This window comes from Mesoplodon densirostris, chromosome 2 (assembly GCF_025265405.1).
Source record: "Mesoplodon densirostris isolate mMesDen1 chromosome 2, mMesDen1 primary haplotype, whole genome shotgun sequence".
NCBI classification, from domain to species: Eukaryota; Metazoa; Chordata; class Mammalia; order Artiodactyla; family Ziphiidae; genus Mesoplodon; species Mesoplodon densirostris.
Window position 1 is genome coordinate 117,395,684 of NC_082662.1, and position 72,089 is coordinate 117,467,772.

The window sequence follows — 72,089 nt, forward strand, 5'->3', positions numbered from 1 at the left end:
GACTAATTTTTCACAGTTTTGAGAAAGTTAAACCTAGTGGTCTGTTCCATATGCAATATCAGTACATCTACACCATAAAGCCAAGTTGCTTGACAGGTTATGGCAGAGACTGCTGGATGCCCACCAAACGTTCACTCTCTCCTTATTCAGTAACAACAAGGGGCAATAATGTGACCAGATGAACATCCAGATTCCCCACCCACTCCCTTTGCAGATAGGGGTAGTCATATGACTGCATTTTGGGCAATGGTATGTAGGCAGAAGTTGTTGGATGGTGCTTCTGGGAAAACTCTTCAGAGAGGACGAGGCTGACTCAACAGGGAAGGCTTTCTGTTCTTCTTTCTTCCTACTTCAAATGGGAAAATTGCTGCTACAACCCTGAGGCAACCTTTAGGATGGAATCCATGTGCTAATCATGACAGAAAAGAAAGCTAGAAGGAACACAGAACACTGAAAATTTTTTAAAAGTCAAATTCAGTAGCAGGAAGATAATATCATGAGTGAAGGGTAGAACTTGAAGTGGTAGGGACCTTTCATGACCCAATTAAATTTGGTGAACCTCTTTGAAAAGACTTAATTTTTGCAGGGATAAGCATCTTTTAGGTAAAGAAAAACAAATTCCTCACATTTTTAAGCCATCATCATTTAGGTTTCCGTGACTGGCAATTAATCAAATTCCTAATATTTAGTAACTTCAAATTATGTCAGTATGCTAAAATTGTTTCTTTAATGGATATGGGGCTTTATTCCAATAAAAAGAGAAGGATTGATATGATAAAGTTAAAAAACATTATTAATATTTCTCTATGTTGAAAAATAATCTTTAACTATTTAGTGTTTTAAACATTTGTAATATTTAAGATAATATGTATATTGAAATGCCTAACAACTATGAGATTTCAATATCTAAAAAGTGTAATAAGTAAATGATTTAGAATTGGGGGTGGTGACAAAAAAATAAATATTTATTTGAGTTCTAATGTGTTTTGCACCTAATTCTCTAAACATTTTCTAATTAAGGAAGAATATTCATTATAATCTTAGGAAACAGCTCCAAATACTCTAAATAATTGGCATATTTTCTTGAAGACAACACCTTTTTTTCTAATATTCCATGGATTAAATCTGATGATCTTGAAGTGATGACTTGTGTGTGTTCTTTTTCTCTTCATTGTGGTTCTCATTTGTCTCTTCATTTAATAGTTTATACAAGCTGTCATTTTTCTGTTTTATATCATAAAGAATGGAATCCATAGGATAGCCAAATTCAACAAGAGCATAAACCTTACCTCTGAATTTATAAGAACACTCAGTGGAATGCAATCAGCAACTAACTTGCCAGATGCATTAAATGCAAGGGAGCCAGGGGACCTTTAGAGAATCAAGTATCATAATGAAGTGTGTCAGAGCTCCAAACCTCTATTAGAAATTTTCCTTGGGTAAACATAGGGCAAGCATGATAAGTGGCAGCATAGGATCAGACCAACCCAGCTTGATAATGCTCTGGATTTACAGAAAAAATAACACAACCATTTATTTCCTTGATCAGACCTCCTGGGAGACCAGTTAAGTAAGACAAACCACTAAATGATTGAGGGAGAATTTGTTTAATAGAATTGTTGTTTTAAGTTGAATGTTATGAGAGAATTTTACTGTTGTAAACATCATTGAGGAGAACATCATAGTCACCATACTTTTAAGAGCAATTTATTTGATTTGTGATTACTTAAGTACATGAGAAGGTTTGTTAGACTGATCATTTACAGGAAAGAAAAAAGAATATAGTACATTAAATTTATCAATACAGTTGAAAATGTCTAAGAAATTTAATTAACTAAGCTATAAAAATCCCACTTAAAAATACTTGTTAAATTTTCATTAACATAAAGTTACATTATTAAGTATCACTTTGGTTTTTCTGTTGTTTTTTTCCCCTATTGTTTGGGTTTTTTGCTGTTGTTGTTACTCAGTACATTTAAAATATCTAACCATAAATACCTACAAAGTATTTTATGTGTCCTCAAGCTACTTTCAGTAAATTCCAAAATTCACATTGACACTCTCCTTGGATTATGCTGATCAGTCCAACAGAGCAGTGCAAACAAAGAATTTTTCACAAAAAGCAAGGATGAGGGACATGCCAGAAACTGAACACTTTAGGTTTTGTCCTGATCAATTTTCTACATAGGAAAACTATTGTAATCTTTTAAAAGAAGTTTAAAAAATCTCATTGGGTCTCTTAGAGTCCCTTCAATTCAAACTTCATTCTCATCCTTGATATTATCTTGCTCTTACTGGGTTTTCATGGATTCTCTCTATCATTTTAGGGGTGGTTTTGACTAATTCATCCCAGAGTTGTCTGCAAAATTTGTTTTAGAAAATTTTATATTTTGGAAATTTGTAACAGTCCTGAAAAAATACATTACCAGGGAGAGGGCAGATAGCAGAAGCAAGAAGAACTACAATGCTGCAGCCTGTGGCACAAAAACCACATTCACAGAAAGATAGACAAGATGAAAAGGCAGAGGGCTATGTACCAGATGAAGGAACAGGATAAAAACCTATGAAAAAAAACAAATGAAGTGGAGATAGGCAGCATTCCAGAAAAAGAATTCAGAACAATGATAGTGAAGATGATCCAGAACTTCGGAAAAAGAATGTAGGCAAAGAGCGAGAAGATGCAAGAAATGTTTAACAAAGACGGAGAAGAATTAAAGAACAAACACCTAGAAGAATTAAAGAACAAACAAACAGAGATGAACAATACAATAACTGAAATGAAAACGCAGTAGAATGAATCAATAGCAGAGTAACTGAGGCAAGAGAACTGATAAGTGACCTGGAAGACAGGATGGTGGAATTCACTGCCATGGAACAGAAAAAAGAAAAAAGAATGAAAAAAGTGAAGACAGCCTAAGAGACCACTGGGACAACATTAAATGCAACAACACTCATATTATAGGGGTCCCAGAAGGAGAAGAGAGAGAGAAAGGACCCAAGAAAATATTTGAAGAGATTATAGTCAAAAACTTCCCTAACATGGGAAAGGAAATAGCCACCCAAGTCTAGGAAGTGCTGAGAGTCTCAGGCAGGACAAACCCAAGGAGAAACATGCCAAGACACAGAGTAATCAAACTGACAAAAATTAATGACAGAGAAAAATTATTGAAAGCAACAAGGGAAAAATGACAAATAACATACAAGGGAATTCCCATAAGGTTAACAGCTGATTTCTCAGCAGAAACTCTACAAGCCAGAAGGGAGTGGCATGATATACTTAAAGTGGCGAAAGGGAAGAACCTACAACCAAAATTACTCTACCTGGCAAGGATCTCATTCAGATTCGAAGGAGAAATCAAAAGCTTTACAGACAAGCAAAACTAAGAGAATGCAGCACCACCAAACCAACTCTACAGCAAATGCCAAAGGAACTTCTCTAAGTGGGAAACACAAGAGAAGAAAAGGACCTACAAAAACAAGCCCATAACAATTAAGAAAATGGTAATAGGAACATACATATCGTTAATTACCTTAACCGTGAATGGATTAAATGCTCCAACCAAAAGACACAGGCTCGTTGAATAGATAAAAAAACAAGACCCATATATATGCTGTCTACAAGAGACCCACTTCAGACCTAGGGACACATACAGACTGAAAGTGAGGGGATGGAAAAAGATATTCCATGCAAATGGAAATCAAAAGAAAGCTGGAGTAGAAATATATCAGATAAAATAGACTTTAAAATAAACAATATTACAAGAGACAAGAAAGGACACTACATAATGATCAAGGGATCAATCCAAGAAGAAGATATAACAATTATAAATATATATGCACCCAACATAGGAGCACCTCAATACATAAGGCAACTGCTAATAGTTATAAAAGAGGAAATCGACAGTAACACAATAATAGTGAGGGACTTTAACACTTCAGTTACACCAACGGACAGATCATCCAGACAGAAAATAAATAAGGAAACAGAAGCTTTAAATGACACAATAGACCAGATAGATTTAATTGATATTTTTAGGACATTCCATCCAAAAACAGCAGATTACACTTTCTTCTCAAGTGCACACGGAACATTCTCCAGGATAGATCACATGTTGGGTCACAAATCAAGCCTCAGTAAATTTAAGAAAGTTGGAATCATATCAAGCCTGTTTTCTGACTACTACACTATGAGATTAGAAATCATTACAGGGGAAAAAACGTTAAAAAAACAAACACATGGAGGCTAAACAATACATTATTAAATAACCAAGAGATCACTGAAGAAATCAAAGAGGAAATCAAAAAATACCTAGAGACAAATGACAACAAAAACATGATGATCCAAAACCTATGGGATGCAGCAAAAGCAATTCTAAGAGAGAAGTTTATAGCAATACAAGCCTACCACAAGAAACAAGAAAAATCTCAAATAAACAATCTAACCTTACACATAAAGGAACTGGAGAAAGGAGAAGAAACAAAACCCAAAGTTAGTAGAAAGAAAGAAATCATAAAGATCAGAGCAGAAATAAATGAAATAGAAACAAAGATCAATAAAACTAAAAGCTGGTTCTTTGAGAAGATAAACAAAATTTGTAAACATTTAGCCAGACTCATCAAGAAAAAGAGGGAGAGCTCTCAAATGAAGAATATTAGAAATGAAAATGGAGAAGTTAAAACAGACACAGCAGAAATACAAAGCATCCTAAAAGAGTACCTCAAGCAGTTCCATGCCAATAAAATGGAAAACTTGGAAGAAGTGGACAAATTCTTAGAAAGGTATAACCTTCCAAGACTGAACCAGGAAGAAATAGAAAATATGAACAGACCAATCACAAGTAATGAAATTGAAACTGTGATTAAAAATCTTCCAACAAACAAAAGTCAAGGACCAGATGGCTTCACAGGTGAATTCTATTAAACATTTAGAGAAGAGCTAACACCCATCCTTCTCAAACTCCTCCAAAAAATTGGAGAGGAAGGAACACTACTAACTCATTCTATGAGGCCATAATCACCCTGACACCAAAACCAGACAAAGATACTACAAAAAAAAAAAAGAAATTTACAGACCAATATCACTCATGAATATAGATGCAAAAATCCTCAACAAAATACCAGGAAACAGAATCCAACAACACATTAAAAGGATCATACACCATGATCAAGTGGGATTTATCCCAAGGATGCAAGGATTCTTTAATATATGCAAATCAATCAATGTAATATACCATATTAACAAAATGAAGAAGAAAAACCATGGTATCATCTCAATAGATGCAGAAAAACCTTTTGACAAAATTCAACACCCAGTTAAGAAAAAAACTCTCCAGAAAGTGGGCATAGAGGGAACCTACCTCAACATAATAAAGGTCATATATGACAAACCCACAGCAAACATCATTCTCAATGGTGAAAAACTGAAAGTATTTCCTCTAAGATCAGGAACAAGACAAGGATGCCCACTCTCGCTGCTATTATTCAACATAGTTTTGGAAGTCCTAGCCACGGCAATCAGAGAAGAAAAAGAAATAAAAGGAATACAAACCAGAAAAGAAGAAGGAAAACTGTCACTGTTTGCAGATGATATGATACTATACATAGAGAATCCTAAAGATGCCACCAGAAAACTACTAGAGCTAATCAATGAATTTGGTAAAATAACAGGATACAAAATCAATGCACAGAAATCTCTTGCATTCCTATACACTGATGATGAAAAATCTGAAAGAGAAATTAAGGAAACACTCCCATTTACCACTGCAACAAAAAGAATAAAATACCTAGGAATAAAGCTACCTAGGGAGACAAAAGAACTGTATGCGGAAAACTATAAGACACTGATGAAAGAAATTAAAGATGACACAAACAGATGGAGAGATATACCATGTTCTTGGATTGGAAGAATCAATACTGTGAAAATGACTATACTACCCAAAGCAATCTACAGATTCAATGCAATCCCTATCAAATTAGCAATGGCGGGCCTCCCTGGTGGCGCAAGTGGTTAGGAGTCCGCCTGCCGATGCAGGGGATGCGGGTTCGTGCCCCGGTCTGGGAGGATCCCATGTGCCGCGGAGCGGCTGGGCCCGTGGGCCATGGCCGCTGGGCCTGCGCGTCCGGAGCCTGTGCTCCGCAGCGGGAGAGGCCACGGCAGTGAGAGGCCCACATACCGCAAAAAGAAAAAAAAAAAAAAAAAAAAAAAAAAAAATTAGCAATGGCATTTTTTGCAGAACTAGAACAAAACTTCTTAAAATTTGTATGGAGACACAAAGGACCCTGAATAACCAAAGCAGTCTTGAGGGGAAAAAACAGAGCTGGTGGAAGCAGACTCCTGACATCAGACTATATTACAAAGCTACAGTAATCAAGAAAATATGGTACTGGCACAAAAACAGAAATATAGATCAATGGAGCAGTATAGAAAGCCCAAAGGTAAACTCATGCACCTACAGTCAACTAATCTATGACAAAGGAGGCAAGGATATACAATGGAGAAAAGACAGTCTCTTGAACAAGTGATGCTGAGAAAACTGGACAGCTATATGTAAAAGAATGAAATTAGAATACTCCCTAACACCATACACAAAAATAAACTCAAAATGGATTAGGGACCTAAATATAAGGCCAGACACTATAAAACTCTTAGAGGAAAACATAGGAAGAACATTCTTTGACATAAATCACAGCAAGATCTTTTTTGATCCACCTCCTAAAGTAATGGAAATAAAAACAAAAATAAACAAATGGGACCTAATGAAACTTAAAAGCTTTTGCAAAACAAAGGAAACTACAAACAAGATGAAAAGACAACCCTCAGAATGGGAGAAAACATTTGCATACGAATCAATGGACAAAGGATTAATCTCCAAAATATATAAAAAGCTCATGCAGCTCAATAATAAAAAAAACAACCCAGTCAAAAAATGGGCAGAAGACTTAAATAGACATTTCTCCAAAGAAGACATACAGATGGCCAAGAAGCACATGAAAAGCTGCTCAACATCACTAATTATTAGAGAAATGCAAATCAAAACTTCAATGAGGTATCACCTCACATGTTAGAATGGGCATCATCAGAAAATCTACAAACAACAAATGCTGGAGAGAGTGTGGAGAAAAGGCAACCCTCTTGCACTGTTGGTGGGAATGTAAATTGATACAGCCACTATGGAGAACAGTATGGAGGTTCCTTAAAAAACTAAAAATAGAATTACCATATGATCTAACAATTCCACTACTGGGCATATACCCAGAGAAAACCACAATTCAAAAAGATGCATGCTCCCTAATGTTCATTGCATCACTGTTTACAATAACCAGGTCATGGTAGCAACCTAAATGCCGATTGACAGACAAATGGATAAAGAAGATGTGTTACATATATACAATGGAATATTACTCAGCTATAAAAGGGACGAAATTGGTTCATTTGTAGAGACATGGATGTATCTAGTGACTGTCATACAGAGTGAAATAAGTCAGAAAGCGAAAAACAAATACCGTATATTAATGCATATATGTGGAACCTAGAAAAATGGTACAGATGAACTGGTTTGTAGTGCAGAAATTGATACACAAATGTAGAGAACAAATGTATGGGCACCAAGAGTGGAAAGTGGTGGTGGTGGGAGGTGATGAATTCGGAGATTGGGATTGACATATATACATTAATATGTATAAATGGATAACTAATAATAACCTGCTGTATAAAAATAAATTAAATAAAATTCAAAAAATTACATTACCAGATATATCTGGTTCCTATTGTATGGATATCTGACAATATCGGGCCTCTTGGTGAGTGAGGAAGAGGATGTGTTCACTTTTTTCTTCATGGGTGCCACCAAGTGTCACTCTTCTCCAAAATTAAGGTCAGTGTTAATGCAGGTACCCTTAGCTTCCCAAATCCTGGGATGTCCAGGATTTGTTACCAAGTCTGTGCCAGTCATGGGGGGCATTGCAGGCATCAACAGGGCCTTGCAGAATCTTGCTTAATCTGCAACATTTCTTTACCTCCAAGGTTAGCCAACCTGTAAACTTCAGGAGGGTGCTTTCACCACTACTCCGTGTCTTCCTCTACCATCTCCCCCCATGAGTTTCTCTTGTCTATGGTAGCACATGGTCTCTACTTGTGGTTCAAGTATTTGTTTAATGGTACACACACAACAGCCAGTCAGTCCCCAGAAGGCCTGTCTTAAATGGTGCAGAAGGGCAAAGAGGTACCCAAAACCTTTCTCCTTCTAAGAAAGACTCTATTAGGAAATTGTATTTCCATGGATGTGAGTTAAAAAACAAATTCCTGTAGGGGGAGTTACTTAGACTTCATATGAAAGAACTCACTGAACACTGTAATTCTGGTTCTTCATCTCATATAACCAGATCTAAATGGCAATTATTTCCTCAATGAGCATTATTAAGATATCATAATTTTCTTTACAATATCCTTTTAAATTTGAGGGTGTATGTTGAAGACCATTGTAACTTAATGGGAATATATTTCTACTTATTTATACTATAAGCCAAAGAGTGTGGGAGTCATGGTGAAGGTTATCTCTTTCCTAACTACATTTAAAATTTTTTCATTGCACAACACAAAGTCAGCCTTTCCTTAGTATCTTGTTTCTATATCTTTCTCCCTCAAAATTGCACTCAGCATAACAGCTATTCCTTCCAAAACTTTTCAAATATCTCTTCCAACACTGTTTTCCCTAACTCTTCTATTTCATCACCTCTTCTCCTATCTCTAACCTCCCACTCTCTTTCATTCAGAATTTTTTTTCTACTGTGTTCTTTCTCTGGAAATTAATCACTCCCCTCTCAGCTTCTTCTAGTTCCTGTGACCTCAATCAAGCCTGGACACTGAGCAAAGCAAGCAATTAATTTTACTTAGAAAGAGGAACTAGGGGAAGGGCATGTATAGTTATATTTCAATATCTTCCTAGGCACAATGCAGTTAAATTAACAAAAATCAACATAAAGAATACATTGCAGTGATAGCAGATTGTTCAGAAACAAATTTATCACTAGTGGCATTGGAAAATCGTAGTTTTTCAGAAAAATAATTTTACAATATGTGAAAGGATCCATTCAAATTCTTTCTGATTCAGTAATTCCATTTCAGAAATATGCCCCCAAGAGGAAAGTAAATGTCAAAATGTATAATGATGTCTGAAGCCGTGCACTGTGAAGTGAGGTAACAGAGGGTGTCATAAATATGATACCTGATTCACAGTCAAAATAATAATAGGAGCTGTCTATATAGGATGCAGCCCCAAAATCTGAATAAAAATAAAGTACTCCCATGCTGTGAAATGTAAGCAAACAAGATTCAACATATAATAGAAAGAATATGCCATGGTCTAGTTCTTCCCAACAGGAATCCAGAAGAGTCATTTGTAGATTTGTTTTGATAAGGCTTGGTAGTTCCCAGTTCCCAAGAGGGCGCCTAAAGCGTAACAAGTGGCAATCAGTGAGCTATAATGTTGGAAACCATAATATCAAATAGCAAGTAAAATATCTGGATTGACTATCAATAGTTCTCAATCATTTTTCCTCCCTAATACTTTTTTTTTTTTTTTTTGCGGTACACGGGCCTCTCACTGTTGTGGCCTCTTCCGTTGCGGAGCACAGGCTCCGGATGCGCAGGCTCAGCGGCCATGGCTCACAGGCCCAGCCACTCCACGGAATGTGGGATCTTCCCAGTCCGGGGCACGAACCCGTGTCCCCTGCATCGGCAGACGGACTCCCAACCACTGCGCCACCAGGGTAATCCCTCCCTAATACTTTTAATGGATATCATATGCTCCAATCAGGCAGAGAAGCTCACTAGACCTAGAAAAGTTTTTCTCAATTAGTTTGATGTGGCAAGGATGTGCAAAGATGGGTAGTAGGTGGAAGGTAAAAAGAGAAGAAGAGAGCAAATTAGTCTCCTTGAGCCTCTAAGACCTGTGTAATCAGAAAAATCCACTTTCTTCCAAGATTTTGATATTGATACATACCCCCAAGTCACTTCATCACCACCCTACTTAGCCTTGGAGAATCACTGCCCTATACTAGGATCAAAGTTTAAGTATGTGTGTATGCATCTCCAGTACAATCTGTAGAGAAGAAACATCTTTCTCAACTGATACAAGACAAAGTTAGAAAAAATTTGTACTTCCAGTCAATGCTTCCCAAAGTATTCCATGTCATGATATTTTGGGGGTAATTTTGTATAAACTGGAGGGGATCTGAAGGCCCAAGTGAGGCTGCTGCAGCAGGAAATGAGTGGTCCAGGGGTTCCAACAACTTCAGGCACCACCCCAATCAACTAAGGGTTTAGGGGATCAATATCTCACCTGGAGCATTGGGTCACAGTATAACAAAAGTTAGGAAAGTCTGTTTAGAGGAGAGAGGATCAAGATCTACCACAGTCCAAGTGACTTATCTATCATAAGCCCTGTACTCTGATTCTATGTCTTTTAAACATTCCAATGGCTGGATGAAACACCCCAACACAGGGTGTGGGAGGAGCAGGTAAATCCTCCATCCCTCGTTGTTCTCATGCACCACTTGGTAGCAAGATGTTTCACTGCAGTCTCTCCAGAGAAGTCTTGCCAGCCAAGTGGCTGTACCTGTTTTGTGACCTTACTGCCTTTCTTCATGACTTTTAATGATCAAGACCAGCATGACAATGGACCACTTCATGGTCTCACATCTCTGCTGGTCTCATGCCCTTCTCCCAAGCCCTTGTCCACTTGAGTTAATGCTGCCCAAATAAAGGGTCAACAATTTAATCCTTGCCTCAGGTTCCAATGTCTAGAAACCTTGGGCTAAAACAGCCATTACACTTTCTCTCCTGTTTTCTCTTTTTACCTAAGATGAGTTGTATTTGTCTCACTTGCAATCAAAAACCCTGACAACTATAAGCTCAGTACAAATGTTTACACCACTGGATTTGTTCCTAGCACCCTATATTTCTTTGATCACTTCATCACAATTTTTAATGTCTGTCTTCCTGCATTAGACTCTAAGCATCATGGGAATAAGGACCATATATTTTTTGTATATTACTAAAAAGTCAACATCTACCACAGAATTCAGCATAAAGTAGTCAATCAGTAAATATTCAAAAATTTTAATGAATAATTGAATTAATTAATTAACTCTATCTTTCAATTACCTTGGGACTAAGCTATAATAGTTCAACCAAGTGTTCTAAACCTTGAATGATATATTCAATACACAAAACTTTTAAAAATTGATATTTGGGTTTGTAAATGTGTCTTCTGTGAGTCTGACCAATGAGAATTAATCAAGTTGTATGTGTTTAGCTCTGAAACTAATAAATTTGAGTTACTAAATCTAAGACATACACAAACATTTTTTAGTAGTTACCAGCTCTGAGATTTGGTGTATGTCATTGAAACTCTTGGATATGATCTTTTCATTCACCAAATGATAATTAGTGTTTTCCTCTGCCGATCTTATAGGCAGTTTTGAGGACCCAATACTTCAAATGATGTGAATGCTCTTTGTGCCTGTGAAACACTGCATATATGTTGTGTTTGTCATGAGTATGACTACAAAGGACAACCACCACATAAGGAAGTTCCAGCCTGAAACAATGATCTCTGACTTTCTAACCCAGCGATGAGAAAAGCAACTATATAATATTTTTGAAAATGATTTTCCATATTGCTTAACTTTTTATTGTAACATTCAGAAGAATTTTAACTGTTCTTTGTCTACCTTCTACTACCTGGATGTGGCATTAGGGTGGAAGTGGGGAAGGTGATAAATTTCTTAACATAATCAAGGAGCACAGTAAAGTATTTTTCTCTAATAAAAGGGCTGTTATCTTCCTAAGATAAATTTTGTTTCCAATCTCTAGACTGATTGATATAAGTTGATATTGACATTAAGTTGAAATTAAATAGTAATTTCTTCAAAGACATGTAATAGGATCAGACGATAATGCTGTTTTATAACCTGCTTTTGTTTGCTTAGTTACAAAACAAAACAAACATGTATAACTCTACATCAAAAAAAAGGATTTTTCCTTCATACATAACAACACCTTTCATTTTTTTAATGTACAATAATTAATCTAACCAATTCCCTAAAATTAGACAGTTTCATTATTTTTAGTATAATTAATACTCCAATAATGAAGTTCTTTTGCAACCACCTTAGCTTGATATATTTTGGGATTAAATGCAGGACGTATAGTAGTTTAGATTTTTTAAGTTAGGAATTTACAAACATAAAGACACTGTATTTAGCACCAAGTTTTTAATCAGTATTTTTCCATGAGGGGAAAGCAATGATAATTGCCTATTGAGAAGTGTCTCCCTAGGAAAAGATACAACTCATCCCTGGAAATCTCATCTACCCAGTTACTAATGCCTCTCCTAACCCATGGTTTCTGTCTCTAGACGACAGTTTTGGAAATTTATCAGTCCTGACTCAACAAAAACCCTGGCTCCAAGATCATCATGACTACTTTTTGTTAGAGTGAAGAGGGAAGAAGTAGAGGGGCTGCAGGGTCCCTGAGCTTCCTCCTTCACACGCAGCCTCTCACAAATCAGAAATGTCCTTGTTCCTTCTGGGAAACTACAGCAGCTTTGTTCAGAAAAACAGAAGTTGTGTACTGGTTCTGTACCCAGATATTTGCTTCCTGAGGGGTAGAGAAAAGGAAGTGTTTTCAGCAATACCTCCTGACATCTGTGCCTCTAGTCCAATCTACTCTGCCTGTGCTACACGAGTCTCTGTCAGCAATTCATATGTACTGTCCTTTCTTCTCCTGTCTAGGCACAGAACACCTCCCAGGTAGAAAGAAAAAAACAGAGACATCCTGCATAGGGCCATCTGAAGTAACATATGGAGTTTGACATAAGCTGAAGTGTAATCCCTTTCCAAGTCAGTGAATTGAGGGTACAATAAGACTAAACTCTCAAACACTGATATTATTCATTCTTTCCACTGATGTTGAACATTTGCATGTAGGAGGCACTATTAGACATGGATGATATAACAGAAAACAAAGGAGAAAATCTTTGCCCTTGTGGAGCTTATATTCTAGTGGGAAGAGAAAATATAAACAAATAAAATATATAACATTTCATATATTGATAAATGCTATTTTTAAAGAATGTAAAGAAGATGGAGGAGACAGTTGCTATTCCATATGAGTTAGTCAGGCAAGGCCTCACTGATAATGTGCCCTGTGAACAGACATGTGAGAAAATGAAGGGATAGACCACACGGTTATCTAGGGGGGAAATAGTCTAAGCAGAGGGAACAACCAGTGCAAAGGCCCTGAGACAAGAGTGTGTTGAGCATTTTCACAGAATAACATGAAGGCTCCTCTGGCTGAGGTTGAGAGCATGAGGGGAAAGCATTAGGAGATGAGGTCAGAAAAGTATATCTGGATAGCTAGATGACATTGGTAGAGTCTAATAGAACACTGTGAAAACCTTTGTACTCTTTCTCTAATGTGAGATGGAAAATCACTGGGTGCATTTTAAGAGAAAACGAACATAATCTTTCTCAATCCCTGTTCAGCTGCTTGAGTGTAGGCTTTCCTGAGTGCCACAACTACTGAAGACCACGCACCTAGAGCCTGTGCTCTGCAACAAGAGAAGCCACTGCAATGAGAAGCCCACGCAATGCACCAAAGAGTAGCCCCCATTCATCACAACTAGAGAAAGCCTGGACATAGCAATGAAGACCCAACGCAGCCAAACATAAATAAATAAATAAATTTTTAAAAAATAATAATAATGCTGAAAATTCTAACCACTGCAATAAGACAAGGGGGAAAATGACATGCAAATTGAAAAGGAAAAAATAAAATGACCTCTGTTTGCAGATGACATGATTGTCTACATAGAAAATCCCCAGGAATATACAAAAAGAAAACCCAAAAAACAAAAACAAACACACAAACAAAAAACCACCTGCTAGATCTAATAAATGAGTTCTGTACAGTCAATGGATACAAGATCAATGTGCAAAAATCAACTGCATTTCTGTATACTGAAAGCAAACAGGTATAAATATAAATTTAACACATGCCATGTACTTACTAATTTGTTAATAAGTACAATTTGTTAATTGTTCTGGGATTGTTTTTGCAGGATTTTTTGTTGCTGTTGTTTCTTTCTTATTCTTCTTTTGCTTTCTTCCCTGTGGTTTGATGACTATCTTTATTGTTATGTTTGGCTTCCTTTCTCTTGTTTGTGTGAGTATCTATTACAGATCTTTGGTTTGTGGTTACCATGAGGTTTATATATAGCAATATAATATATATATATATATATATATATATATATATATATATGATTCTTTAAGTTGCTAATCTCTTGAGTTCAAATGCATTTTAACCATATGATCATCTCAATAGATGCAGAGAAAGCTTCTGACAAAATTCAACACCCATTTATGATAAAAACCCTGCAGAAAGTAGGCATAGAGGGAACTTTCCTCAACATAATAAAGGCCATATATGACAAACCCACAGCCAACATTGTCCTCAATGGTGAAAAACTGAAACCATTTCCACTAAGATCAGGAACAAGACAAGGTTGCCCACTCTCACCACTCTTATTCAACCTAGTTTTGGAAGTTTTAGCCACAGCAATCAGAGAAGAAAAGGAAATAAAAGGAATCCAAATCGGAAAAGAAGAAGTAAAGCTGTCATTGTTTGCAGATGACATGATACTATACATAGAGAATCCTAAAGATGCTACCGAAAAACTACTAGAGCTAATCAATGAATTTGGTAAAGTAGCAGGTTACAAAATTAATGTACAGAAATCTCTGGCATTCCTGTACACTAATGATGAAAAATCTGAAAATGAAATCAAGAAAACACTCCCATTTACCATTGCAACAAAAAGAATAAAATATCTAGGAATAAACCTACCTAAGGAGACAAAAGACCTGTATGCAGAGAATTATAAGACACTGATGAAAGAAATTAAAGATGATACAAACAGATGGAGAGATATACCATGCTCCTGGATTGGAAGAATCAATATTGTGAAAATGACTCTACTACCCAAAGCAATCTACAGATTCAATGCAATCCCTATCAAACTACCACTGGCATTTTTCACAGAACTAGAACAAAAAATTTCAAAATTTGTTTGGAAAAACAAAAGACCCCGAATAGCCAAAGCAATCTTGAGAACGAAAAAAGGAGCTGGAGGAATCAGGCTCCCTGACTTCAGACTATACTACAAAGCTACAGTAATTAAGACAGTGTGGTACTGGCATAAAAACAGAAAGATAGATCAGTGGATCAGGATAGAAAGCCCAGAGATAAACCCACGCACATATGGCCAACTTATCTTTGATAAAGGAGGCAGGAATGTACAGTGGAGAAAGGACAGCCTCTTCAATAAGTGGTGCTGGGAAAACTGGACAGGGACATGTAAAAGTATGAGATTAGATCATTCCCTAACACCATACACAAAAATAAGCTCAAAATGGATTAAAGACTTAAATGTAAGGCCAGAAACTATCAAACTCTTAGAGGAAAACATAGGTAGAACACTCTATGACATAAATCACAGCAAGATCCTTTTGGACCCACCTCCTAGAGAAATGGAAATAAAAACAAAGATAAACAAATGGGACCTAATGAAACTGAAAAGCTTTTGCACAGCAAAGGAAACCATAAACAAGACCAAAAGACAACCCTCAGAATGGGAGAAAATATTTGCAAATGAAGCAAGTGACAAAGGATTAATCTCCAAAATTTATAAACAGCTCATGCAGCTCAATAGCAAAAAAACAAACAACCCAATCCAAAAATGGGCAGAAGACTTAAATAGGCATTTCTCCAAAGAAGATATACAGACTGCCAACAAACACATGAAAGAATGCTCAACATCATTAATCATTAGAGAAATGCAAATCAAAACTACAATGAGATATCATCTCACACCAGTCAGAATGGCCATCATCAAGAAATCTAGAAACAATAAATGCTGGAGAGGGTGTGGAGAAAAGGGAACACTCTTGCACTGCTGGTGGGAATGTGAATTGGTACAGCCACTATGGAGAACAGTATGGAGGTTCCTTAAAAAACTACAAATAGAACTACCATATGACCCAGCAATCCCACTACTAGGCATATACCCTGAGAAAACCATAATTCAAAAAGAGACATGTACCAAAATGTTCATTGCAGCTCTATTCACAATAGCCCGGAGCTGGAAACAACCTAAGTGTCCATCATCGGATGAATGGATAAAGAAGATGTGGCACATATATACAATGGAATATTACTCAGCCATAAAAAGAAATGAAACTGAGCTATTTGTAATGAGGTGGATAGACCTAGAGTCTGTCATACAGAGTGAAGTAAGTCAGAAAGAGAAAGACAAATACCGTATGCTAACACATATATATGGAATATAAGAAAAAAAAATGTCATGAAGAACCTAGGGGTAAAACGGGAATAAAGACACAGACCTACTTGAGAATGGACTTGAGGATATGGGGAGGGGGAAGGGTAAGCTGTGACAAAGCGAAAGAGAGGCATGGACATATATACACTACCAAACGTAGGCTAGATAGACAGTGGGAAGCAGCCGCAGAGCACAGGGAGATCAGCTCGGTGCTTTGTGACTGCCTGGAGGGGAGGGATAGGGAGGGTGGGAGGGAGGGAGATGCATGAGGGAGGGGATGTGGGAACAGATGTATATGTATGACTGATTCACTTTGTTATAAAGCAGAAACTAATAAAAAAAAACAAAAAACAAATGCATTTTAACAACCCTCCATTTTTTTTTTTTTTTTTTTTTTTTTTTGCGGTATGCGGGCCTCTCACTGCTGTGGCCTCTCCCGTTGCGGAGCACAGGCTCCGGACGCGCAGGCTCAGCGGCCATGACTCAGGCTCAGCGGCCATAGCTCAGGAGCCCAGCCATTCCGCGGCATGTGGGATCTTCCCGGACCGGGGCGCGAACCTGTGTCCTCTGCATCGGCAAGCAGACGTTCAACCACTGCGCCACCAGGGAAGCCCAACAACCCTCCATTTTTACAACCTGCCACACATGTGTTTACTGTTTTTGACATCATATTTTACATCTTTTTATTTTGTGTATCTCTTAGCTATTTATTAAGATATAGATGATTTTATGACTTTTTAACCTTCCTACTAGCTTTATAAGTGATTTACTACCTTTACTGTATATTTTGCCTTTACCAATGAGATTTTTCCTTTCATAATTTGTATATTTCTAGTTGTGGCCTGAACATCAGTTTAAATTTTATTTTGGTATCTCTACTCTTGGAAGTAGGACTTTGATACCCCCATATTCCAACATGACCTCATCTTCTTGGACAATAAGTATATGACACCTGCTTCTGGAGCCTGACTCAGAGCCTTTGTGTTTGTACTTATACCTTTCCCTGATCGTCCTCAGTCCCGGAGAAAGACAGGAATTCCTACTAGTGCAAGGAGGCATCAGAACATTGAGGATTTAGGATATTACTGTAAATATGACCTTGCTATAGTCACTGAATTCACCATGGGTCTCCCCATGTTTACTTTAGGCTAATGGCCAGATCTAGAATACCACCTAGAATACATCACCTACTGGCCAAATGTAACACAGATTCCAGACTGACCCTTCACATTCTGTACTAGACCTTGAGATACCACTCCAAAGGAAAAAGGAAGATTTTGAAAATATTTCTATGTCAGCATCAGTGACCTGGGTTAGGTGGAGGGCAGGAGACCACTGTAGGGAAAGCACCAATAGGGACTGGACATATCACTCATAAAGTCTGCCACCTGTAGTATTCCTAGAGATCCTGGGAAAGATTACTTCTCTCTCAAATTTCCCTAGAATCTGAGAGGGGGTTATTTCACATTTAATTGGATCTTTTCCCTGAAGCTCCACAGTCTCTCTGCTCCAGTGGGTATGATAGACCTGCCAAACAAGGTCTGCTGTCAAGAGAATTGACTCTTTGCCTTCATGACTCTTCCCATTCTCCTGGCAATCTCCTCCATTCTGGAGACATGGGGGCAAGAAAGGTAAATATTCACAACATTTCTCAAAGCACTGCGAGATTTAAAGTTTGAAAAGTCCTTCCTATGCTAATTGCAGAACCTTCACCCTCTAGTGTATAAATAGTTTCATGAGTTCCCCTCCTCTTCATTCTTTTGAACCTCTGGGTACTACGGCACCATAAGACAGAAATCTATCAGATGCCTCTTTAAGTGGCAATTGACTGTCCAGTCCCTTTTGCCAAAGTTTGCAGGAAAAAGCTCTCCTGATCTCCAAGTTATGATTGCTCTGAGGACATACTAGTCCCTACCTCTGACATTTGCCCATTCTCTTGGTTTTAAGTGAGGTTTTCCTCACCCAACCTGGGAGGGTCACGACATCTATAGAGAAGACGTTGTGTGTGGACCTGGAGGATGTGGGGCTAAAAGATGCTCCAAGATCTCTATTTTACCTAGCTGGGTGTCCTTACCAAGAAGGATGGAGTATGCTCTGGAGAATAAGAGCCATGGCAGCTCTGAAAGCTTAGGAGTTCTATGTTCTCTTATTTGGATAATAAACTGGCAAAAACAAACCAGGTTTCTTTTCATGTCTTAAAACTCTAATTAACAAAGAGAAGAGCCAGCTTTTACCATCCACTAAGAAAGTTGTATTTTTCAGGAATTTGTCCTTTGTATAATAGTCCATCTCTATCTTGCCTAGCCTTTGTGCTGCACAGCAGTAGGCTAGTGGCTCTTAATCTGATGTCCCTGGATCATATATGAAAGTTTTGAGCCTCCCAAGTTATCTGAAAATTTTCTACCTTTGTGTCTTTGTATATTTGAGAAGATAAAGTGTCCATATATTATAGCAAGATCTCAGAGGAACATGTAATAATGAATATCCATCAAGTTTGCAGTTCATCTGCTCCTTAACTGTCATGTCTTACTATTAAATCCTTGATGCATGGTTGGAATGTTCCAGTGGCACCATTTCTTCTCTGTCTCTGGTTCTGTCATTCATTCCCATTTTTGTCATATAATCTTGTTCTTGCTCAAGCATTGCTTTGGCTTAAACCACCTTTATATATCTACCTTTGAATAAAAGCTTACCCAGAACATTTATTTGTCACTCTTCTAGAGGGTGAAATGTCAAAGGTGTTATAAAACAGAATGTATATGTATCTATATGAATGGAATTTCTTTGTTACCCTCTCTTCTTCCATATATTCAACAAGACAGGCCTGGAGTCTGTGCCCTCAGATGCTGCCTCCTCCAGCCTCCTGATCCTCACAGATGCCAAACATAAACAAATCAACAGAGAAAGACCTGCACCTAGTAGCTTAGACAAGCTCTAGCTTGTTTCAACGCTTATGCACACATTTGTATTCCAGGGGTAGACTGACTCAGGGAAAAGGCACTATAAAGTCATTAAGGTCTATAGCCTAGGCTAAAAAGAGATATCTTTGGAATCTGGACCTGAAATTGTGTTGGAGGAGGTAACCAAGAGGACGTGACCTCCAGTTGACCTGAGACCTGGACCTGGGCAATCAGAAGCTCTTCATGCCCTCCACTGTATTTGAAGTGTACATCCTGCCCACTGTCTTCACAGTGGGAGCTGTTTTCAAGGATGCAGCCTTGACAGAACAATGTGTTGTTGAGAGCATCTGGAGAGTATACATGACTGAACCCAGTTAAGGCCTCTATATAAATGTATAAGATTTGGTGAGAGGGTGCAGAAGTCTACTCATCTTGTAGCCATCCAAGACAAACCTCATAAGTAAGTTTCCTTGCTTGTTAAACCTGCCACCTACCAGTCTGGAGTGCTTTGCCTCTTTCTTCCGTCTCTCCTTGCCTTCCGTGTATGGGGGTCAGTTTGTGAACCAACAGTTGGTGAGCCAGCCAGGAGACCAATGTAATGGGCCTTGGGAAACTGACATCTATGGGGGAAATCCTGAGTTGGCTATCGACCTCTACATGTGGAGGGGTGGCTTCTGTGTTAGATGTGTATGGACTGCCAAGTGAGTAGAGGGATGCCCTGAAAATGCCAGCTGCTTTAATACATTTTTTTGAGAAACTACACATAGTGAGTGCACTGTGGCAAACAAGAGAAATGAATGGCTGCTTCAGTGGGCTGGCCTCTACTTGGGCAGTTAGTCTGGCCACCAATACCCAACTGGAGGCTGAAGCCTGAATTAGAAAGTTGGAACAAGAGGTGAAGTTAGAGAAGGATGTGCTGTTGTCCACTGCTCTGCTAGCTCAGGGCTGGCAGAAAGGTGGAAGAGCAGAATAATCAGTTGGAGACATTGATGCACTGTTTTACAAAGCTAGGAGGGCACAAGCTGCCACAGGTTTAGGTCCAAGTGCTTGTGACAAAGCCTGATTAAAATACTAAGAGGTAAAATCCCTGGGAAAGTGAGCAGAACAAGGGGAAGGATATTATGATGATTGACTACAAAACAGACAACGCTCCTCATGCCATCTGAGCTCCCATACAAAGGAAAATTTTAAATAACAATTACTCTACACTTCCGATAATAGAGAAATATAGTCCAAAACACCTAGGAGAAAACTTGCATTCTTTCTCTGTCTCTTGAAGTTGTAAATCTTATCATATCTTTAAAATATAAACACCCCAGGAGATAACCAAAACACTGCCCAACACAGTGGGCAAATACTGAAAAGAAGGCTGGGGAGGGGGCACAGAATTTTTAAAATACTGAAAAAAAGTGGGGGGACAGAATTTTTAAAATACAGGCTGCTATAGAATCTCTCTTGCTCAAAATCTAATCCACAGCCTCCATAAGGTTATTCATCAAGGACAAATACAAATCTTAAAAGTCTTCCCCAAAAATACTAATAAAAAGCATTTGCCATTTAAGTACCTGATTCATGGCTAAAGTTTTTGAATAAAAGCTGCGGGGTCTATGTTTAAATTTCTGTGTATGTTTACATATATCTATGGCTATATGTTATATATATGTGGTATTTTTCTACCTCTGAAGGATATTGCCAAAATTATTTTTTAAGAGCTCTATTTAACTGGCATAAAGAAAAAATGAAACTTGATGTCAATAATGTACTTATGTAAAACTGAAACTTCATTTTATTTCATCTACTAAAAGGACAAAGTTTTCTTATATTATTGGTCAAATAAAAATTGATGCTAAACTTTCTTTAGGTTTATTTTATATAAATATATGTTATTAACATAAATGTTCTTACAAAAGTGCTTCATCTTCAAGAGACTCATGAGAAGGATTCTTACAAATAAGGTTTCTGATAACTAAGATCATTTTGCTTTCACGTGGACCTTTCAAGAACTTCCCCAAGGTTACCTGCACAGTTTCACAATATGTCACAGGATGATAATTCAAGATCTGTCCTTCCTTTTCTTCCTCACATCAGTAAAATGAGTCCATTACATTAATAATATAATGTTAATGTGAAGACTTGCCTCTGCTACAGGACACTCTGTAGGCTTTGCTGAAACATTTGCAAGACAGAGGATAAGCAGTGAACCTGCAAAAATTCAATGCCTAGACACTACCATGAAGTTTTGGAAGTTGTTTGGTCAGGTAAGATGTGTGCTATCCCAGAAGCTGTAATTGATAAGATGCAAGCCTATCGAACTCCTAAGAATGTAAATGAGATGAAAACCTTTTCAGGGATTTGGGGGTTTGGGAAGACTTTTATTCCCCCCAGCACAGTGCCTCTGTCCCTTATACTACCTAGTAAAAAGAAGGCATATGGGGGGCTGGGGATCAGAGCAGCAAGCCACCTTTGAGAAGGCAAAAATACTAATGAAACAAATTAAAGCTCTGGGCATCTCCCAAGCAGGGATACCATTTGATTTAAATGTATCAGTGATTCTGGAAGGTGTGAGTTAGGCACCGTGGCAGAGACAAAAGAAGGAGACAGTATACTTAGGATTCCAGAAGGGGGCAGAAACCTGATAGACTCTCACAGAGCAACAGCCCTTAGCAGTGTACACAGAACTCCTCAAGGTACGGCATCTCACAAAGGAACAGCACATCATGGTAAGAACTTCCCTCCCTATCAGGGCGTGGATTAAAAATATGTTCCATTGGGCCTCCCTGGTGGCGCAGTGGTTGAGAGTCCGCCTGCCGATGCAGGGGATGCGGGTTCGTGCCCCGGTCTGGGAGGATCCCATGTGCCGCAGAGCGGCTGGGCCCGTGGGCCATGGCCGCTGGGCCTGCGCATCCGGAGCCTGTGCTCCGCAACGGGAGAGGCCACAGCAGTGAGAGGCCCGCATGCCGCAAAAAGAAGAAAAAATAAAAAATAAAAAATAAAAAAATAAAAATATGTTTCATCAACCCACCTCTGCCCTGGCTCAAAATCCCACTCTAACTAAGCTGCAGCCTATTTGCAGCAAAGGAGCACCCTATCTGCCAGCCCACTGTCTCTAAAAATGTGGGCACTACTAGGCCTTGTAGAGTATATAGATTCTCCAAATACCACCCCTCTATTCCTGTGGTAGCCCCCTGCAGCCTACAAAAAGTGAATGAGAAACATTCCCTCTGTGTCTGGTATTCAGATGCCTGCAAACACAGCAGCCAGTGGGCTAGCCTCAAGCAGTTTGGCTGGCGATCATTCATGAACTCGGGCCATTAACCCCTTGTACTGACTGTTGGGCTTTTCTAATGGGATTAACCCTATGGCTTGAACAATGGGGAGCCAAGGGGTGGACGATCATAAATAAGCCCTTGGGGGTCAGAGTATGTGGAAAGACATTTGGGTTCACCTGCAAGAGCCTGAGGCCATCCTCACTGTCTTCCATGTTTCAGCTCATCAGACACTGACATCTCTTGGCAATCAGGAAGCTGTTGCCCTAGCTTAGGTACAAGCCCTAGCAACTGACCCTTCAGTAGATACAGCAGGTTGAGTGCATAAAAAGAGTGGCCACCGCAACACATGGGTAGGATGACATAGTGTCAAGGATGCCAGCTTGCCTTTAAAATATAGTGACTTGGTTAATACAGTAAAAGCATGTTTTGTGTACTCTAAACAACATCCAAGGCAACTGCCAAAGTAGTCTGAAACCACCCAGCAGAGTTCCCAATTGGTGAGGGATTGACAGATTGATTATATTGCCCCCCTCCCTCTGAGTGAGGCTTCTAAATATGCCTTGGTTTGTGTGTATACTGTGTCTGGCTTAACTCAAGCTCTTTCCTGTTGCCAAGCAAATCAGGCTACCACCATTAGGGGTTTAAAGAAGCTGAGAACCATGTAAAGGTACCCTCATCAAATAAACATTATTTAAGGGTCACATTTCAAAAGTCATGATATGGAAGACTGGGAAGAAGAACAAGACCTTACTTAAATGGAGGTTCCATCTCCCCTATAACCTGCAAGCAGCAGGTTGATAAAAAAGAAAAATAGTATATTAAAACAGCAGATTAAATTACTAACAGGTAAACCCACCTTGGCTGGGTGGACCAAAGTCATGTCCCAGGCTTTCATACATTTGAATGATTAACCAGCAGGGCCTGTTGCCCTATATGCCAGACTGGGGACCACTGCTGAGGCACTAAATATCGTAAAGGTATGGGAATCATGAGAAACAGCCATTGGATCAATGAGCTATGCTGCTGAGAACATCAAGCTCCATCACGCCTAGGTAAGGAATTGTCTACTGAAATTTTCACTGGGACATCCTGTCATCGGGCCCTTTCCAGCTTCTTAGACATCAATATCATAGAATTGAATATCGCCTCCACAAGGTTCTTAGGCAAGCAAAGCTTTTTATTTTAAGAGATAACTTGCGAGGAAGGGCGAAGGCAGAAAAAAAGTGCCAGCTCCCCCCAGTAGAAGGGGCAAGTTGCTTTTATAACAAAAGTGAGGTTTTGTCTCATTTCCAGAAATCATCAAACTTCTTTGATCTGCAGCAGGTGATCAAAGGGTGGCTATCAGGAATAGGGAGTGCTTCTGTGAGGGGAAAGAAATGCATGAGACTTTTCTGCAAGAAAGCACAGGAAGAGGTAAGTTTAAAATTTATAGTTGAGTTTTTTGTCTTGTGACAACCAGGTATACTCATTAGTGTAACAGAGATAAAGCTAACATTTTATTCCCGGGAGCCTAGTTTTTTGTCTCTGGAACTCTGGCCCCCAGGGCCTTTGTTCCTTAGCTGGCAAGGCCTGTTTCGTTCAAGGCCGTTCCCAGGTCCTTTTCCAAAATGGCTGCATTCTTGTCTTCCTGTCTCAGTCCCGCCAGGATGGGTGAGATACTTCACACCCCTGGGTGAGGGAGAACTACTAGATCTCCACTGGGGTCCAACTGCCCTACTACAAACTGGACTTGCTGAAACGCACTGCAACTGGAATGGGATACACACCATTAAAAGAGGAGAAAAGGGGCTTCCCTGGTGGCGCAGTGGTTGAGAGTCCGCCTGCCGATGCAGGGGACACAGGTCCGTGCCCCGGTCTGGGAAGATCCCACATGCGGCGGAGTGGATAGGCCTGTGAGCCATGGCTGCTAGGCCTGCGCGTCCGGAGCCTGTGCTCCGCAACAGGAGAGGCCACATCAGTGAGAGGCCCGCGTAGCACAAAAAAAAAAAAAAAAGAGGAGAAAAGGTAAGGGTTCTGGTCTGGCGTATCCTACCCTCAGACCATGTCCTCATGCCTAACAGTGCCGCCTCACCCAGGGCACACCCGAGTCAAGTTCCTAAAGCTGCCAACCTCATTCTCCTCGAGGTCGGGTGGGCATGTTCTATTTTCCATTAGTACGGTCAGTTTGGCTGCTGTCTTTGTTCCCTCCGTTGGCCTGGAAGACATTACAGCATATATAGAAGTCCTTACAAAGTTGACCCAGCAAGCCTTAAATGACAGCCAGCAAAGCCTGTCCTTACCAAACACTGAAATGCTCTCAATGGAGGAGAAAAGTTGCTCTCCAAAATAAAATAGCCTTGAACGTTATTATTGCCTCGCAAGAAGAAACCTGGTGCCATGATCCAAAAAGTGTTGTATGCTCAGAGCTGAATCTGCTAATGTTATCATCTTTAAATCATATAAAAACACAAGTAAATAAACATCCTGAGTGATCGGACCCCCAGCCTAGGGGACTTAGTAAATCAGTGGTTTGGATCATGGGGCTCTTGGTGGAAAAAAACTGTTACTTATTTTAGGAATCCTTATCTTGATCTGTGTTTTCTCTTACAGGTGCCCGTATTGCTGCTGTGGTATCTGACTCTGGTGCAGCCAGATAACCGCCAAAGGAGCGACCTCCACTGGTGAGACCACTTGCTGACCACTCAGGGCACATCGTGGGAGAGGGGGGCTGTGTGAAGTTGTAAGAGTCGATCACGAGGGGTAAAATGTTGGAGGAAATAACCAGAGCACATGACTGCCACTTGACCCAAGAACCAGACCCGGACAATCGTAGGTGCCTCACCCCCTCCCTGTGCTCCCACAGTGGGAGCCATTTTCAAGGACACAGCCTTTGAGAGAGCAGTGTGTTCTTGAGACTGTCTTGACAGTATATGTGCCTAAACCCAGTTAAGGGCTCTAAATAAACTCTTAAGATATGGTGGGTGAGGGCAAAAATCACTCACTTGTGGCCACCCAAGACAAGCCTCGTGAGTAAGTTGCCTTGCTTATTAAACCTGTCACGTACCCATCTGGAGTGGTCTACCTCTTACTTTGGTCTCTCCTTGCCCTCCACGTACAGGGGCCATTTGTGAGCCAACAAATTGCTAGTAAAGAAGAGTTCATTTGCCTTGTTTATTCCATTGTCAATATTCCTCCCTAATGTGGCTGACTGAGGATCATCAAGGTGCTCAGTTTTGCCTCACCCAAATATCTTCTTGGTCTCATCTCAACAACCCACACATTGACAGTATCAGGTGGGGAACATGGAAAAAGAAAGGTTTTTGCTGGGAAGGAGCTTCTAATGCTGGTATAAACTTTTTTCCCCCCATTTAGGTCTACACTAGTTACTCTTGATTTGAGCCACTCTCACCCCACCCCAGACCCATGCTCTGCCCTTCTCTGCTGCTCTGTGCCCTGGGATGCTGACTCCTGCAGTCTGCATCAGCCAGCCTCTCTTGTGTACACTTGGACTCCATCAGTAGGAGGTGTTAAGGGGAGACCAGGCAGCAAGGAGAGGCCAGGGCATTTTCCCCCTCCCTCTCAGTTTCAGCGTCTCATCTCCAGCAGTAGCTTCATCCTTCCACAGTCACATCTCTGCCTGGCAGCCCCTCATTGGTGACTCCAGTTCTCACTGGGCTCTTGTAACTGTCCTTCCTCCCCTTGCTTCTTCACACTGCTTCTTCAGCTGAAACAGTGTCCCACTGTGACTGGCCTTGGGGTGACCCATCATGTTTAGTTTGTTGTTTCAACCCTGTCCCCATCTCTGTGAGTCAGTCCTTTCATTAAATTCCTTTCTTTTAAGCACTAGGCTGATTCTATTTCCAGCCAGATGTAAGAGCTCTCTTTCAAAATTTATTCTTGAACTTTGAAGTGTGAGGAGACAGATGTGACCTGCCCTGTGTGTTAAAGCTCTTCAGACCACTGTAAAGTAATTTGGGGCTAATGCCTCAAGGTTAATACCATAGAGTGTATTTCTTCTTCCATTCTGCTTGTACCAGTCTGGAACATCTCATGGGCAGGGATGATTTGGGTTGGGCAGAATTTGTATCTTCCTGAGTCCCCGGATTACATAATACCAACTAATATCATCCTAATCCACCATTATTTTTAACAAATGCTTATTTATTTCTTCATGTGGTCTGGGCAGATCTCCAAAGAGCAACATCCATGCAGTGTTAGTGTGGTGTCACAATATTAGGAACTGCATAACAGACCATGCATTCTGAGTGGTAAAGGAGATTTCCCTTTGAAAGAGACCATGCAGGTAATTTGAATTTTAGCAGGTACAGAACTAAATCAGCAAAGTCAAAACAAGTTAGAAAGCTTCCCTAGAGGGACTTTAGCTATAAGGTGAAGACATCTTACATTTTAAGGAGAATTTCTAATCAATACACACATATCTGAGAAACTCTGTAAAGAAGAACATTTATTTTCTCAGCATATGTGGGACTGGGGGAGGGAACAATGTTGATTGTCAAACAGAGAGCTTTCCTACTTCCTTTTTTTCTGTTTCTATAAAATCCCTGCTGAACCACAGTGCCCAGTCCCGGCTTCACAGTCCATGGGGATAGACTGTGGATGTTGCTCTAGGACCTCAGCTGCAGCTGTCACTGGGAGAACTTCTCTCCTCCAACCTTATGTTGCTGTGGCCACTGCTTCTGGTCCTTGGTGGGTAGGATGCTGGAGCAGGATTTGGGGGCAGCCAGGGCAGAACCACCTGTGCCTGGGCATCCCAGAACCTCTTCTTCTGCTGCTGGGATGAGTAGGAATGGGCTTCAGCTTCTAACTCAGGACCAATAGGTAATATGCAGATGGGTACTGAGCAGAGCAGGGTTCTCAGGAAAAACAAAGTACTGTGAGTTTCTTTTCCAAATACTGATGCCTTCTCCCTTTGTTTAATAACCATTTCTACTTTGATCTCTAGGAAAATTGGAAAACTTCTTAAAAGGACATCGAAGGAATTTTCTGTTAGGGTAAATTCTATTTCTAGCCCATTTAAATCCTACTCTGCCCCCAACCCCACTTCCACTTCAAGCTACCACATTTTTGGCTAAGCTCTAACTTTCCTAGACTTAAATTGGAGAGGCTTCAAAGATGATGAGATGAGATTGTGGTTTTTGCTGATTAATATGACTCTTGTATATGGATGCAAATACAGTACTAGATCTAAACAGGGAAAAAGGGAGAAACAGTGTCAACTAGATGTGAGAGGACACCTCCATTTCCTTGCTGGCCCTTCCTGGCTTGTGTGTTGCCACCAGGCAGGCAAAATGTCTCAAAAAAATAGTCTTAAAAAGAGAAGGTGGAAGAGCAGAAAATAAATCACGAAACTTCTGAAATTTTACCTACAAAATAACCAACTTCTGGTAAATGAGATGGACTGTGCTTATAAACTGTGGGTCTTACAAAACAAGTATTTGATTCTATGAGAGTGTTGCTTGTGAGTCAGGGAAGAAGGAAAGATGGAGGGGAAAAATAGGAAGGAAAATAAATAGAGGAATTTAGGGAGGGAGGGTAGAAGGGAAGGGAGGATGGGGTAGAGGGAAGAAGGGATAGAAAGAAAGGGAGAAAGAGAGTTGTTGGGAAGGTTCTTAGAGGGTTATAACTTTTTTTAAAAAGATCTTTATCCTGGTCCTGTGGTAACTCTCTGACTCTGTTCTCTCACAGCTCCTCTCAGGGTGCAGGCAGGTGAGTTACTTGCTTTTTCATTCTTTTTGGTCTCTGGGAATCATACTTATTCTTCCATGCAAGGAAGGTACTGCCTCTCTCAGCCTCCCAGGGATCAGGGCCTGGACTCGGGTAAAGAGAGCAGGAGGCCAGTGTCTCACCCTAGTCCCAGCTGGGGCAGGAATACTCCAGTGTCACATTCATCTTTGTTACCTGCCTGTTGATGGGCGAAAGACCCTACCCTGACCCTCCAAGGCAATGAATTCTCTTCCCTTTACTAAGCTCTGGGACAGGAAAGAAGTTAACTGTGAAGGAAAAGCAAACAATGCAATGTACTGTTGGGAAAACGTTCTCCTGGTTCTGGCCACAGGAGCTCAACGGCCTCCACCAGAAGCACTGGAGGCAGTGATGGGAAAATATTTATAACAGAGAGAAAACCAGTGGGCAAGGGAGATGCTCTGCATCGGACAAGAACTTCCCTCAATCTTTTATTTGGATTACAAACTATCTGTGCCTAACTTGTTTTCCTTTTTTTCTTTTTTTTTTAAATTAGAATTCTAATGTAATGAAATAAAGAGGAAAGCTTTGTTTTATATTAGACTGGAAAGTTACATTTTCTTCCTGAATCATTCCTTTGAGAAAGTATTCATTATATTATAGGGAGGGGAAGTGATACTTATAAATTTAGTACTTTTATGTCTGATGATATAAATTACATTATATCTGACATAATTTTAAGCAAGAGTGTTCCTAACACATTAGAGGGTCTCTGAATCATCCCCATAGGATCCAGTGAACTCCCTGAAATCATGGTAAAATGTGTGCATATGTACAATTGTACCTTCCTCTAAGGAAAGGGTCTGTAAGTAATATGTCAACTTTAAAGGCCACTTATGGTCCAATCCTTGTTCCAAGCTCAGTGTAACCTGGAGTCATCATTTCTTATTCTCTCTTGCCCTGTCATTATTATCAAGTTGGTCACATAAATCTTATTTCTCAAATATTTCTTTAATCAAATAGATTTCATCTCTATAATCTTTACTGGAAAACTTACCCAGTCTCAATGTGGAGGAAGAAACCTTTTGGTCTCCAGGAGGGCTTAAGTCTTCTTTTTCTTTATCAATATTTATGCCCCCCTCGCCCTCCACCCCAACCTCCTAGTCTAATGGTGGAACTTTCAAAGTGGCTAAAAGGTATAGAGTAGCTGTCTCTGAACTTACTTGATCACTTTGCTCTATCAAGAAAAAAATTTTCAGCATGTACTTTAAATATATTACATACATATAGATCCCTATATTGATGGTGAATGTTGTAAAACATACACAAAAACAGAACATTTTGGGGCTTCCCTGGTGGTGCAGTTGTTAAGAATCTGCCTGCCAATTCAGGGGACATGGGTTCGAGCCTTGGGCCAGGAAGATCCCGCATGCCACAGAGCAACTAAGCCCGTGTGCCACAACTACTGAGCCTGTGCTCTAGAGCCCCCAAGCCACAACTACTGAGCTCACGTGCCACAACTACTGTAGCTCACGTGCCTAGAGCCCGAGCTCCACAACAAGAGAAGCCACCGCAATGAGAAGCCCACACACCACAACGAAGAGTAGCCCCCACTCGCCGCAACTAGAGAAAGCCTGCGTGCAGCAACGAAGACCCAATGAAGCCCAAAAAAGTAAATTAAAAAAATTTTAAGAAAAAACAGAAAATGTTTTGATGAGGAAAGATGAGACAATGTTTCATATAATATGAAAGTTCTAAATGCTTTCTCTCCAGCTCCTTATGGATCCCACTTTGCATGTTTTTAAAGGTGAAGTATAGTTGATTTGCTATTTTCTGTTAGATTCTGGTTTTCGGCAGATTCAGTTATACATATATAACTGAATATATGTAACATATATATTCTTTTTCATATTCTTTTTCATTATAGGTTATTACAATATATTGAATATAGTTCCCTATGCTATATAGTAGGACCTTGTTGTTTATCTATTTTATATATAATAGTTTGTATCTGCTAATCCCAAGCTCCTAATTTATCCTTCTCCCCCTTTCCCCTTTGGTAATCATAAATATGTTTTCTACGTCTGTGGGTCTGTTTCTATTTTGTAAATAAGTCCACTTGTATCATAGTTTAGATTCTTCATATAAGTGATATCATATGATATTTGTCTCTCTTTGACTTACTTCACTTAGTATGATAAACTCTGGGTCCACCCATATTGCTGCAAATGACATTATTTCATTCTTTTATGGCTGAGTAGTAGTATTCCATTGTATATATTGTATTGTATATATGACATCTTCTTTATCCATTCATCTGTCAATGGACATTTAGGTTGCTTCCATGTCTTTTTTTTTTAATTTTTGACTGCCAGAACTCCAATTTTATTTTTGTATTCTTTATGAATAAAAAGTAACCAATTACCATTTCTTTTCTTTCCCTGCTTAGATACTTAGCTCCAACTTCAATGACCATGTATTTCAGAAACTACTGAAAGACTTCAAGTACATTGCTGCAAAGAATAGTTAATAATTGCTCCCTACATATTTTTGCTTAATCTATTTTGTAAACTGTAGTCAACTCCTGGAACATCTTAAGTAAACTACCTTTACTTCCTTAAATAAAAATGAATAATTTTAAACGTCATGTAGATGAAACATTTTTAATACCTAACTTCCTTAACATAAGGTAAAACAGTCTTAGGCCATCACTGGGAATTTTTTAAATGTCATGGTAATTATGCAGGTATGGATCATATTCAGTATTTAATATATGACCAAGGTAACTAATAAGAGGTCAAAAACAAAGTTAAGTTAAGAACAGATACTTCTTTGAAAAGCTTCTGATGTTTATTTACTTCTGGACAAACAAGTGGCAAGAGCCACTAGTATAAACCTATTTTTAGTCTCTATTATTAAAACTGCTTAAGAGTTCTTAGAACACAGAAAACCTAGATTTGAACGCATTTATAATAGCTTAACAATTTATGTCTTAGAATCTTTTAATGGAATGTTTGAAACCAATCATAATTCACTGCAAAGATAAATCAGAAAAAGAAAACAAACTTTTGAATGGCATGTGATAAAGACCTGGACAAAACTGATTATCAACTAGTAATGATTATCACATGCAATAGATTGAGAAATTAAATCCTCTGCTATATACTTTTAAGTATTTTGTCAGACATGAGAAAGTTTTAAATGTTCTTATTGCATTCATCTCCCTCATATTCAATTTTATTTAAAACAAGACAACAGTTCTCTCCAGATTTTTGGGTTTATCATTGCAAAGTAAAATAAAGCAATCTCAGTAGAAATGGTTTATTACAATGTTATCTTAGAAAGGCTTATTTCTCAAAATTCCTAAAAGATGTCCAAATCATGAGAATAATCAACCTCAATGGCTTCCTCTGCATCCAACTTTGTTTCTCCGTGTCCTTCCTGTGATTCATCAAGAGAGGCCAGAGCCTCATTTGTGTCACTTGCAAAAGTCTCTCGTGATGTATCATCATCTTCTAGAAAATTTAGGCTTTTAATAGCTGTTTCATCTTTTTTCCCAACACTTGTGTTCTTCTCTTCCTAGCAGCTTTTTTATTTTCATATTCCTTTTGATTTTCAATGTAGAAAATGTCCTTAATTTGTTCCTCACTGATACTAGGAGTGTTCTTCAGGAGATTCAGGAAAACTCCACCTGCTGTTCTTCTTCGACTACCATTCATTATAAAAAGGCCACCATTTTGTTCAACTTCAGCAGTTTCCATCAGAAGTTCAATTGCCTTTTTGTTCCCAATTATCCTCACTACTCGGGCTATCAAATCTTTCTTTGGTTCCTGAAACCTGAAAGAAATTTCATCAGCCACTTTCTCTTGAGAATCGTCCTCTGTGATCTCATATCGGCCTTTATAGTTCATTTCTAGTCTGTCTCCTAGTCAGTCTTTGGCAGGTTGTTTCCTTTTGAGATGACCTTGCCCATTTTCCTTCTCCTTTGATCCCGTTTTTTTGCCCCCATGCATATATTCATCTAGCTCTTTGTCTAATTCTTTTGTATGCTCTTGGGATTCCTTCTTAAGTTTCTTAGCAAGCAAATAATTGTACGTCTCAGATTGTCTGCTTCTGTCAATAGTGCCCTCCATTCCCAAGATACCAAGTTCAGTGGCCACTGCATCTTGATTCTGTTCCTGCAGCACAGCACTCCATATGTTGTTAACCTTCTTCCCTCCAGCGATAGGTGGTTTCTGGCTGCTCTGGCCAAACTGAAAAGGCTCTGGTTTGGGAGGAGTGTTAAAACATTTTTGTCGTTTGCACTTCCAGAGAGAGCTATCATCATCTGAATCCGAAAAACTCTCCTCACTTGAATCTACACTTTTAACAGTCCAATAATGTGATACCAGAGCACACACTGTTGCAGTACTCTGGAAGGGACTCACTGCACAGTCCCCACCTAGTGCTTTTGGCACCTGCAGTGGCCTGTCGCTGGGTGCCACCGTCATGTCGGAATCCGAGTCAGAAAGCTGCCCATCTTCCATGTCGCCTGCCTCCTGCGCCATCTTCCCGCGGCTCCTGCTTCCATGTCTTGGCTCTTGTAAATAGTGCTGCTATGAACTTTGGGGTGCATGTATCTTTTTGAATTAGAGTTTCACAGATCCCACTTTGAAGACTGGATCTTGACACAATGAGAGAAGACCCTGAGAGCTGGCACTCCTTCCCTCCACCATAAATTTGTGGCTGGAGGGGTGAGCTGGGCAGACTGCCTAAGCAAATCCTCTCAAGTCCAGTCTCTTTCTCCATTCCATTCCTTCATGTCTGACACCACCTCTGTTTTACACTGAAGGGGAACGATCCAAAGTTCAGGCCTGGGATTAAGATTTTTATCAGAACAACAAACATTTTCTCTGCAATTCATCCTAATGTGCTACAATTCCAAATTGATTTTTAATAATTTCTAGCTCCATTGCCAACTGAAAAATTTCCCCCAAAAAAGCCCAAGCTGTAGGGCTGGCTCACAGAGCAGTGTGGTGGCTGGCTACTCCTTCTTCAAGGATGGCCACACCCTGAGGTCAGACTGGAGCTCACCAGAGTTTTGGATCTCATTAATATGGAAGGAAGACTCAGGATATTACTGGTGTGAAGCGATGACAGCATCTCACAGTATCTCAAAACAGAGTCATTGATCTTATATACAAGTGCAGATTGAGCTTCAGTGCTGGACTGCCGGGCTGGGTGGCACAGAGAAGAACAGTAGCTCCCATTCAGACCTGTGTTTGTCTTTTCAACTGTGCTTCCCCCCATCCCCGTGGGTGTGGGGGCTACAATGACCCATCTGAGTTCTGCTTTATTAACTGCTACCATGGCACCATTTCCCAATAGCTTTGCTCTCCCTGTCAGAAAATAATCCCTCTCTGGAGCATTTATGTATGCCTAGCACTGAAGTATGCTCAGTGAACCAAGAGATAAATAAATCATGGTCTCTGTCTGCAGAGAATGACTCCCAACTAGGAGACACATTTAACCCAGGTAGAGCAATGAAGGAACAAAGTGATGATGGTGATAATGATGATGAGATGATGATGATGATGGTGATGATAATAGAAACAACAATAAGGATTCCCAGCATTTATAAAAAGTTTACTAGGGCTTCCCTGGTGACGCAGTGGTTGAGAGTCTGCCTGTCGATGCAGGGGACACGGGTTCGTGCCCTGGTCCAGGAAGATCCCACATGCTGCGGAGCGGCTGGGCCCGTGAGCCATGGCCACTGAGCCTGCGCGTCCGGAGCCTGTGCTCCGCAATGGGAGAGGCCACAACAGTGAGAGGCCCACGTACCACAAAAAAAAAAAAAAGTTTACTAAATGCTAAGCCTGAACCCAAGCTGTTGTATTCAATTCAGAACCCCTCTGATGCTCAGAAATATTTGCAGAGGGGAAGACTTGTAGAAAGTTTACCAAGTACTAGGAAGGTATTGCTCAGAGCAGTTTTATGTTTAGTCCTCACAGCAACCCTGTGAAGTAGGGTGAAAGTATCTGTAAAATGGATATTACTGTCGTCCCCATTTTACACATGAGGAACTGAAAGCACAGAGCTCTTAAATGGCCTGCCCAAGGGAACCCAGCAAACAAATGGCACAGCTGGAATTTAAACCCAGGCACTCTGGTACCATTGTTTGCCCTTTTAACCACCTTGCCACATTTCCTACCTCAGCCAGGCCCGTGGAGGGTGGTACCAGTAATAGCTACCATTTGCTGGACATCTCCCTTGTAATGGGTTCTTTACACATCTTGTATCTTGTATCATCTTTCTTGTATCTCGTTTCATCTTCATGAGAACTCTATAAAGTTGGTATGATTATCCACACTTTATCTTTGAGAAAACTGAGGATCAGAGAGATTAATTTATCTACCAAGATCATGCAATGAATAAGTGGCAGAGGTAGGTAGGGGACTCCCCCTGTCCCCCTCCCACCATACCCACTGCCCCAAGTTTATCTGGAGATCAGAAAGGAGCAAGATCACTGTAGGCTGTGGGCATTAGTGAAGGCTAATGAATGTGGAGAAAGTGCAAGTTTGAATTTTTGGAGTGTTCAGTAGCAGGGTGATCCTTCCTGAAGGCCCTCAGCATGCACCTCCCCGATAAAAAATACACCTCTGCCTAAACCTTCTACCAGCTCCACCCGCCATAACGCTCAGCAGGTAGTAACAGCCTCCACATCAGGCCCTCACCTTCCCTCTTATGTTTACACAGGAATCCCCGTGTCTGGAGTGTTCCTGGAGACCCAGCCCCAGGGGGACCAGGTGGTCGAAGGGAAGATGCTGGTCCTTGTCTGCTCTGTGGCTGAAGGCACAGGGGACACCATGTTCTCCTGGCACAGAGAGGACACGAGGGAGAGTCTGGGGCAGAAGAGTCAGCGTTCCTAGAGAGCAGAGCTGGAGATCCCTGTTATCAGGGAGAGCCACGCAGGGGGCTACTACTGCGCAGCTGACAACGGCTACGGCCTCATCCAGAGCGAGGCGGTGAACGTCTCCATGAGAAGAAAGTAGCACTCTCCTAATTAGCCAGAGAGTCCCAACTGGGGTCAGTTTCCTTCTGTGGCAGTGAGGATGTTCCAAAGATGATACAGAACAGGGCCGTGAAGAGGTTAAGAAGCCACCTGAACATGCTAGGATTGTTACTGCAATGGTGTTGGCGGCGGTGGCAGTGGCTACAGTGGTAGAAGAGCTAAAGGCGATGACAAGGGGAGACAGGAGGCAGGCTACGCGGCACAGCCAGAGGCACGCTCTCCAGAACTTATCAAAGCTCAGCGGGAACTGTCTCTGCAGTGTTAGATCAGGAGGTGCAACAGTGAGAAAGAATCCCTGGGGCTCGAGGGATACTGTGTGGACACTTGGGTGAGGATGGAGTGGGTTATAAGTCTGTGCCAGCACGAGAGACCCTCTCTGATGGACCATCCTGCCTTTATCAGTTCCAGTGTCACATCCTGTCCTCACTTTCAGTACTTCTGGGGCCCAGGCCTTCACTGGGGATGCAGTGGAGCTTCGCTGTGAGGACAAGAGAGCATCTCCCCCATCCTATACCAGTTTTATCATGAAAATGTCACCCTGGGGAGCACCTCGGTGCCTTTTGGAGGAGGAGCATCCTTCAACCTCTCTCTAACCACAGGGCATTCTGGGAAATATGCCTGCGAAGCCGACAATGGCCTGGGGGCCCAACGTCATGGGAAGGACAAGTCCAACGTCTCCTTCCACTGTACTAGCTGCCATTATGCCAAACCATGGCTTGTGCATCCTTTCCATGGATTTTCCTCTCCCTCAGGGAATCGAAGGTAGCCTAGAGAGCCTGTCAGCTCTTCCAGCCTCTCCTTCTCATTGGTCTAAGCAACAGCATCACTGGCCTTCCTGTTTCCCTGTCACTTACCTCATCAGGTAGGTGTGAAATAGGTACTGTACTAGGATCAAGGCAGTACTGGAAGTGGGGTAAGTGTACGCTCAGAGCTCTCAGCGAGCAAGGAGTTACAACCAAACCTTGTAAGGAAAAAGTAGAAACCCTATGAACAAACCAGATTCTAGGATTCAAAACTTTACTAGGATTATATCATTTAATCTCCATTAACAACTCTTATTTTACTAATGAGGAAACGAAATTTAGAATAAGTAACCTGCCCACCGTCACACAGCTAACAGGTGCAAAGATAGAACTTTAGACTAGGGCTACAGAATTGAAAAACTTTGCTCCCTGCCACTATTTTAATATGATGGTTATATAATTTTTTCCCTTTAATTTATTATTGTGGAGAAGTGCATTAATAGATTTCTTAATATGGAACAATTATTGAATTCCTGCTATAAACCCTTCTTAGTTGTTATATCATCATAGGTAGCAGCTACATACAACTTACTAATATTTATTTCAAATGTTTGCATCTTTATTTAAAAGTGAGTTTTATTTTTTGAACTAGTTTTGGTTTCAGGGATAGGTTAGCCTCATAAGAATGTTTTCAGAGGTTTTCCATATTTTCTGTGCCTTGCAGCTTAAAACCATATTGGAATTATCTGCTATTTGATAAGTCTTTGGAACTAGCCCAAACAACATTCTGAGCCTGTTAGATCTTTACCTCCATTGTAAAATCCTCTTTTTTATTATTCTCTAAATTTTCTATCCTTTGTTAAAATAATTTGGATGATTTTAGCCAAATTTAATACATAGTATTCTCATCGAATTTTCAGACAGCCTTTACAGATGTGATTATGCTCTCTTCTCATTTCTGGTTTGTGTGACCCCTTTCTTAATCATATTTGCCAGAGGTTTGTCTTTATTCCTCTTTTTAAAGAGCCAGGTTTGTTTTTTTTATTCAAATCTATTTGGTTTTTGGTTTTCTAATTCATTTATTTCTCCTTTATCTTCAGTATATCTTTCTTCCTTTTTAAGTTTATTTTATGTGGTTCTTTAATGTCTTATTCAGTTTTCATCTTTGTTTCCTAATAAATGCATTAAAAACTGCATGGTTTCTTCTCAGTACCATTTTGTCTCATCCTACAAGTTTTGATGTATAATATTTTTATTTGTCTAATTTCCAAAGCATGTGAAATATGTTTCACATATTTATTTTAAACTTGAGACAACAATTTCTTATGAATACATTTTTATCCTCTATTTTATTAATTTCTTATAGATTTCTTTTTAAAAAACTTTTCATTATAGATTTTTTATTATCCTTGTATTAAGTTTTATCAAAGAATATGGTCTGCATAATTTTTACACTGGAAATTTACTGAGAATTTCTTTATGACCTAACACACAGTCAACAATTTTCTAAATATTATAAATGGAATTTGAAAAGAATGTGAATTTTCTGTTTAGGATATACAAAGTTCAGTATTTATTTTTTATTAAATTAAGCTAGCTGCTTGATCTATTCAGTTTCTATAGAGTCTTACATATGTTTGCTCTTTTTTTTTTTTTTTCTTTTTGCGGTATGCGGGCCTCTCACTGTTGTGGCCTCTCCCGTTGCGGAGCACAGGCTCCGGATGCGCAGGCCCAGCGGCCATGGCTCACGGGCCCAGCAGCTCCGCGGCATATGGGATCCTCCCAGACCGGGGCACGAACCCGTATCCCCTGCATCGGCAGGCGGACTCTTAACCACTGCGCCACCAGGGAGGCCCTGCTCTTTTTAATCTATTAATTTTTGAGAATCATATTCACATTATTACCTATAATTCTTTTAAATTTAGCTTTTTACAGAGGCTTTGCCAAGAACTTGGTAATTGACTGTGTAAGATGTGACATTTTGGTTGTTAATGACAGAAATTCCATACAAAAGGGCTTGGTCCAAAAAAAAAAGAAATGAAGTTGGTGAGAGGGGTCAGGTATGGACATGGCTAATGTGCGACTGGCCAAGCATTCTGTCTTTGCCTCCCCTCTTTCCTCTGTATTTCTCCATTAGCTTAATTCTCAGACAGGCAAAGCTGGCCACTGACATCTCCAGGCTTATATCCCTCCTTTCTGCTAGATATCCCAGAGAAAAGAGTCTCTTTACATATTACTCCAGTTTAAAAAACACCAAATAAATAGGCAGAGATTAGGGATTGACCAGTCTGTGTGATGTGTTCACCCCTTTCCCTCTGCAGAGAATATGAGCCTGTGATTGGTGAAGTCAGTAACAGAGTGGAGCAAAAGAAAACTGAGTAATTCAACTGACCTATTCTAAGCCTTTCCCTATTCTAAGCCTCGGTGTCCATTTCTGGGAAATATCTAGCTCTAACATTCTCTTTTTCTAAGATCTTTATGAGCTCATGAGAATCAAACCATAAGTCTCTATGTGCCCATATTCCTTTGTTTTCAGAAAGCAAAAGCTTTTCCTAGGTGTCTTTGAGTGAGGGCCTTAGGTGGGGTGGGATGTTCTTAGGAGATGGTAATAGCATGGGATAGAGCAAAGCTCTGTGGTTCCCAACTCAGAAAGCCCCCTATCCCCACACCACATATCACCACCACTATCAAACAACCTCTCTTAACACTGGGAACTGCCCTAAGAGGACATTTCTTTCTTTCTTCTTTTTTTTTTAAATTTATTTATTTATTTTTATTTTTGTCTGCATTGGGTCTTCGTTGCTTTGTGAGGGCTTTCTCTAGTTGCAGTGTGTGGGCTTCTCATTGCAGTGGCTTCTCTTGTTGTGGAGCACGGGCTCTAGGCACGTAGGCTTCAGTAGTTTTGGCACATGGGCTCAGTAGTTGTGGCGCCCGGGCTTAGTTGCTCCATGGTATGTGGGATCTTCCCGGACCAGGGTTCGAACCCGTGTCCCCTGCATTGGCAGGTGGATTCTTAACCACTGCGCCAGCAGGGAAGCCCAAGTGGACATTTCTGAGTGCCCTCTGACCCCTTCTGTTTGCAGAACATCCACCTAAAATCCGCTTGGTGAATGGTGCCCACCACTGCAATGGGCGGGTGGAGGTGGAAAAGGAAGGTCGCTGGGGCACTGTGTGTGATGATGGCTGGGACATGAAGGATGTGGCCGTGGTGTGCCAGGAGCTGGGCTGTGGAGCGGCCAAGCACACACCTGCAGGCATGTTGTATCTGCCAGTGGCAGAAGAGGACTGACCTGTATTTATTCAGGTAGCCCTGTGCAATGGGACAGAAGAGGCCCTGGCTGAATGTGAACAGGTGGAGACCTTTGACTGTGGGCATGATGAGGATACAGGCGCAGTGTGTGAAGGTGGGTGATCGCAGGGCCTGGGGCATGGAAACTGGCTTACCCACCTCCGAGGCCCTTCTCTATGCTGCCTCCAATCCACCTTGATACTCACCATTGCCCCTGCCGCCTTTAGAACCACTCACCCATTCTACACTAGCATGTGGTCAGGACAACACCGTTAGTTCATATTAGGTAGTCCAGAATTATAAAGGACTCTCTTATGCATGCTATTATTAACCTGTATCTGCCACCTCAAAAGATAAGATGTTGGCATTTTCACAGCCATGAGTTTGGCCATAATACCAGAAAAATAATTATGGAACCATAGAATTACACAGTTTGAGTGATTTTAATCCAGGTCACACTGTTTATATTGTTCTATAATCCCAGCAGCTCTTCTGCGTTCTCTCCCCTAAACAACTCTACTCATCAAAATGAATCCCAGAATAGAAGGAGCACTGGGTGGGGAAGATCCAGATGCTCCTTCTCTCTCAAGATCCTGATGGGACAGGGGGTGAGGGATGGGAAGGACATTGGAAAGACTCTGGGTCCGTCAAGGAAACCAGGCCACAAACTGAGGGTGGAAGTGAAATAAAGAAAGCCCACTGAAGATCCCAAAGCCTCTATAACACTTGTGACTAGAGCAGAAGCCAGTGGGACTGCTCCCTCAGGCCCAGCCACAGACCCTGTCTCTGGTGGAGCACCCCAGTCCCCTGGGCCAGGAGTGCAGAAGCAGCCCTTGAGAGGTGGTGAAAAGAAGCATCCTTAGAACTATTGAGCCCATGCCCAGTTTTAGGAGCATCTAAAGGCCTGTGGCTCATTCAGGAAAAAGAATCAGCTTTGGAAACCAGAAAGGATCCAGGACTTATAGTCAGCTATGCAGAGATTGAGACCTGCCTGCTTCACCCACTTACCAGCCATAGAAGCAGCAAACTTCTCTGAAGCTCATCATCTCTGTCAGAAAAGTGGGATAATACCTGGCCCAGCTTCCTGACAGAGCTGGGACAAGATTGAACACTCATCACTCATAAAGACCTTTTGGAAATAGCAAAGTCCAGGAAGAAGTCCCAGGGCCAGCTTACTGATTTGGGATGGCCTCCATGAGAGGGACAGGTCTGGGGCTCAGGTTGGCCTTCTTCCTTATACTGGGCTTCACATCTCCAGGGAGACACCGTGAGTTTGTCCGGAAAATCCCTTTTCAGATCTCCCTCTTCTTACCACCATTTTCCCTTTTCTCTACAGCATTCTGGCCTAGTTCTTTTTGAAGATAGGGAGACTAGAGACTGGAGACTGAGCAGGCCTCAGATTCTCTCCTTTTTGGCCTCCCAGGCCTGGTTGGTCCAACAGTTCTGGATAGACCTTAATGCTTTACCTGCGGTTCCATTGCGGCTCCCCTCAACAGGACTCTAAATTGCTCTTCTGAGCCAAAGTTTCAACTGTGCCTGCATCTGGGGCAAAATCCAGCTCCCAAAGAAGCCAAGCTTGAAGAAATTCTCCCTCCATACCGACACCTTGGCCCCAGCCCTGGCTTTTCCAGTCTCTTCCAGAACTGTCTGGGGGTCCCAATACTACTCTCTTGGGCAGATGTAGCAGCTCCTGAGGCGAAACAAGCAAGGAATTAATTGAGATGGGCCCTACATCTAGTGGTAGACATGTGAGCATATAAAACAGACAAAATAAAAGAAAATGTGGGGACTTCCCTGGTGGAGCAGTGGTTAAGAATCCGCCTGCCAATACAGGGGACACGGGTTCAATCCCTGGTCCGGGAAGATCCCACATGCCACGGAGCACCTAAGTCCATGCACCACAACTACTGAGCCTGTGCTCTAGAGCCTGCAAGCCACAACTACTGAAGCCCGCGCACTGCAACTACTGAAACCTGCGTGCCTAGAGCCTGTGCTCCACAACAAGAGGAGTCACCACAATGAGAAGCCCATGCACTGCAACAAAGAGTAGACAACGCTTGCTGCAACTAGAGAAAGCCCACGTGCAGCAACAAAGACCCAATGCAGCCAAAAATTAAAAATAAATAAAAATAAATAAAATTTTAAAAATAAAGAAAGAAAGAAAAGAAAAGAAAATGTGGGTGCAGTATTTAATTTTGTTTCCAAGTGACTCGGGAAGAAACTAAATAATCTAAATAATTTATTTTTAAAATATTTTCTTAAATTACAAATATAAAACATATTATAAAAAGAATAGTATACAAAAAAGAAAATGAAAATTAGCCAAAATTTTAATACTCAGAACTAACTTCTGTTAATATTCTGATAATTCTAAAATGTTCTGTGACTATATAAATATATATGAATGTGTATATTTGTTTTTATATTTTATACGTGTGTGTGTGTGTGTGTGTGTGTGTGTGTGTGTGTGTGTGTTTTCACAAAAACTGACCTCTCAGGAGAATCTTGTCCTACCCCGTTACGTGGAAATTTTCTTGCCCTTTTGGAAGTCTGAGATCTTCTGCCAGCATTCAGTAGATATTCTGTGAGAATCATTCCACATGTATCAGTAGATGCATTTCTTTTTTTTATATATATATATATTTTTTATTAGTTTCTGCTTTATAACAAAGTGAATCAGTCATACATATACATCTGTTCCCACATCCCTTCCCTCATGCATCTCCCTCCCTCCCACCCTCCCCATCCCACCCCTCCAGGCGGTCACAAAGCACCGAGCTGAAGTAGATGCATTTCTGATGCGTTTGTGGGAGGAGGTGAGCTTCATGTCCTATGACTCAACCATCTTGATTGCTCCCCTCAGGAGAATGTTGATTCATAAGGTCTTTTGTTCTGCTGAGTATTTTGATTGGATTTGGGTGTGCAAACTGAAGAAAAGGAAAAAGCCATGTGCTCCATGATGTAACCCATCCTGTGAGCCCCCCAAAACTTCAGTAGTGTCTAAGTCTCAAAAAATATTTGAGTGGGTGTTTTCTTTTAGAAATTTGTACCTAAGTTTTGAATCTTAGTGGATATGGGAAGAAGAAAACTGAAAATATATATTCCTTCATTAACAGTTTTTCTAATAATGAATAATTATCTCAATCTTACCTGGCTATGACATATATTAATATCCTATGGAATCCAGTTTGATAGTATTGATATCTTATGTAAAACTTTTACATAGATATTCACAATGAGGATTTCTCTGTAGTTTTTTATGCTTTCTTTGAAAAGCTTTGATCAATGCTGTGTTGGTTTCTTTTTTTTTTTTTGAATTTTATTCATTTTTTTATACAGCAAGTTCTTATTAGTTTTCCATTTTATACATATTAGGGTTTCTTATTATTTTGGAAGTTTTCCTTCTCTGTGATTGCTCAAAAATATTTTAAATACTACTAAATTTATCTTTTCCTTGAAGACTAATAAATATTAGTGTGTGAAACCATCTGGCTTGATATGTTTGTACGTGTGGCTCCTAACAATGTTCTCATTGTTTTTCATGATCATTGTTCTGTTTATTTAACTGTCTCTACTTGCAAAAAAAAAAAAACAAAGAAAAAAAAACGGTAATTTATATTTTTTAGAAAGTCATCCATTTAATGTAGGTTTTCAAAAGTTGTACATTTACTCATTGTCCTCTCTTTCTTGATCAGTCTATTCAGTGGTGTATCTATTTTTCATAGAAAAGCTTTTGAGCTTATTCACATACTCTGTTGGGGTTTTTCTGTTTGTTTTATTCGGTAATGTTTGCTTTTATCTTAATTAGTTTTGTTGATATTTTCCTGTTCTTAATTTCAATGCTTAGTTCATTTATTTTCATTTTTCCTTGTTGGTATTCTTTCCAATTGTTTAAAGACCAGTTTTAATCATATCCCTTAAGTTTTGATAGGTAGTGGTTTGATTATAATTATTTTCAAGTCTGTAATATCAGTTTTATTTTCTTCTTTGACCTTGAAAGTTATTTAAAAGAGGGATTTTTTTAATTGCCTGAGGAAAGGATTTTTCCCTTAATTTTGTGATTTTTAAAATAATTTGATTGCTTTTATAATTTTTAAAGGTTTTCTTTGTGACCTAAAATATGGTCAATTTTGGTAGATCATCTATGAGTACTTAAAAGAAAGTGAATTCTCTGTTACCAGAATCAGGAGTTCAATATATATTCATTAGTCACTTCTTATTAATCATTTGAATCATATGCACACTTAATCATTTGAATTAATCATTTGACTCATGATTAATTTAATCATTTGAATCATATTGATCAAGTTAGTCATTTGAATCATATTAATCATATTAATCAAGTTAATCATTTGAATCATATGCACCCTTATTTTTAATCTACTTGATCTGCTGTGGGTCTACAGGCATCATTTGTTTTTGTCATTGTGATTAAGTTTATTTCTCCTTCCATTTCCTGCAGTCCATGTGTCAAGTATTTTGATGGCATGATATTTAATTCCAAAGATTTATGAGGCTTAGAGCTTTCTCATATATTTTAGCCTTTTCCACTCTCATCCAGGGCTTTTTGGCTTCATATGTCTTTGTCCAATCTTTCACTTCTAACTTTCTGAGCAACTTTCCTTTAGATATGTCTCTTACATGTAGCATATAGGGTTTTTTTTTTTGGTTTTGGTTTTGGTTTTTAATTTATTTTATCCAAGTATAGTTGATTTACAGTGTTGTGTTAATGTAACATATAGTTTTTTGGTTTTGTACTGAATACAACATTTATTTTATTAACAGTTTGCTTTTTTATTCTATATTTCCTCTTCTTATTACTTCCTTCATTCTTTTGTGTGTTTTGTTTTCCTTCCTCTCTATTTTGTCACCTCTGGTGCCTAGTTAATCACACTCGGGCCTCCCTGGTGGCGCAAGTGGTTGAGAGGCCGCCTGCCGATGCAGGGGATACGGGTTCGTGCCCCGGTCTGGGAGGATCCCATATGCCGCGGAGCGGCTGGGCCCGTGAGCCATGGCCGCTGAGCCTGCGCGTCCGGAGCCTGCGCGTCCGGAGCCTGTGCTCCGCAACGGGGGAGACCACAACAGTGAGAGGCCCGCATACCGCAAAAAAAAAAAAAAAAAAAAAAAAAAAAAAAAATCACACTCCTCAGCTCATGCTCACTCCCACTGTGGGCCCATACCTATTTTCTCTAGTTTTCTTTATTTACAGCCTTGTATCTTTAGTTACTATTCTCATTCCTTGGCCTCCAATCATTCTAATATGTTTGATGTGTTTCCTTCACTTACATGTGTTGAATATTATTTTTGGTGAGCCTAAATTTTTTATTTACCTATGGTATTGCTCTGTTTTTCACTTGATGCTATTTTTTTATCTATCCTTGTTGCTGTGTGTACATCTAGTTCATTGCTCCTAACTTCTACACATTATTTCACCACACTTTCCTTATCTAATCTCCCAGTGATGGACACCTAGATTATCCCCAACTTGTCACTACTGCAAACACTGACAAACTTCGTTTTTCATGTCCCAACAAGGACCTGTGTGAGAATTTCTCTGAATATGTATCCAGGAGTGGGATTAATGCAACAAGTACTGCCAAATGGTCCCCCAAATTGCTACTGCCTCTATCAGTGCATGACTATCCCCTAACCTGACATCCCAAGTAACACTTGGCATTAGTTAGTGCTTCAATTTTGCCAACCCAGTGGGCATAAAGAGAGATCTCACTGGCATTTTTGTTTCCATTTTTCTAATTATCACATGTGTGTTAGTCTTCTGGGTTTCCTTTTCTATGAAATAACTGCTTGCCCATTTTTTAAACCTTTTTTTAATTGAAGTATACTTAATTTGCAGTGTTGCATTAGTTTCAGGTGTACAGCAAAATGATTCATATATATATATATATATATATATATATATATATATATATATATATATATATATATATATTCAGATACTAGTAGTCTATGGAGGAGTTCAAGCACCAGATTCTTCCAGATATGAGTAACCCAACTTTACACCAGCTCCTGCAAAAAGGGCAGAGCTCTGGCAAAAAGCTGAAGCAAATCCCAGGAGCTTCACATTCTGGGGATAGAGGGAAAAAAGCCTCTGGTGTAGTGATGACTGGGAGAGAATGCAAAGGTCACCGGGTATGGGAAGAGAGTCAATAATCCTAGGCTCATATAAGCAGTGTCAGAGGGACCAGTCTGCCAGACTGGGGCTGAGAAGAGGGGGACTGTATTTGTTTCTTCTTTTTCAGTTTTGATCTTGGAAACGGGCCTCTGCTTAAAAGCAGATAGGTCCTGTCAGCCATCCTGGTCTCCTCTATTTCCCATCGGTGCATAAAACTGGGGAAGTTATCATGATATTACAATAATCTCAAGATTTATAATTCCTCTGCATCCCTGTAACCTTGCTCCTTCCAATCAGTCAAACCACCAAGTATTTACAGTAATTATGGGGATGGGGTGCCATCAGGTGACCACAGAGGTTGTGGGGGTATGAGGAGTGATCCCTTCTGACACTAAGCTGGAAAACAATTGGGAGCCACCACTCACAAACCTGGAACATTACAGAAGAGAGAGAGACAGTATAAACTGGAGCAGAGAGAAGATGGGGTCATGGCCACACTTAAAACACTTGGGCTTGAGATAAGTGTGGAAACATGAGAAGAAGGAGGGATTTATGGTGTTTGGGGTGTCCTTCAAATGAGGGTTAATGTTGTCCAGTGTCCTCCCCCAGATCTACCCAATAAGCCCCCAGGCACATGCCCAATGATGTCACTGTAGCTGCCCACACTGACCCTCCTAGGGAAATCAGAATTCCTGAAGTGAGTTCTTGTTTCAGGAGGCCATATGTTCCTAAGCAAGGAGGTAAGAATTCTGCCCATCTCCATAAATATATGTTTAAAATCGATTCTGATTTTGTGTAATGGATGCTGTGATACACCACCCAGATCCCCTGTCAGGAATGGAGGACTTATTCCCCCAGGTGCTAGGATTTCCACTGGCAGATAGCCTGCAGTCATCGGCCCTCTTGGGAAAGTGCCTTGGTCACTTTATTCAAGATCACTTTCCTTTCCCACAGTAATGCATCCAATGGTTGGTCATCACAGGGGTATAGAAGCAGGGCCCCTTCACTCCAATTCAGGACCACTTTGAGAGAACATCCCAGCCCACGCTATCTATGGGGGTTGGCTGAGACCTTTGTGGAGACTGCTTCAAAGCCCAGCTTCAGCTTCTCCCTCTATACAAGCTTGCTTCCTCTGGCAATTTTTGATACTGAGATCACTCCCTGATAAATTTCCTACATGCTAATTTCCGTGGCAAGGTCTGCTTCTCTGGAAACCCAACCTGTGATATCTTGGGCTCACCCAGTGAGCTCTGAATTTAGAGTGATCATTGAGTCCCAGCCCAGCCCCTTCCCCATAGCAGGGGTAAGTTATTGAGAGAAGCTTGTTCTTGTCTTCTCAGTGAAAAAGAGTACCACATTCTCCTGGTGCACAGCCGGCATAGAGAATTTCCAGGGAGGAGCACTCAGTACTTCCAGAGAGTGAACTGTTGTGAGGGAGAGTGATTCTGTGCAGCTGGGAATAGCCATGACCAGATTTTTAGGGGATGGGTAAATGTCACTATGAGAAGTACTTTTGTGTTCACTCATCTCAATGAGCAATTCCCAAACTAGGGTCATTGTCCCCAGAGGGATCATGAGAACTTTTCAAGGATGACCCAGAGACCAGTCCTATAGAACACATTTAGCTACTTTTTTTTTCAGGCCACGCCGTGCAGCATGCAGTATCTTAGTTCCTCGACCAGAGATCGAACCCAAGGCCCCTGTATTGGGAGTGCAGAGTCAACCACTGGACCACCAGGGAAGTCCACATTTAGCTACTTTACATGGCAGAGCCTATGAGTTACCTTGCTACCTCCTTGGTGATACTGCTATTATTTGTGGTGATCGTAAAAAAAGGTACTGAAAGGCCCTGGGAAGATCGCCATGTGGAATTCATGGAAATTCAAGATCAGGAGGGTTGCATAGAAAAATGCTGTCCAAAATTCCTCATAAGAGCTCTAGGGGTGATTCCTCTGAACGTAAGGTCAGGACTGTGGGGATGCTGTATATTAGGAATAGACTATTTGCCTACTCTAGCCCCCTTGAGTAGTTGGAGAGATAGGACAGGGTATTTGTGGAGGAGTGAGGCCTTTTCTAACAGCTCCTTTATCTCTGTCATCTCCAGATTCTCACTCTGCCATAACCATCAGGGCTCCTGGGATTCAGAATGACATGGGGGACATGGTGGAGCTTCACTGCCAGGCCTAAAGAGAGAGTCTTTCCTGCAAACTTGTATCAGTTTTATCATGAGGATGTCACCCCGGGTAACATTTCAGCCCCTTTTGGAGAAGGACCATCCTTCGACCTCTCTCTGACCCAGAGCATCTGGGAACTATGCCTGTGAGGCTGACAAAGGCCCCAGGACCCAGTGCAGCGAGGCAGAGACACTTTTTGTCACTGGTTGGCTATCCCTGGGCCATGAGCCACAAGCCACTGATCTGACACATAATTTCTACCCTTGTGACCCAAAACTACTGTCTGATTTGAGAGCATGTGGCAGTACCTCTGACAAGTTGCCCAAGTGAGAGATATCTAAGAACAAGATTTCTCAGTATAGTGATTCTACTTTGTGCACTCAAAAAGCTTTGGGCAGGGCTTCCCTGGTGGCGCAGTGGTTGAGAATCCGCCTGCCGATGCAGGGGACACGGGTTCGTGCCCCGGTCTGGGAAGATCCCACATGCCGCAGAGCGGCTGGGCCCATGAGCCATGGCCCCTGAGCCTGTGCGTCCGGAGCCAAAAAAAAAGCTTTGGGCACCATGCTTCCTGTGTCATCGGGTCTCAGTTAAAGAAACAGAACCACTAGGCAATATATAGAATAAAGAATATTACTGTAGGGATTTGGCATTACACAATTTTGGGAACTGTCAAACAGTCTATGGTTGGGTTGAAGATGGACTGGTTAAAGTGCTTTCTGTGTCTGATGTGGCAGCCTGAAGTCCACAGAGCAGGCATTTAGGAGAAGCAAGGACACTCTGGAACCTGCATGAATGAGTGGTACCTATGAAAATGAGCTGAGACCTGCATTAGTCGCTGAGAATTGCAAGCCACCCACTTTGATGATGAGGTTGTCCTGCAGGAGAAGTCAGCACCCTTCGTCACTAAGCTAGACATGAATGAGGCCCAGGGCTCAGAGAGCTGAAGGAGAAGATCTGGTAGGAGCTGAGCTGCAGACTGCTGCCCCACACCAGCAAAGTGAGCTACTAGAGAGAGAACAACGCAGGGCCTTGGGTACAGGTATGCCTCTCAAAGCAGAAAAAGAATAGAGAGCTACTACTTTACTTCCACCTTGCGAACCTTCTACAAATATCTTGTGTGTTCCACGCTTACGTGGAACTATGCAGGGGAGGGAATTCCGGGAAATTTAACTCCTGCTTAACTAAGTTGACACAATGCAAGTCTACCACACTTCCCATCCTGCCCACTCCCCCTAACTGGGGAGGAAGCACGATATGATGGCAATATCACGAATAGTTTTAGTCAGACAGACTTGGATTCAAAATCCATCTCTACCAGACATGTGTCTTTAGGAAAATTATCTAATCCTGCAGAGCCTTTCAGCTTCCTCTTCTATAACACGGGCATGTCAATTCCTAGTTTGATAAATGGGAATTGGCCTTGAATGTGAAGACGCAAACTACCTTACTAAGCATTGGTTCTCTTTCTTTTCTACCAATTATTGATTCTCTTAGAGGCTACTGGAGTAAAGATTAATTAATATCTTTATTGCTCAATCCGCACATGTTACCTTTTCCTCCTGACAACTTCTCAAGGATTCACTACATTCTGGGGGACAAAGAAGGAGTGTGTCTTGTATCACCTAAAAGTCCTACCCATGCTATGGGCCTTCCAAATACAGTGATCATTGAGTCTGTGTCTCCTAGGGTTCCCAGGTCCTGTGGACTTCCCAGCATGGCTAGGCTTTCACTGCCTGAGGGGACTTTCAGACATGCAGTCTGTTTCCCTGGCCTGTGGTGGATGCATATCTCATGAGGTCATTCGTTCAATCTTGACCACATTGGAATCACTGAGGGGTTTTAAAAGGTATGGTTGCCTGGATATTCCTTCCAAATTCTTTAAGAATCTGACATAATGCCCAGGAATCAAGATTTTATAATTCATTTTATTCCCCAGGTGATTCTAATATTTAGACAAACTGAAAACTACTTAAGATCTTACAGACCCCTACATTGATTACTGGCCCTGAGAGGGATTGTGTCCTCATTCACTAGATCATCCTCCATGCTGCTGATATTCTGATTTTCTTTGGATCCAGAAAAAAGAGTGATGGGTAAACTATATTTGGTCTTGTATTCATTTTCCAGGACTGCCATAACAAAGTACCAGGATCTGGGTGGCTTAAACAATAGAAATTTACTTTCTCACAATTCTGGAGGCTGAAAGTCCAAGGTCAGGGTGTTGGCAGGGTTGGTTTCTTCTGAGGCTTCTCTCCTTGACTTGCAGATGGTCGTGGTCTTCCTGTGTCTTCACATGGGCTTCTCTCTGTATGTGTCTGTACCCAAATATCCTCTTGTTATAAGGACACCAGTCATATTGGGATTACAGCCCACCCTAATAGTCTCATTTTAACTTAATTGCCTCTTTAAAGGTCCTATCTCTAAATACAGTCACGTTCTGAGGTCCTAGGAGTTAGGACTTCAACACATGAATTTCTGGAGTACACAACTCAGCCCATAGCAAGTCTCCTCTGTTATCTCCTGTTGGTCAATTTAAAGCTTACTCATGACCAACTAATGTCTAACCACAGTAGCCTGATAGGACTTCCCATTCTTACCTTCTCTGCAGCGACTGACTTTTAGTTTGCAACCTCATCTCTCCAGCAAATCTCTCCCTTGCTCCCCTAAATCTCTCGGGGCTCAATCTTACTCCAACCTCACATTTGCTCGGTCCTGTGTGGACTTCATCCTTTTGATGGATTGTTTCTCAGGGCCTGGTTCTTCTCTCTAGCCTTTCTACTCTCAAGAATCCCATCACTTTCAGAGCTTTAACTATGGCTTCTATGCAAATAATTCAAAAATCTGTATCCCCTAACTTCTCTCCTGAGCTCCATGTCTAAAGGACTGTTCCACTATTAGAAGTTTTGTTCAGGCATTTCAGTCATCTCAACTTAATGCATCTAGAGTCAAAAACCTCTTCTTCTACAGAACTAGTTCCCTTCCTCATGTCCTATTTCTGTTGTAGATTTCAACATTCTCTCACTGGCCCCAACTGCCATCTCTGAGTCACTCCTATCCTTTCCTGCTCCTTGCCTCAAATCAGTAAGGATAGCATTTGTTACTACCTTTTATTCTAAACTCTTGTCAATCTCCCTTCATCATAGTTCTCCCCTCTTCCCTATATCATTGTCACTCCTAGAAAAGTGTCCCCATCAGCACCGAGACTGAGGTTCTCTCTTAGATCAGGGAGTCTGTCTGGTCCCTACTAACTCAAATCTGTGAGCTCTGAGCCCCATGGGAACCACAGAGTGGGCTACTGAACCCCTCCAACTCACATGACATAGTCCCTATGGGGGACATGAACCTCCACCCTTGACTCACACAGCTGAACATGGACACTTCCACTCTGCAAGAAAAAGGGCACTAGTGTGTGTTGAGGTGAGAGTTGATTGAATCTCTGTCTTCCAAGCGATCAGATATCTAACCCACATTCCTCAATCTTCTCGAGAACTTCCACTCTCTCACAGAGTCGGTTTCAGTGAGCAAGACAAGAAAAATCAATCTCGAAACACCTCTTTCTCTCCCCTTCCTAACACTGGATGGTAAAATAAGCAACCAGATGCCGAGTAGAGAAAACTTGTCCTGAAAGGGCACCTTGTTTCTTAGTTTTTACAGAGGTCACATTAAGTTAAACTGTCCTTTTGTGTCAGGCTGACCATAGCTACCAGTGGCTTCTGTTCTTAGATACTGGAGCAGCCCTGAACAGACCTGCCTTCTCCCTGTGCAAAAGGAGGGGGAATGCAGAAGGCATTCTTCAACAGATTCTTATCTTCATGACTCTGCAAGCAAAGAACTGAATAGATACTCAAAGAGAAAGCGATGTTGGTGCTAAACATCTGCTGGAATGTTCAGAACTGACTTACCAACTGCAAACTCTTTGGAGCTGTTGTCATGAAACTTCGTTATATAATATGCATGGCCTAAGGTATATATAGAGGAAGATGAGTCAGACATAGTTCTTCACTGTTAGGGAGTTTCATAATCTAGTATCAGACACGTATATGTAAAGATTCCTCTTTAAATCCAGTGTTCTGGAGTTCCCTGGGGACCCAGTGGTTAGGACTTGGTGCTCTCACTGCCATGGCCCAGGTTCAGTCCTTGGTCAGGGAACTATGATCCCGAAAGCTATGTGGCATAGCCTAAATAAATAAACAAACAAATAAATAAATAAATCCAGTATTTTGACAGAAATAGAATCTATCTTTACAGATGGTGAAATTTATTAAGGTTCTATAAAATTGTCAAGAATAGTTCTCTTAGAGGCTTACTGTGTGCCCACACTGGAATGAGCAACTTTACCAGCATTATGACTTTTAACTATCAGAACAGCCCTCTAAGGAAAATTATGTTCTTTCCATTTTAAAAAGTAAGAAGTAGGTAACCTGTTCAAAGTCTCATGACTAGAGATGGTGGGCTAGGGTTCACACTAAGGTCTGTCTCCCTAGCTGGTAACCACTGCTTTCTATGGCCTCCTCAATGGTATGTTTAAACTGGACAGAGTAAGTAAAAGTTCAGTAGAGAGGAAATAAGGAACAGGATAGTACCATTTGGGATTGGCAGGCGAAAAAGCCACAGAAATATGAAAAGTCACAATGTGTTTAGAGGCACAATTCACCTTATGCCTCACCCACCATTCATATGTTGAAGCTCCAACCCCCAATGTGATTGTATTTGGAGACTGGATCTTTAAGGAAGTAACTGAGGTTAAATGAGGTCATAAGGACACCAATATGACTGGTGTCCTTAGAAGAAGAAGAACTGGCACCAGGAGTGTGCTTGCACAGAGGAAAGGCCATGTGAGGACACGGTGAGAAGGCGGCCACCTGCAAGCCAGGAGGAGAGGCCTCACCAGAAACCAGCCCTGATAGCCCCCTGATCTTGGACTTCCAGTCTCCAGAACTGGGAAAAAATTAATTTCTGTTTTTTAAGTCACCCAGTCTGTGGTATTCAGTATGGCATCCTGGGCTGACAGATACAGAGGTCAATGAGTAAAATGATACAGAGATATTAGACAGGCAAGTTGGAACTTGACTGTAAAGGGCACCGAATGCTCCAATAAGGAGCTCTTTACTTGGTTGGTGCAGGAAACCTCTGAAGGTTGATAAGAGGATAAGAAACACTGTTCATCCTGTTTTACGAATACCCTGTTGGTGGGTATATGGAGAATCTGAAGAGTAGGGAGACTGCTGAGGAGGTTGAGAACACAGATAACACACTTTTCCCAAGCCCAGGCCAGCAGTACAGAGTCCATCAGCCCTGATCACAGTCATTATACCTTAGCCCATGTTTCACCATGGGCAGAAGGCATCAGCACAGTGCACACTCAGAAGATTTGCTGATTTGCTAGGCATTCAGGCATCTAAGTTGAACATCAGGGCAGCTTTGGGATGGGTCAGCAAACAGTGGACACCACAGTCTCCTTTTCATAACTAAGAACAACCAGGAACCCCAGCAGATTTTACTTGTGCTTCCTGTACTTGATCAAAACATTTGACCTATCAGATGTATGAGACACCTTGGAGAGAATTGACCTGTCCAAGAAGTTCATATACATCCTTCGTGAGTGAAAGGGAGATACCAGGTGCTTTTTCTGTAACTGCCAGCACCCCAAAAAGGCCATCATCCTACCCGACTTTTGTTCACACAAATGACACTGCAGAGCTTTGTGCTGCTTCATGAGGATGGTTCAGACAACAGTGCGATTTTCAAGACAGATGGGGGGCAGATCAACCAGAAACTCTGAAAATCCCAGCCAGAGCTGCCATTGCCCATTCAAGGCTTATTATTCAGTTGTCATTCAGAAGCAGGAGGCTAGTTTCACCCTCAGCTGGGTTCTAACAGCCAGGACCCAGAGGCCCTCTATTATTTTTTTATTAATTTTTATTGGAGTGTAGTTGCTTCACAATGCCGTGCCAGTCTCAGCTGTACAGCAAAGGGAACCAGCCACACATATACATATAGCTACTCCCCTTCAGATTTCCCTCCCATTTAGGTTACCACAGAGCATCGAGTGGCGTTTCCTCTGCAGAGGTCCTCTATTATGATACTGACCTCCAGGGCATCACTATTGAGAGTTCCTATGGCTATAAGTCCTAGGGCTACAGGCAACTCACATCTGATCAACTGAACTTACAGCAAAAGATAATACCCCATACAAGTAATAAGTGCATCTTGATAGAGAAAGAACAAGAATATTCCAGACCTGCTAGCAGATCCACAGGGAAGAAGTTTTCATGGAATCTGAATATTGAAGTTAGAAAGAATCTTAGAGATCAGCTTGGTCAAGGATCCCCACCTTTGTGGATGGAAAGACAATGCTCACTCTAAAAGCATCATGGGAGACCATAGGGGTTGCTAATATGTGCAAGGAGGGGACAAAAAGATGTATAGGGGGGTGCTTCAGATTCAGTGGAACCACCCCATGATGGACCCTTTGAACTGCCAGGTGGAGCTGACAGTGCTACTATCATGATGGCAACCAGTCTGCAAAACCCGTGATCAAGCTGATCTTTCCCCTCTCTGGATGAAGAGAACTGAGAGCTAGAGAGATGAAGTAACTTACCCAAACTCACCATGTTTGGTGGAAGCAGAGCTGGCACTAGCTCTGTAACATCCCATACTTCTTTCTAGCATTTAGAATACTTCCAACTATTTCATTTATGTATAAGCGTGTTTTTTTTTTTTTTTTACCAACTAGATTGTAAGCTCCATACAGGTACTATCACATCTGTCTTCACCACACCATCCCCAGCCCCTGACAGAGTCCCTGAAATATTACAGAATACTCAATAAATATTTATTGACAGACTCACTAAAGTGAGAGCTTCTTGAGAACAAGACTAATAGCCAGCATTTAATGAGAGCTTATGTGTGCCAGGCAGAGTTCAAAGAATTTATTTGTGTTAGTTTATTTAACCCTCATAATAACCCTGAGTCAGTGTTCTTATCATCTTTGCCATCTTAGAGAAGACAACATAGCCCAGACAGATTTGGTAAATTATCCAGGATCACACAGGAAGTGGCCGGCCTGTGTCTCTCACCCAGGCCTTGTATATCAGAACCCACTCTCTTATTCACTATAAAATACCACCTCTTCATCCACCTCTTCTGTATCCACAGCTAACACATAGACGGCACTCAATCTATATTTATAGAATAAATGCCACATCAACAGACAGGAGCCCAAGTCTATGACTCTTTCAGCACCAGGTAGTCCCACTGGTTGCACCACATAGGTGGCCACTGTCCCAGCTCTGAATGAGGCACCCTGATCCCCACTGGCTGAAAAGAATGGCTAGTTGGGTTTTTTCTTATTCTGGCTGAACCTCCTTCCTCCCTCAGCCCAGTCTTCCAGAGTCAGCCCCGTCCGTTAGGAAAGAGCGCCCTCTGCTGACACAGACCAGCTCTTGCGTGCATCCCTCTGGTACTGCAGTGTGAGCTGTGAGAAAGATTCAGCCAGTTCCAGCCCGAGCCCTCTGGACACATCACCTCCTGCTGCTGCATCCAGATTAGTTTTAAGACCAAGCCAGATGGAGAATTGAGGTTACTGAATAATGAGCACGCTTCGGCCCTGAGTCTTGTTACCTGTCCGTTCCTCCTGCTGAGGTACCCCTTGGCCATCTTCTGACTCTTCCTGCCCCTCCCCCACTACGGAGTCCACACTGAAAAATCCCACACAAATTGCATCACTTTGTTATCAGTATAGAGCCTTTGGTTTTCCTGACTGCTGATTTTCTGAGATTCTCTCTCTGAGCCCTATTTTCTTACCAGCTCCTCTCCTATTTTCATTTACTGTCTCAGTGAATACTATGTTCTCCTTGCTAACACAGGGGCCCACATGCAGCCTGGGATGGATCCCAGGGTCCCCCCTATTCCAGTTCCCCTGCTCCAGTGGGGCTGCATTCAGTGTGTGGCAATGATGATGATTTTCTTAGGGCTTAAATTCCAGAACTGAACCCAAGGAGGAGGAGAGATGTGGTGAAGTCACCACTGGGTGAGAATTGGAGGGGTCTCCTAACCACTCCAGCCCCTGCTGAGGTTCTAAGGAAAAGAAAAATGACAAGTGATATTATTGTCACTCATTTTTTAACTTACCCTTCATAAATTCTTAAAAATGGTATAAAAATGAATCCAAGGGGCACTGCGAGAAAGAGAGAGAGAGAGATTGACAAACATAGACAAGCATGTACCCAATAGCCATGGTCCAGATGTAGCATGGCAAACCATTGGCCATACAGGACAAGAGCAGGTGAGGGAGACTTTTGGACACCAGAGGGGCAGACTCCCTGAAAAAACATTGGCTACATGGTCTCTGAATTGTCCAGCTCTGACCATCCATGTTGGAAGACTGTGGGAAAGTACTTCAATGACTTCATGATATAGAAAATTTGGGTGGAGCTTCCCTGGTGGCACAGTGGTTGAGAGTCCGCCTGCCGATGCAGGGGACACAGGTTTGCGCCCCGGTCCGGGAGGATCCCACATGCCGCGGAGCGGCTGGGCCCATGAGCCATGGCCACTGAGCCTGCACGTCCGGAGCCTGTGCTCTGCAACGGGAGAGGCCACAACAGTGAGAGGCCCGCGTACAGCAAAAAAATACAATAAAATAAATAACTGATGGTAGAAGAGATGAAACATTTGCTTAAAAATAAATTGCCCATTCTCTGGGCTCTGGGCTGCTTTGGGAGCCCACCCAAGCACACATGTCAGATCACCTGAAGTTGACATCATTGTCCCTGGAGAGGACCTGCTCAGAGTTGCCCACTCAGTTCTGCTAAAGAGAAGCTTCCAGGGTCTCCTATGAATGGACCTGCTCAGTTTGCATCCAGCCACAGGAACTAAGCTCTTTTGCACATCATGTGCTTTTAGGATGGGCAGTATTTCTGGCCCTCCTGGAGAGTGTTTAAAGGCCCCCTGTGACAGCCTGGAAGGTACACTGCCCAGATTTCCCTCTAAGAGAGAACCTGCCCCCAAGAATGAACTTTCAGGATCCACTGCAGCATTTGAACCAATGCTAACCTCTCCCCAGATGTCTCCAGCCACTGAGCACAGCAGGGGTGCTGTTGATCCTGGGAGGAAGACACTAATATGCGTTCCCAAGCATCCAGAAATCATGGCATCAGTGCCAGACTTCAGAAACGTTGCCTTGGATATGTCTCTGATTCTTGTACAACAGGATTTGGAGGAATGGTCCAATAAGAGTGTCTGCCACATAGATGGAGGAAGATGTGAGATGAGGATGTGTGACAGTCAGGGGAAGATGCCTTTACCATGTTCACTTTATTGTGTAAAGCAGTGGAAAATTGTATGCCCTGGAATTCCCAAAGGTTCTGATGGTTGTGAGAAAAGCTGCAGTCATGTGTGTGAGTAGGGTGAATTATACTTCCCAGGGAATACAGTGCAGCAAAAAAAGTTCACAGGTCCGGGGCTTCCCTGGTGGCGCAGTGGTTGAGAGTCCGCCTGCCGATGCAGGGGACACGGGTTCGTGCCCCGATCCCGGAAGATCCCACATGCCGCGGAGCGGCTGGGCCCGCGAGCCATGGCCGCGGAGCCTGTGTGTCCGGAGCCTGTGCTCCGCAACGGGAGAGGCCACAGCAGTGAGAGGCCCGCGTACAGCAAAAAAAAAAAAAAAAAAAAAAGTTCACAGGTCCGGAGGGGTGTGTGTGTGTGTGTGTGCGTGTGTGTGTGTGTGTGTGTGTGTGTGTGTGTGTGATCAACAAGGGAGAACTCTACAGTAGGGAGATGCCTAGAAGGGCAGAGAAGTGCACAGGAGAGCTCAGTGGACTCAGGGATAAGGGGAGTTCATGGAAAAGAGAGAGAGAAAAGAGAGGAAAGAGTTGGTCCTATACCCACTGACTGAAGAAGGAGACAGACTGAAGCTAAGAGGGGTGTCTAAAGAGGACTTCACTGTATGGACATACGCTTCCTGTTGAAACACTTGAAATCCTTTCAGTTGCATTTTTCTACCAGACGCTATTTCTTTAAATGTGACTTAGTCCAGGCTCAAAAAGTAATAGTCTGATCACATTTTGTGTGGGCACCTCCTCCCTTATGCTCTAAGTATTTACACTCTGGACCAAGCATCTTTCATGGGGTCCCATGACCCTACTGGGGGTGCTGAGCTGTAAAGACCTAACTCAGGGATCAGTATGATGTTGAAACTAAGCCTGATTTACAAGGTACAATTAAGTCAATCTGTCTGAGTTGTAGTTAAGTGCACAGCTGTTCCTGAGCTGCCTGCCATTATACAGGGATGGTTCACATGCTTCAGGGTAAACAAACATGTATTGAGCTCCTGCTGAATGACAGGCACTTGGTGCTCAATGGCTTCAGATCAATGGTCCATGACCTGGATTCAGAGCCCACCAGGTGCCACTCTTGCAGAATTCTTACTGAAAAGGAAAGTTAACAGGATCAACATCATTCAAGTATCTTTCCCAGGAACCCATGTGTCCTGAGTCTAGTCTTTCTCTCTGCCCTCTAGCTACAAAGTGGTTTCTGAAAAAGTGTTCTGTGGGAAAGGATCTGATATTATGATGTCTCCCTTACTTAAAGCCAATGAGTGAGTGCATGAGAATATAAGACACATGGATGTTCAGTGTAACATTGTCTATAATAGGGAAAAACTGGAAACAGTTAAATGTCCACCAACAGGGAACTGGTTAAATATATCACCATATATCAATACAATGACATATTGAACTGTTTCCAAAGATCTCTGCTACTTAGGGTAAAGAGGTGCATCCCTAGTGAACATAGGCATATTCAAATTCCCCACCCTTTCTTAAGACACTCCACAACAATTAAAAAATGCGAAGTCTTAAAAAAGAAGAAAAAAATACTGCTTGCTATACTAGGCAGTTCTAAAAATACTGGTTTATGAAATGGTCACGTGCATGAGAGAAGAAAAGAAGAGAAATGTGTGAGGAAAAATAAAATGCAACTAAAAGATAAAAGAAGTAGATTTACATAGAATGAGAGAAAATATGCCCAAGGCATAGTATTTTGCTTAGCAACAAAAGCATAATGGTAGAATAATATGTGTAGAATAATCCCATCTGCTGAATTAAATTATATGGACTGTCTTTAAGTTTCATTTCAAGCCCCAAAGCTGAAAACAGTAGGTGTTAAAGACCCCTACATTCTAAAGGGAAGTGTCAAACACAACTTGCTGAACTTGGGAAAAGATGGCAAAACGTGTCCTGCAGCCCTCACTCAGTTGCTGACTCCCACCCTAGGGAAAAGACTAGAAAGTCAAAGGGAAGTTTAGGTTACTCATATGAGTAGAATCTTGTGATGCTTTTCTTTTTCCCCTCAAAACTAGCCAATCGATGAAAATCCCAAGGGAATAATTCACAAGACAAGAGGTACCTACAGGAAAGGGAGACTGGCTTCTTACTGCCTAGCTCAACACTTGCAACTCATAGGCTTACCTAGGTGTACCACAGCGTAACAAGGTGAGAGTTCTGAGCAAATGACTGCTGCCTACTTACCACTGGCTGGAGCTAGACATGACAGAGGACAAGAGGAGAGGGGTCAGTGGTTGGGCAAGCTGCACTTCCACAATTCAGTGGGTCGAGACTGTTTCCAGTGAATTTCCTATGAGTTTCCTATAAGCCTAGTGGATGCTATGAAGAGTAACCATACTATTCCTTTTTAGGGCTAACATTCCATTGTATATTTGTACCACATCTTCTTTATCCATTCATCTGTCGATGGACATCCAGGATGCTTCCATGTCCTGGCTATCGTAAATAGTACTGCAGTGAACATTGGGGTGCATGTGTCTTTTTGAATTAACCTGTTGTATAGAACAGGGAGCTCAGCTCGATGCTCTGTCGTGACCTAGACAAGTAGGATGGGGGTGGGTGGGTGGGAGGGAGGTCCAAGAAGGAGGGGATATGGGGATATAGGTATACATATAGCTGATTCACTTCATTGTACAGCAGAAACTAACACAACTTTGTAAAGCAATTATATCCCAATTAAAAAAATAAAAGTAGCCATACTAGAACTGCTTTGATGAGATCCCAACAAGGCTGCCCTCTGGGGCAAAGGGAGTCCACCAGTAAGAAGCTATTGATTGTTCCTGTAGGGGCAGGCCCCGAGTAAGGCTCACAATAGGTCAGCCAGCAGGAAACTGGACAGTGAGGAGGTCCCCTATGACAGACCTCCCAAGAAGTTGCTGCCATACTAGAAGATGTGTAGCAACTACATCAGCCAAGAGAGAACTACAAAGAGCAGCCACTAAATAAAAGAACTTTATCCCTCTTTCTCTGGTCCTAGGAGGAGGAGACAAGGAGAATGAATGGCCCCTTTCCCACTGCAGGTTTCTGAGCCACAGATCAGGCCGATGATTAGGGGAAAAGAGAAGCTTTGAACTGGATATGACACTTAAGTTTTAAATTGAACTAAGCTAGACTATTTTTTCAATGCCTGAAAGTGGTCAGAAAGCTATTGTGTCTGCTCAAGCCAGTCTTCAGGGGCAAGCTTCTATATATTGTGATAGACAGCAACAGCAGAGCTAAGAGAAAAATGAAGCTGTTTCTTGTTTCAAGTTCAACCCATTCAATAAAACTATATATATAGCTATTCTTCTGTATCCACAAAAGAATTCTAGAGAAACACAAAAGGAAATGAAAGTGGATATCTCTGCAACCAGAAGGGATAAATGGAGTGAGACCTTGACTTTTCAGTTTGTACTTGTCCTGTGTTATTTGGATGCTCCATAACAACCATGTATTACTTCTATAATTTAAATAATTCATTTTCTAAAAATGTGGGTATGCTAACCAAAGTGTCTAGTCCAGAATCTTGTAGTCTCCTGCTGAGCTAGTGAGTTTTAGGAGGAGAAGGGTTTGTTCGGTGATGCAATGGTAAACCAGTGGCTGGAGGAGAAAACCATTCCTGGATTTGTATTATTTACCGATTTCCATGGTGTAAACACTGCAACCACAGTTGATTTCAAATTACCCACAGTTTAACCACTGGCTCCGCAAATCCCTGGCTATTTAACAATTGGCTTAATCCAGCTGCAGCATAGCAGAAGAGCACCGCGTAGGAGGCAGCGGCTGGTGTCCTTTTCCTGGACCCTGGCAGTTGGTCTCCAGGCTCTGTTAATTACCAGCTGACTGACAGGCCAGCCTCTGCCCAAGAGTGATGAAGGGTCCCCAGAAAATGTCAGGGCATTCCAGCAGGCCGGCTGGACCCCAACAAGCTGCTCATTTGAGCCACGTGGAAGATTCTAGGAGAGCTGGGAGGGCATTAACAGGCAGAACGGTGTGTCAGAAGAGACAGAGGAGTGGTGCAAAATCTCAGTCATAAGTGACCCTTTGCAACCATAGAGCTCCTCCAGAGCAAGGGTGAGAAGAATGTTGGAAAGTCACAAAGCTGAATATTCTACTTTAACCTGCCGCTGTCTAATAATGGTAGTAATGTGATCATAACAACAACAATTTATATTATATATATATATATATATATATATATATATATAGTCTTTTACAGATTCTTTTCCATTATAGGGTATTGCAAGATATTGAATATAATTCCCTGTGTTATATAGTAGGTCCTTGTTGGTTATCTATTTTATATGTAGTAGTGTGTATATGTTAATCCCATACTCCTAATTTATCCCTCTCCCCGCCTTATCCTCTTTGGTAACCATAAATTTGTTTCTATGACTGTGAGTCTGCTTCTAGTATGATAATCTCACCTAGTATGATAACTTCAAGGTCCTAGTATGATAATCTCAAGGTCCAGCCACGTTGCTGTAAATGGTATTACTTCATTCTTTTTATGGTTGAGTAATATTCCATTGTGTGTGTATATATATATATATATATATATATATATATATATATGTACCACATCTTTATCCATTCATCTGTTGATGGGCACTTAGAACAACGACAATTTTTTGAAAGCTCACTCTGTGTTATGTGTTTACTATGTGCTAAAACACTGTGTATGGAGCCCCTCATTTGCTCCTCACAGCAATCATACAAGATAAGACCTTACAGGACAGGAAACTGAGACTTAGGTTAAACAACTTGTCCAAGACCCTCAAGTTCGTTACTGGTAAAACTGAGATTCAAACCAACGTTTTATTCCAAAACAAAGCTGGATTTCTGCACAGGTGTATTAAGCCTCATGTCAGAGTGAAGCAGTGTCCCCCACAGTAAACCAGGATCCAGTAGCAGATGTGGAAATCTGACCTGAAAATGTCCAGATCTACCTGCCACCTCCCGGTCTACCCCAGGACAGGAGTGCTGGATCTGGGCACAGCTGCTGCTTGGGGATAGAGTAGAGTCCAGGAGCTTTCTAACGTTGCTATGTGAGCTTTGGGCAAGTCATTTCATCTCTCCTAGTCTCCATCTGTCACTTATAAAAGTAGAGAATTGAATCAAATAATCTCTAAGAATGACAGACCCTTGTTGACACACCCATTTCTCTAACAGTGCAAATACCAGGAAGCCTGGGGAAGTGAGTGTCTACTAACAGTCGTTCCACAAATACGTATCAGTATGCATCAGGCATGGTTCTGAAAGACATTGAGGATACACTCTTCTCTAACAAAAAGCTGAGGTCTTCAGAAATCAGGAAAGGGAGATGAATTGGTCGAGGAAATTAGCAATTCCACACATAGATGTACTGAGTGCCTACAGAGTGCCTGATATTTCACAAGATCTGGGGAACCCACTCAGAAGTCACATTGTTACAACAAGAAATGGAGGGCCGCTGGAGTCAGACTGAACTCTGGAATTATGTGGCCCTGGGCAACCCATCTCCAAACCTCTGTTTCCTGGCCTTTAAGTCAGGGATAGTACCAAATTCCCTTCCCAGGATAAAATTGAGATAGCCTATGTAGAGAGCTCAGTGCAGTCTCAGGCATGAGTAGACCCTCAATAAATGATAGCTGTGCTGCTGATGAAGAAACAGCCTACTTTATTGGGATCCCACAGGCACAGTTGTTCCGGAATGGGCAGAACCCACATGGCTATTTTGATGGAGTCAGGAAGTAGTTGAGCTCCTGAGAGGAGGCACAGGGGTGTCATGTATCAGGACTCAGCAACATCTATATGCTACATAGGTTTGGGTGCCTGGAGGTTCCATAGCCTCTGGGGAGGATGAGGAAAGAAGAGGACACCCTTGCCAGGTTTCCTTGAGCTCCACAGAGATAGACACACATTAAAAGCCCCTGATGCTCCAGATATGGACAGCTGGGGAATCTCCCCTAGATATACCTCCAAGCTTTGAGGATAGCAAATCCAGGAAAAACATATTGCTGTTTTCAAGGCCTTCCCACACCTCTGTTTTGCCCCCTTGGCCCCAGAGCCCTGAACTTCACAATGTCCATATTACAGTCACCCCTGTCTAACTCCAAGGGGAAGGCCTATGGCTTTTCAGAGCTCTTTCTCCCTCTGTATCAAGTTATTCACTGGTACCTCATCCTTGCTCTCAGAAAAGCAACACTGGGGAGCGTATGTTCATCAGGGCGGCATACTCTGTGGCTCCTTCCTTTCCGCCTCCCACTTACAGAGGTTTGAAAGCTTCTCCTACAGCTAGAGGTGGCAGGTGAAATCTAAGGAGACATCCACTAGGAGTTTTCTGGAAAATCTTTTGCTTCCTCATAAAAGTGACAGGAGCAGTTGGTGGCACTGGCTTTCCTTCCTGCCTTGAGTAGCTGTGTGATACCTAGAGTTGCAGTAGCTATCCTGTGTCCTCAGGGTGACAGTCATGAGAATGAAAAGCTGAGATGTTCAAGACGGTGCCTAGGTCCTCAATGATGTTACTGAGCTGACACATCAGCACAGAGACTGCCTGTGCCCAGAATGCTTGTTTGTAAACCATAAATGCTCTCATATCAAAAGCCAATGTTAGCTGAGTATTTTATATCTCATGAACAAAAGCATTTCCAACAGGTAAAATCAAGTAAACCAGCGATTGAAACATGAATATTAGAGAAGACGGGGCTTAGAGATACGGTGACCAACTTGCCCTGGTTTGCCCAGGACTTTCCTGGTTTGGGCACTGAAAATTCCACACCCGGGCTTCCCTGGTGGCGCAGTGGTTGTGAGTCTGCCTGCCGATGCAGGGGACATGGGTTCGTGCCCCAACCCGGGAGGATCCCACATGCCGCGGAGCGGCTGCGTCCATGAGCCATGGTCGCTGAGCCAACACGTCCGGAGCCTGTGCTCCGCAATGGGAGTGGCCACAGCAGTGAGAGGCCCGCTTGCCGCAAAAAAAAAAAAAAAAAAAAAAAAGACACAACTCCTTTCCTGGAAGAAAGGGAGGGTGTTGGATTCCTGATAGCCTCTTCCTACAGCCTTTCCAGAAGCACCTGCCCCCTTCACCTCCTCAGGATACACAGGGAGGCCTTCAGTGCTCCTGTCAAGGGGCCCACAGCCACAGCCTCAGACGTCTGCCAGCTCCTTGGCCTGGACTTGGAGGGGCTTGCTTGACAGTGTGGGGACATCACCCTTGGGAATTAACTGTGTTTTCCCTTTTGCAGTCAGTTTTCCCCTCAGACCCAAGAGGACGGTTTTCTGTGTCTGCCTTCTTTTCTTTTTCTCTTTTTTGAACAAGGGCCTATCATGTTACTTACCTGCCTGCAGGAGAAGATTAGAGGGATTGGAATTACGAGGGAGAGGTGGGTGGGATCTTGGGGTAAGAGAAATAGAGAGTGGTAAAGAAAGTGTCAGTTACACAAGATAAGTTCTAGAGCTCTGCTGTACAACACTGTATTGTGCACTTGGAATTTTTTAAAGGCGGTAGACCTCATGTTAAGTGTTCTTGCCACAAGAAAAATAAACAGAAAAACTACTGCCCTGGCAGCTGGATTGGCAGGTGGCTCCGCCAGCAGATGGCAGCACTGCACCACAGAAGCTGATGTGACCTTTCTAAAGGGACACCAAAGTGTCCCCAACGAGAAGATGGGAGGAACAACCGGAAGTGTGGGATGGGTTTGGAGTAGGGAGCAGAGAGAAGAGGCAGAAGCTGTGACCAGAACCCACTAGCAGGAGCTAGATGCTGAGCCTCAGCTCCAGAGTTGCACTCCCAGGATGGAGTCAGCAGGATCTGGTACATCCAATGGGACCCAGTCCTAATTTTAAGACCTCACTCTGTCATTGACCCTTTGGGTGACTTTAGGCAAGCCATTTCACTTCTCTCAACCTGTAAAAGGAAGCTGTCATAGTCCACTCAGGCAGCCATAACAATATACCACAAACTGGGTGGCTGAAACAGCAGACATTTATTCTCTCACAGTCCCAAAGGCTGGAAATCCAAGACTGAGGTGCCCTCAGAGTTAGTTTCTGATGAGACCTCTTTTCCTGGCTTTTTGCTTTGTCCTCACGTGTCCTCAGGGATGGGTTGTAGGGGGACTCGCTGGAGAAAGAGAGGAAATCTCTCTCATGTCTCTTGCACTTACAAGGACACCAGTCTTATCAGATTAGGACCTCATCCTTAAAAACTCATTTAACCTTACTTACTTCCTTATAGGCCCTATCTCCAAATACAGTCACGCTGGGCAGTTAGGGTTCCAACATACAGATCTGGGGAGAACACAGTTCGGTCCGTAACAGAAGCTAACAAGAATACCTATTTGACATGGATGTTAGGGGAATCCATCAAAATAAATAGATAACAAACAGTATGATTCTGTCCACTCTAGGCAGTGACTAGAGACCTGTTTAAAATTCCCTAAGGAAGGAAGGAGAATGATGGTGTCCTTTCTTTTCTCCTACCTCATCTCAGGCAGGTCCAGGCTTTCCCTCCCTGAAAGATGAGCTGTTTAATATCCTACACTTTCTTCTTGAACGTCATAGCAAGACCACCTAAGACTAGACTTCAGAAAGGACTTGCTGGTGGGCAAGAGGCTTTAGGCAGAAGGTGGGAGAGGGTAAATTATCTCCTTTCCCTACCCACTGGAGATCTATAAATAGGGAAAACTGACGTGTTTGTTGTCTATCCAGGCAAGATGGTATTGATACAAAGGGAAGAGACCTCATTCAGGTGGCCTCAACCTCGGGAAACAGCTAGCTCCCTCAAGGTCAGGACACTGGGAAACACATCTGGAATCTGTAGGGTCTTGCTGGAAGGTTATGGGTGGGATAGGTGTGGCTTGGAAAGGATCTTTGATAAAAGTGTAGAGCATGACACGTGCACTTGGATCTCCGTCCACTTGCTTCCTTTCCAGTGACTCCACCCAAACACGCTTCTCCATTCCAACAGGGGCTCTTCTCTCCATCTACAGTGCCAGTTAGAAACTCAAAGAACCTTAAAGATTGGCCATGTGCTTCCACTGTCTTTGGGGACTGGGGGAGATATGAGAGAGAGAAGGGAAGCAGAGGTGGAAGGCTGAGGAAGTCAATATCACAATTGTTTTTATTACCATCTTCATTATTATCATCATCAACAGCCTACATTTTTTAACTCCCGGGGTCGGGGGGCAGGCTCTGGGCTAGCTAGAGCAGGGGTCATGCTCAGTTAATGCTGAGTCACCTAGTTTAAGGAGACACCTAGTATAGCCAGGGAGACAGGCCAATCAATGGCATGTGTAATGTATTTAATGTATGCCTGGCACTTCGTAGGTTTTCAAGAACTTCACGGAGGCAGTAAGCCTAGTTCAGGTAAACTGGGAAGACTTCATGCAGGAGGTGGCTTTGAGCTGAAAACTGAACAAAAAAGTAGCAGTTAGACAAGAGAATAGAAGGGCAATGCAAGCAGGAGGGATGCTGCCAGCAAATGCATAGAGAAAGGACGAGACACACCTTGTTTGGGGGTTCCAATGGCTAGGGCAGGGATAAGAAGAGGAGGAACGATAAGATTGGGAACAAACTGGGGACAGTTCTTGGAGGGTCTTGAATGTCAGGTGGGCATTTAGATTTCCACATGAGGCTCTGGAGAGCTCCTGAAGCTGGGCTGTGTCTCCCCTCCACCTAGAGGTAAGACCTAACATTTTTAGACTAGTCTCTACACATTTATTTCCTCCCTTCACTGTCTCCCCAAAGATTAGACTAGGGACTCACATCCTTCTCCCCGTAACATCAATTTGATTTAGAGCAAATCACTGGAGCCTGCACGCCTTCCTCCTGGATCCAGAAGGCTCAGCATAGATCTGGGGGGAGGACCCTCAGCTCCCCTTCCCTTCCCTGGCCTTCCCATTCCAGTTCCCCTGGCTGTGTACTTGTGTGAGATCGTAAGTCACAGTACCATAAACCACTCCAGAGTGTGTAATAAGTGAATTATTTACTAGTGACCCTGGCTAAATGTTCAGAGAGATAAATGATTAAGCCACAGATCTGTCAAAAAGTTCTCATAAATAAGTAATCCTGTGCTGCCTTAATGGGTTTTGTAAATTACTCATTCGTGCCATTGCTGGATCACTCTCTGGGATAAATTCCTCACACCTGCTGATTTACCGCTGCAGTCTGGACAAGACGGGACAAATTCTGCTAGCCAGCTGGGTAGATACCCAGGTGTCAGGCCACCCAGCAGAGTCCCCAGGGATGAGGACATCTTCCTGTGTCACCTCACAAGAATGTGGGGTCAGAGGTAGACTGGCCTTCTTGGCCACCTGGAGGTTCATCATGCAGGGTAACTGCAGTGCCCAGGGTTCTTTTCCTACAGACATTCACCCAGTGAGCATGCTCTTAACACCTCCTGTGTTCCAGGCTCTGTGCCAGTGAACAAAAACACAGAAGTGTGCCCTGCAAGTTCAGTCTAATGATGGAGACAAGAATGGACATACAACGTGATCAAAGCCATGCTAGAGTGCTACTCGAGCCCATTGGGGAAATAGCTAACTCAGCTGGAGAAATTGGGGAAGACACCTGCATGTGGGATTTAAGAGTGTTCACTGTCTAGAGAGGCCTGGTTCCAACTCAATCGAGATGGGCTGCACTGTGTCGCTGTGATAACAAACAGCCCTGCAATCTCAGCGTCATACAACCACAAAGACTTACCACAGCTCAGCTGAGGACTCTACTCCACCCCGCCACCATCCTCCCACCAGGACCCAGGCTGATGGTGCAGCACCCCCTGGGACACTGCCAGTCATTGTAGCCGAGGAAAAAGAGAATGTGGCAAAGCCCACCCCAGATCCTAGAGCTGCTGTCCAGAAGGGTCACTTCTACTCCTATTTCACTGGCCAGAGAAGTCATACAGTTGTGCTCCAGTTCAACAGAGACAACCTGGAGAAAGAAAGACAGAAAGAGACAGGGACAGGGACAGAGATAGATTGAGAGGGAGAAATATTTGTGAACAGCCCTAAGGCTTACCCCAAGTGCAAATTCTGACTCTATGAATGTATTAGCTATACAGCTGTCAGCAAGCTCCTGAACTTCTTTATCTTTTCATTTCTTCAGCTGTGAAATAGGGGTAATAATAATAAGTACTATTTTTTAGAGCATTAAGTGAGATCACCCATGTTATACACTTAGCACTGTGCCTGGCACATGGTAAGTGCTCAGTAGCTTGGTTGGCTATTGTTATTACAGTTGAAGCTGAATATTGAAGAGAGAATGGGTCACACCCACAAACACACATGCACAAGCACATATATGCACACTGACTTTCACTGGTGAACTTATTCTTGGGTGAACCATCCTCCCAGCATCTGCTCTCCATCACCACCAACACCATCTTCAATCAGGGCAGCAGGCCTGAGCAGCTGTGCCACCATCTTCCATCTTCTTTGCACACACGCTAAGCATTTGCCTCGTACAGGTCACTCACCCACGCCAGGCCTCAGGTACCTACTTCACTGCAAATCCAGAGCAACAATATCACCTAAAGATCTGAGAGCTGGGCCAGGTGATCTCTTGAATTCCCCTTCCATTCCCAGGCCTTTGATTCTCCCTTCCAACTGTCATCACCCTCAAGCCTTGCCGCTCTCTGGCCCAACTCCCTGCACTGGTCCTGCATGACTCAGGCCTAAGTTCCCAGTGACCTGGGAAGAAGAGGAGGAACATCAGATGTGGCATGGGCTTCCTCTGCCTTCCCAGAGGCCAGAGAGGCATCTGTCCCTGTGGCTCTCACGGCAGCCTAAACCATGTGCCAAGGGAACAGGAGGAAAAGATCTTGTAAGTCAGCTTGTTTAGCTCTGAGTGTTTCAAGCTGACTGGTAGAGACCCAAACCCATTGCTGGGAGGAGGGCCCTGAACTGCCGTTGACCATCAAGACTCCGTGACTTCTTCAACTTTCATGGGGACCACAAGGCTTAATGAGCTGCCTGTTGTTTAGCTTATCAAAGGTGCCATTCTGGGCCCACAGGTCATAGCCCTGCCCACTCTGTCTAAGTAAGCCTGGGGCAGCTGCGAGGTTTTATTTCCACTCTAAAACTGAAGACATGATTTCCCATCTTTCATAATCCAACCAACTCACACTTACTCACAGCCTGGCAGGCTATTGGTGCTGCAGGAACATCAGTCAACTCTTTATTCAGTTCATTCCACACCAAGTCCCTACCCTGAGCGAGGTGCTGTGCTGGGAGAGGTGGGGCCTCAGGCATCTCTACGGTGCTGTCTGGGCCTCCTGGACATGTGCCGGCTACGGGGGAGAACAACACATGGGTGTTGGGAAATGACTTAAAGCAAAAGGTGTTACAGGTGTAAAGGGTCAGTGGAAGAACAAGAGCCCTCCGATAACAAGCAGTTGGTAAAGGAAAGGCTGTGACCTCAGAAGCTCTCCTTACTCACTTTCCAGTCCTGTGGACATGGTCCTGGCCTTGGAGAAGGCTGGCACATCAAGGCTATCAGGGTCTGACCACTGAGCGGAGGGAACCAGACAGCTACAGAGTTGAGAAAAACGGGACAGGAGAGAACGAGAATGATGCTGCGTAGGTCAGGGGCCCCTCTCTTGTTTCCAGAAGCAAGGGAGATCTGGGCCTGGTGGGATGGGGCAGAAAGATGGGGAAACTGGGACTTCTCTGGCGGGCCGGTGGTTAAGATAAGACTCCGCGCTTCCAGTGGAGGGGATGAGGGTTCGATCCCTGGTCAGAGAATTAAGATCCCACATGCTGCATGGTGTGGCCAAAAAAAGAAAAAAAAAAAAAAGATGGGGAAACTGACAAATTTTTGCTCCTCACATGTAATGCTTCTCATAATAAAATCAAAACAAATATTTAGGACTTCCCTGGTGGTGCAGTGATTAAGAATCCGCCTGCCATGCAGGGGACACGGGTTCAAGCCCTAGTCTGGGAGGATCCCACATGTCGTGGAGCAACTAAGCCCGAGCGCCACAACTACTGAGCCTGTGTGCTCTGTAACCCATGCGCCACAACTACTGAGCCCACGTGCCACAACTACTGAAGCCCGTGCGCCTAGAGCCCGTGCTCCGCAACAAGAGAAGCCACCGCAATGAGAAGCCCGCGCACTGCAACGAAGAGTAGCCTCCGCTCGCCGCAACTAGGGAAAAGCCCACGAGCAGCAGCAAAGACCCGACGCAACCAAAAATTAATTAGTTAATTAATTAATTAAAAAAATAAATATTTGTTGCATATCTACTATGTTTCATGAACTGGGTTAGACATTTTCATTCTATGATTTAATTTACTCCTCACAGCAGCCCTTTGCTTGCGTTTTGTAAACCCTGCTTCCCAACAAAATGAGGTTCAAGGAAAGAACTGGCTCACACATTGATGAGTGTGATGAGCCAGGACACACAATCAGGTCTTTGGAATCCTGCTTCCAGGATTTTGCAATTCCCCTTACAACCATCCTCCATAGGCGGCCACAGTGAACCTCTTAAAACACTCATCAGATTGTGTTGTTCCTCAGCCTAAAACCCTTCAACGGCTCCCATCCCCAGAATGAAGTCAAAACCCTTAGTATGACATACAAGTCCCTCTACGTCTGGCTAGCGATGTCTTCAATCTTACATCCTATCAATCCGTGTATCATTGCACCCAGTAACTGGAAGAGCTAGTATTTATGGAGCATCTACTATGTACCAGACACTGTTATAAGCATTTCACATGTATTGTTTGTTTCATCCTCATGACAACCCTATGAGGCAGATACTACTGTATCCCCACTTTATGGGTAAGGAAACAGATTCACAGAGTGGGTTAGTAATTTGCCCAAGGTCACATATCTTGCAGAGTCTGGGAGTCACACCCAGGCAGCCGACTTCTAGAACAGAAATGCTGATCTCTTTGTGATCCCCACACCCAACAAGCTGCTTCAGGCTTCCATGATTTGACTTATATTCTTCCTTTTATCTAAAATATCATTTCCTTCTTTCTTCCCCTGGATAAAGATAACTTATCTTTTTTTTTTTTTTTTTTTTTTTTTTTTTTGCTGTACGCGGGCCTCTCACTGCTGTGGCCTCTCCCGTTGCGGAGCACAGGCTCCGGACACACAGGCCCCGCGGCCATGGCTCGCGGGCCCAGCCGCTCCGCGGCATGTGGGATCTTCCGGGATCGGGGCACGAACCCGTGTCCCCTGCATCGGCAGGCGGACTCTCAACCACTGCGCCACCAGGGAAGCCCAAGATAACTTATCTTTTAAGTCCTGGTGTAGGACTTCTTTTCAAAGTATCTTTTCCCCCCTAAATTAGGTTAGAGTTTTTAGATTTTTCTAGAGTGTATTGCTTTGGAACCAGGTGAGTATCTCTATGTGATGATTTCTGCTGATGTGTCTGTCTCTCCTTTTAGAATGAAAGGAACTTGAGGACAGATTCTACCATATTCACCTTTATTTCTCCAAACTGAAGGAAAAAGCTCGACACTACTTCTCCCTCCAGATACCACCGTATTTTCCCTTCTCTTTACAACATAACTTTTCAAACAGTTGTCTGTACTCACTGTTTCTAACATCTCTCCTCACATTCTTTCTGGAACCCACTTCAGCCAGGCCTCAGCCCTCATCACTCCACCAAGAAGGTTTACGTCAAGGTCACCCAGGACTTCCTTATTTTCATTGTTATCTTGACCTACCAGCAGCCTTTGACACAGCTGACCACTCGGTTCCTGCTAGAAATTCCCTCTTCCCTTGCTTCCAGGACACCACACGCACTTCCTTGTGTTTTTCTTCACTTTCCTTCCAAGTCTCCTTTGCTGGTTCCCTCTCATCTCCCTGACCTCTAAACATTGGAGTGTCCCCAAGTTCTATCTTTGGATCTCTTCTCTTTTCTTATCTACACTCACAGCTTAGGTGATCTCATCCTGTCTCGTGGCTTTAAATACCATCTATATGCTAACAACTCCCAAATTTATATCTCCTGCTCAGAATATTCTCTTCTGAATTCTAGATTCCATTACCTAACTGTTTACTGGCTAGCTCCACTTGGGTGTCTGATACACACCTCAAACTTAGCATATTTAACACCAAGCTCCTGACCTTCCCTTGTGCCCTCCAGCCTCTCCCACCAAGACCTGCACCTTCTGCGTTCTTCCCTGTCTCAG

At 42.2% G+C, this 72,089-nt stretch overlaps 2 protein-coding genes across 2 annotated transcripts; one reads left to right on the forward strand and one right to left on the reverse strand.

Moving 5' to 3' along the window:
• Positions 1 to 31,384: 31,384 nt before the first annotated feature.
• On the reverse strand, positions 31,385 to 32,802 carry LOC132483053 (phosphorylated adapter RNA export protein-like). Its single transcript, XM_060088294.1, is given in 2 exon segments — positions 31,385 to 31,793; positions 31,796 to 32,802. Coding segments are annotated over 2 exon segments (1,182 nt in total). The 5' UTR covers position 32,802; the 3' UTR covers positions 31,385 to 31,617.
• A 124-nt stretch (positions 32,803 to 32,926) lies between these two features.
• Positions 32,927 to 39,337, forward strand: LOC132503681 (Fc receptor-like protein 2). Its single transcript, XM_060120360.1, is given in 7 exon segments — positions 32,927 to 32,949; positions 33,236 to 33,444; positions 34,990 to 35,277; positions 35,708 to 35,809; positions 35,812 to 35,991; positions 36,168 to 36,218; positions 39,132 to 39,337. Coding segments are annotated over 7 exon segments (1,059 nt in total).
• Positions 39,338 to 72,089: the final 32,752 nt, after the last annotated feature.